Raw genomic sequence first — 69,931 nt, 5'->3', positions numbered from 1 at the left:
GCATAGAACTGGAAAATTGCAAACCAAAACCGGTCTTAACTAAGCCAATCTTATTAGTTTTGAACGTTAAAAAACCAAAAATATAATAAAAGGGGCATTCCGAGAATCGAACTCGGGACCTCTTGCACCCAAAGCAAGAATCATACCACTAGACCAAATGCCCTGTTTGGAACTTTGTTGATTTATATTGAATAAACACGGTACGAAATTGTTTGGAACTTCTAAAAGACTTGTATCACCGTACCAAATGACTGTTCATTTGTTGGGATTGCTATAGATTTTTTTAAGTGGTGGATTATATAGTAACAAAAACTAATGTAATGCATTTGTATGGACAGAAACGACTGTTGGGTTAAGCTTCCTGTGCAATCACTGTATAACAAACTACCAAAAGTCATGGTTTTTTTAAATTATATATCTCTACTATATAAAAAGCACTAGTTTCTACGGTTTTTTACCGTCGTCTTGTTCTCCCACATTTAAATGGTTAAAAAGCTAAATTTATGCACAAAGGTGGATTCGAACTATGGTTATTAGTTGCAAACCCGTATTCACACTGATCCAACCAACGCAACACATATGTTTTGCCGTTTATATTCTATATTCAAACATAAATGGTTTTATATTTATCCTCAAGTATAAATAAAACTGTAGCAACTTACAAGCACTTTGCTAGATATGTACTTCACTATTTACTCTACTAATATATTAGATTTGAACTTTTATTTTATCTTATGTGAAGAAATAAAAAAAGAATTTTATTATTTATTAGGTATAATTTTCTTATATCTCTTCATATAGTATGAACCAGAATATGAAATTGAATATATTGGTAGAATAATAATAAAGTATATCTATATTTAAAAATATTTTTGGCATGATTATATGAAAAGCTCGATTGCACAACATTTTTTGCAGTTTTTACCAACCACTTAGCTATAGGCTAGAAAATTTAGTACACCATTCAACGTATCTAACCATTTAGCTATAGACTAGAAAATTCAGTATACCATTCAACGTATCTTATGCTAATAGAGACTTCGTGCTTATATAAGCACATAAAATCTAGTGCGTTTGTGGGCAATCCAAGGGTGATTGGTGTTTTTTATCCCTTTCACCCCACTTTCGATGATAGTAATTTATTTATCCTCGTTCATCTTAACATTTCGGTCTTCCATGAACTGAATCTACGAGATTAACTGATATAATGTAAAATTTGTAGAGAATCCCTTTCACCCCACATGCACGTGTGAAGAAAAAAAAATAGCACATCTCTAAATTATATCTTAATATTGTTCGATTATATATGAGTCATTATTAATGTGTATTCAACTAATTTATTTGTATAATTCTTTATTTGAATTTTAAGCCAGATAAACAAATGTTTATAGGACAGTAGAGCAATAATATTTTATTGACTTGTGTTTGCACCCCGGAGATGCCGAGACCATATATATGTACTTTGTTCGTGCAGAATCAAGACGTTTCATACCTTCATGAGACTAAACCAACATTAATTAGCCAGACTATTTTATCCTTTCTAGCACAGCACTCTATCTTATTAAAAAGTGATTTCAAGTTTAAGGCATGCTGTTTTTTAGAAGGTCGAAAATTTTGTATAAAATAATATCAAAACATGTGTATAAATACGTTTACATTTTCATGAAAAATTAACATATCCACATCTGATCTCAATCATCGTCGAACATTAACTTTAATGAAGTTACAAAGAATAGAAAATAAAAAGCATGCCATGATAAAAGAAAGAGAAAAGGGGAAAAAGAAAAATAAGAAAGGATGAACCAGTTTGCTCCTCGCCGCTCTTGCCCATCTGTAATATCCTTATCCCGGTGGATGTGGATGGTGATATCATGCTTCAAGGTTTAATATAATTAATAGAGTATTCATACCAACAAAGTCCATCTTTCTTTTCGGAAGCTTGTCTTGAAAGAACATCTAGGTTAAGTGTGCTTAGCCCAGAGCAATCTTGGTGTTGCTACCAGAATTTGGTTGAGCAGCAGGCGTCTGTTGCCACCAGAAATTGGTTGAGCAGCAGGCGTTGATCTCACTTTCGCAGAGAAACTCGAATGCTTTTCTCGGCAAAGCACCAAAGAGGAATGAAGATAATAGATACTAGATTAAATGAAATGATAACTGTAGGTTCTGCCCTCTCTGCATTATTACAATAAGGCTTTATAATCCATCTACAACCGACTCACCCTAGAAAATAGGAACCGACTCCATAAATATCTAAACAACTTAACTTTCTAGTTTATCCCTGACCAAACATAAAACTGACTTACTCTAGAAAATAGGAACTAATTTAATCTAAATGAATAATAATCCTAATAAACTTCCGTGCTTGTGGCCATGCCAATTTGGTCATCCGTAGATGCTTGTACAGGTGCTCTTCTTCCACTTTTTCTGGCCGTATATCACTGTATATCCATACACCGACCAATAATTTGTTTTGTTTTTTTCTTCCTCTGCTTTCTTCTGGCAGGTGGCTCTGGATATCTCCTGCTCTAACAGCTCCACAAAAATTGCATTCAACACATGCCCCCCTGTTTTTCGAATGAACATAGTGTGTCGAAAAACACAACTTAGCAACGATTCCATATTAAATCGGCTCTGTGATATATATATATATATATATATATATATATATATATATATATATATATATATATATATATATATATATATAATACTTTCCTTTTTTTAAGACGATGACACCTATCGGCCATGTTTTCAGCCAATACCAATCTTGGGCCCATCTCCTGTACTGAAATCAGCCCAAACAACATGTACGTCCAGCCCTTTACCTTTCTCGTTCTCCAGCCGTTCAGCGTATTGTTCTCCAGCGCATCGAAGCTGCCTCTGACCAACATATTTGCATCCATCGGCCACTGCTAGGGTTCCAAGAAATTGGGTGTGCTGTGGCGACCGGGCTTTCCCTACGGGCTGGTCATCATTTTCGGGAGCGTCGTGGCTACCTCCGGTGCTGCGGCTAGCGCGACTAGGCCAGATCGACCCAGCGCGATGACGGCTGTGTGCGGCGTCCTCGGACATCGCTCCGCCAGCTCAAATCTCCAAGCGCTCGAGCTCGAAACTCCTCCAACCGGTCATCCGCTGCCAGCAATCGACCTCCATCCGCAGAGCACTCACCGAAAGGTATATCCTTCCCCAAATCGATTCTACATGTGCTATTATGTGCTCATACGGCCTGCTCACCTCAGCCAGTATAAGAATTATTAGATTATACCCGGCTCCAACTATAAGGAGACTCTAACTCCGCTACTAGTTTCAAATCTTAGCACGCCCCCTGCCACACGCTAGGATAATACTTTTTCAAATACTTACCGTTGAGTGCTTTGGGTAATTTCTTTCCTTGCAAATCCTCAACGAAATATGCATTTCCGTGCACAATACCTACAACTTTGAATGGTCCTTCCCAATTCGGCGACCATTTGCCGAATTTATTATTTTTGACTCCCACGGGTAAAATCGTTTTCCATACCAATTCTCCAATCTGAAACGATTTCTCCTTCACCTTTTTATTATAAGCTTTCGCTACTCTAAGCTTTTCCTTCTCTATTTCCCTTAAAGCTGTTAATCGACTTTCATTATTCCCATCAATTTTGTCTAGCATTAGCTCACCATATACCTCAGCCGATAACGAATTCTGACAAGCTACTCTGCAAGCCTGTAAATTCACCTCAATAGGAAGCACCGCCTCTTGTCCATAAACCAATTCAAATGGTGTTACTTTAGTTGCTCCATGTCGAGATACCCGATGAGCCCATAACGCCTCTGACAACACTTCATGCCACCTCTTCGGCTGTTCTGTAATCTTCTTCTTTATCAACCTGATCAACACCTTGTTGCTAGATTCGGCCTGCCCATTAGCTTGCGCATAATACGGCGACGAATTCAATAACTTGATCCGCAAAGATTTGGCAAAATCTTTAAATTGGTGAGACATAAAAGCAGCTCCTTGATCTGTTGTTAATGTTTGTGGAATGCCAAATCTGTATACAATATGCTCTAATACAAAACTAATTAATTCCTTATGCGTCATATTTTTTAAAGGCACAGCTTCAGTCCATTTAGTAAAATAATCAGTAGCCACCAACACGAACCGATGCCTTCTAGATGAGCATGGATGAATTTCACCAATAAAATCTAAACCCCACCCTCTAAATGGCCACGGTTTTATAATAGGATGCAATGCGCTAGCTGGCGCTGACTGAATATCCCCAAACTTTTGACATGCCTCACACCCTTTGAAATATCTAAAACAATCCTCCATCATGGTCGGCCAATAAAACCCTGCCCGTTTTAGCATCCACCTCATTTTATGGGCTGACTGATGAGTGCCACACATACCCTCATGGACCTCACCCATAGCTACTTTTGACTCCTCCTCATCTAAACATTTCAGCAGCAAACCATCTATCGTCCGTCGATACAACTCACCCTCCATTAAAGTATATTTCAAAACTTGCCTCCGAACATTTCTATCTTTGGTATTGCTGGGGTTTTGCAGACATTCGATTAATGGTTTTCTCCAATCAGCATTATCCATCCCATCTTGCTGCTCGGCCTCGAATTTTTTATGGCCTGAGTTACTCATTTCTATACTATTGATGCCTGCAAATATTGGCTCTTTCTGGATAAAGAACTGCCCTCTCTCTATGTTATATCCCGATGCTTGCTGTGCCAAAAAATTAGCTCTACCATTCTTATCTCTAGATATATGCACAATAGTGAAAGTATCCATTTTTTTAATAATATCTAGACATCTGTCTAAATAATTACGCAGCATACCATCTAAACACTGAAATTCCCCTCTCACCTGTTGTACCACAAGCAACGAATCCCCAAACACGTCTATATCTTTTACTCCCATACCATCTAAATGCATCAACCCAAACAACAAAGCCTCATACTCAATCTGATTGTTAGTGCAACAATATTCAATCTTAATTGATGTTTCATGCAATAAACCATTTGGTGACACTAAAACATAGCCGATTCCCTGCCCTTCTTTGCACACAGAACCATCAAAAAATAATTGCCAAGGACGAATATCAAGATATGAGATTTCCTGCTCTACATCAACCCTATGATCAGTTATAAAATCAGCTATAACTTGCCCTTTCATAGAAGATAAAGACTCATAAATTAGATCGTACTCTATCAAAGCATATGCCCACTTTCCCACTCGACCACTAAGAATCGGCTTTTGCAACATATATTTAACCACATCTGTTTGACATACTACAGTACAAGTACTTGAGAGCAAATAATGTCGAAACTTGGTGCATGCAAAATACAAGGATAAGCAGAGTTTTTCAATGTACACGTACCTGCTCTCGCTGTCCAGCAGACGACGACTTAAATAGGCCACCACACTCTCTTTCCCACCATGTTCTTGTATTAAAACAGCGCCGATTACCTTCTCTTGTGCTGCAATATATAATTTGAAAGGCACTCCCGCCTTGGATGCTTTAAGCACTGGCGGCTTTGCCAAATATCCCTTAATAACAGCGAATGCCTCCCTCTGTTCAGCTCCCCACTTAAAGTCAGATTCATGTTTAAGCCGAATAAGAGGTACGAATGACTCAATTTTTCCGGCCAAATTGGATATAAATCGCCTCAAGTAATTAATCTTTCCTAATAACCTTTGAACGTCTCTTTTGCATGTCGGTTCTCCCAATTTATCAATTGCTTCCACCTTTTTTGGATCAATCTCAATCCCGTGCTCATGCACCATAAAGCCTAAAAACTTACCAGCCGACACTCCGAATGCGCATTTGAGGGGATTCATCTTTAAACCATACTTTCGCATTCTCCCCAATGCCAACCGTAAATCGGCTAAATGGTCACTGAAAGCAGCCGATTTCACCACAACATCATCAATGTAGATTTCTAACACAATGCCCAAAAGATCATGAAAAATAAGGTTCATGGCCCGTTGATATGTTGCACCAGCATTCTTTAATCCAAATGTCATCACAACCCATTCAAACAACCCCACAAAACCAGGGCAACGAAAGGCTGTCTTAGATACATCCTCTTCGGCCATAAAAATCTGGTTATACCCTGCATTACCGTCCAAAAAACTAATGATTTTATTCCCTGAAGCCTGATTAACAAGTTCATCGGCTATAGGCATTGGGTATTCATCTTTCGGGGTGGCTCTGTTCAAATCTCTAAAATCCACACAAATCCTGATCTTCCCCGTGTTCTTCTTCTCAACTGGCACTATATTGGAGACCCACTCCGCATACCTGCATGGCCTTATGAAATTTGCTTTCAACAGCCTATCAACTTCTTCCTTAACTCGGTCATGGATGTCGTGGTTAAATCGTCTAGGTGGCTGCTTATGTGGCCTAAACCCATGCTTAATTGGTAGCCTATGCTCAACCAACTCCCTATTCAGCCCTGGCATCTCAGTATAATCCCATGCAAAACAGTCTCTAAATTCTCTAAGTAAATCACATACCTTTTGCCTTTTATCGGCCATTAATTTAGCACTTACAAATGTTGGTCTTGGCACCTTTCCGTCTCCAATGTCCACTTCCTCTAGTTCATCAACAGATGAGAACCCCTGTCCTAACTTTCCAAGATCATCAAAATCATCCACCACCTCTCCCATATCGTTTTTGTTTAAACGATATTCATCTGTCCTCTCCTGCAACCATTTTAAACTATCGTGTTCATTCATTTATAATGCTGAGTCATTGAGCCGTGCTATGTCAGCCGGCTTTACATGAATAGGCACAAAACTATCTCGCTCTACACTGATAAAATCATATCCTGACAAATCTCTTCCTGTCAAACACTGCATATTACCATGCTGCCATTCCATTGGCGTTTCCATCAGTGCGATACACATAGCGGTGTCTGCTTCAATCACCTCCACCTGATCACCTACCCATTGAACCAAAAACTGATGCAAAGTAGATGGCACACAACCATTAGCATGTATCCAATCTCGCCCTAGCAAAACATTATACCTTCCTTTCACATCCACCACAAAGAAGGCCGTCGGGATAGTTTTGCTGCCCACCGTGAGTTCAACAGACATAATTCCTTTTGCTTGTGATGGCTCCCCTGAAAACCCACTTAGATTCATATTCGTCTTAATTAGCTCACTCTCTTTGTATCCTAACTTAGAAAACACGGATAGCGGCATTACATTTACACCTGCTCCCCCATCAACCAGCATGCCCCCCATTGGCTTCCCATCAATGTGACCACGAACATATAATGGTTTTAGATGAGATCCCTGCTCATTTGTTTTTTCAAACACAGCACGCTCAGCCCCCAATGTTAGCTCAGTCTCATCTCCCCCTCCTGCTCTGAACTCAGTAGGTAAAACAAACACCATGTTTATATCCATGTCCCCTTGTGCTTCAGCGCTTTCTTCTTTATCAGAACCACTGCTGCTATTATCATCTTTTTCCTCCCTGGCCAATCGTTTCTCCCTCCACGTTTTCTTAGGGATAACCATTGGCCTATCCTCGTTAAACCACCTGTCACGCTCCTCCTCTTTCATCTTTTCTGTCATTTCCATAGTCCTCAACCGCTGGACACGACGCTTTTGCGTACGGCTTAACCCAGGTGGACACCATCTCGGTGCTGGTTTTGTACCGGGCGCAACTGAACCATGATTTTTTCTGCCCCTCGCGTCCAGCACACCACCAGCTGAAGCTTGACTAACAGGACCTGCATTCTGGGCGACACCAATCAACACATTTTTTTCTCCTTCATCAATCCACTCTCTAACCAGCCCTCTTGCTGTCCATTTATTACTGCAACCTGGTAGTTCGGCCCACGTGTGATGCTCTCCTCTACAGTGGCCATCCATCACAACACCGGGACCGACTACGTGCTGATTCGCAATCATTTCAGCCTTGTGTTTCCTATCCCAGCTAGCAGAATTACTCATTTGTAGTGTAGCCACTACATCAAGCTTCATACGCTTGCTTCTCATCCCTTGACCTCCACCACTTTGCAGCCTACTCTCCTGTAATCTGTTTGTCCCAGCAGCAGCTATGTGTCCCTGTCCTATATTTGGCTTGGCTACCACTTCTTCACTGTTCTTTGTGACAGCCACATGACCATTCTGCTTAGCCATATCTGCCTGGGGACTTTCTGCAGCATTTAATATGTCGCACTCCATTGTTCCCACTATGATTTTTGAGCATCTTTTGCTCAGTGGCTCATCTCGCACATCAACAATAACACCCCCTTCTTCTGTTTTTTTGCCCATATGTAGCCCCCTGGCATCTGCTGGGTTGTGAGAAGCCCATTTCTTTTGAATCTGCGAGCGCAACTCCTCGGGGCCTTTTGATATAGCAACAGCCTTGGGCCGACTCCCCACACTTCTCCCTAGCCTGCTCCACACTCCACCTCCATGCCTTCGCTCTGTCTCCAAATATGGCCGCTTCAGGAATTCACGTTGTGAGAACAAATATTGGCTTTCTGCATGCGCACAGTCTTCCCTGCTTCTCCAGTTCAACGGCCCTCCCCTCTGTCCAAAGAATTCGCCTTGTGCCCATTCTGGAGTCCTGGGTCTCTTGAAACCTCTAGGATGTTGGAACTCATTTCTTTTCCATTGTGAAGTATATTTATTGATCAAAAATTCAGAAGTTGGTTTAAAGACAGACTGAACCCTTTTTCTCTCGTTTATTTTCCACACACCGACTTCTGGACTCTTCGGTTTTATCATCTTGAGTTTAAGATCATCAGAGATAACCACATTCTTGTCTTTAGTAGTTTCGGCCTGATCTGTCCGAACTAACACTCTTTTGCCCTCGAAATCAATTACATTGATAGGGAACGGATCTTTATCAAGCTTCATTTTGCTAGCTTCTCCAAATGTCAATCGTCCATCAGCTAGGGCCGATTGTATCTGACGACGAAAATAATTACACTCGTTAGTAGAATGAGAAAATGAATTATGCCATTTACAATAATCTTTCTTAGCCAATTGCTCAGGTGGTGGAATCACATGCCCCTCCCTTAATCTAATGATGTTATTCTGTAATAAGATGTCAAACAATTTATCACACTTGGACACATCAAATGTATATTTCATTTCTTCCCTTTTCCCTGGACTTGGCTTTAAAAAAGCACACGTCATGGGCCTACCCTTTGGCGCATCTACCCATTCAGCCACACATACATCTGTCTCTTCATCACTGTCATTATTGGGCTCTAACATGTTAACCCCCTGTTTCTCTTTCTCCCTGCCATTCGTATCTCTAAATCGGCTATACTGTTTATTGTCCCTAGCACGACTTTCATGGGTGATAGCACGCTGCATGACTTGGTTTATGTCAGTAAAATCTTGCCCCTCTAATTTCTCCCTCAGATAGGATGATAATCCTGCGAAAGCTAAATCGGCCAGATCCTTTTCCCCTAAAGTTAAGCTATAACATTTGTTTCTTGTTTCTCTAAACCTTCTAATGTATTCAGAAACAGTTTCATTATATTTCTGCCTAACCATGGTAAGATGTGATAGCCTGAGTTCAGTATCACCACAATAAAAATAATCATGAAATTTCTGCTCTAAACATGCCCACGTAGTAACTGAATTTGGTGCTAAAGATGTAAACCAATTGAAAGCAGTACTAGATAATGATAAAGGAAATAATTTCACCTTGTGGGCATCTGTTATACCAATTTCACTTACCTGCGCTAAGTACTGTCCTACATGCTCATAGGTAGTTTTTGAATCGTCCCCAGAAAATTTCACAAAGTCCGGAATTCTAAAACCTCGAGGATATGGCACAGTATCAAAAAATTCAGGATAGGGCTTCCTATAGGACCTAGTATGCCCTTTAGGCTCAAAACCAAATTCCCTGAGAGTCTTTGCCACTTGCTCTCTAACACCCTCAGATCTCTCACCCTCACATGCTGCATGTGTGATTCCCGATGCTGATAGCAGTGCTCCCTGCCCCCCATTCTTGTAATCATTTGGAACAAATCCTTGTGGGCTCCTGTTCCCTATAGGCGGAATAGGTGGCCCATATGCCATACTCTGATAATATGGCTGCTGTAGATTAAAGTTCATTACTGAATCCCCGCCCCTCTCATTAACAGTTTGGTTTACATTATTATGCGCAGCTGCTCCGTTACTACTAGGCGCATATGAAAGATTTTCTACACGCTTCCCCTGCAATTCTCCTTGAACCTGTTGAACTATAGATCGAATCTGTCTAGGCATATTATTATTCATATCTTGTCTAAATTCAGATCTAAACGTGTCAAAAGAATTACGCACTCCCTCAGAAATCATGCGTGTTATCTCTGTGACGTCAGTCCCATATTTGCTAGCTACAGCAGTATCGATCATGTGAGCCAATTCTTCACAAGTGACAAACGGACTTACCTTCTTGCTGGAAGTGCCTGCTCCGCTAGCTTGTTTGAATACGCCATTCTTGGTCTTCCGAAAACAAGCCAACTTTTCATTCCGTTTCTCCTCCATCTCCCGTGCAATTTCTTCTTCAAGTTCCTTCCTGTCTGCCTCTGTAAGGTCCTCCATCGTGACCTTGATCACGTTTAGAGGATGAACATCAGATTTATCCGGCACTGCCTTCTTTACAGTATGTTCTTCCATGGCCCTGTTCTTGATTGGCGATGAGGGTGCCAATCACCACCAGTTTGTCGCTGTAAAAACGATGTTAAATCGTTCCCCAGCGGAGTCGCCAAATCTGTTGCTACCAGAATTTGGTTGAGCAGCAGGCGTCTGTTGCCACCAGAAATTGGTTGAGCAGCAGGCGTTGATCTCACTTTCGCAGAGAAACTCGAATGCTTTTCTCGGCAAAGCACCAAAGAGGAATGAAGATAATAGATACTAGATTAAATGAAATGATAACTGTAGGTTCTGCCCTCTCTGCATTATTACAATAAGGCTTTATAATCCATCTACAACCGACTCACCCTAGAAAATAGGAACCGACTCCATAAATATCTAAACAACTTAACTTTCTAGTTTATCCCTGACCAAACATAAAACTGACTTACTCTAGAAAATAGGAACTAATTTAATCTAAATGAATAATAATCCTAATAAACTTCCGTGCTTGTGGCCATGCCAATTTGGTCATCCGTAGATGCTTGTACAGGTGCTCTTCTTCCACTTTTTCTGGTCGTATATCACTGTATATCCATACACCGACCAATAATTTGTTTTGTTTTTTTCTTCCTCTGCTTTCTTCTGGCAGGTGGCTCTGGATATCTCCTGCTCTAACAGCTCCACAAAAATTGCATTCAACACTTGGGATGAGTGACCGACCGAGAAGTTTTCTCGGGTGCACACGAGTGAAGTCAAAGTACGCACAAAAGACTCGTGTTAGTCTGTGGGGATGATATATGATCGTAGAGGGTTGCTGGGAGTAAGTATCGCATAGCGGCTCGATGCAGTAGATGGTCGGGGTCGGGGAGGGGGCGTGGAGTGGCACGTGACCACGGTCTCGACGGCGCGCTGCTCCAACAAGTGGAACGTGTTCATTTCTTGATGAGGACACGTTTGGAGCAGCAGAGATCTTTAGCCAATCTTATTAGTTTGAACATTAAAAAAACAAAAAAAAGGGGCATTCCGAGAATCGAACTCGGGACCTCTTGCACCCAAAGCAAGAATCATACCACTAGACCAAATGCCCTGTTATGTTTTACTTTCTTTAGTATAAGTATATGACAAAAACACTGTTTCGCAATTGTCTGGAAATTCTAAGAATCGTACCACACTACCACTATACCAAATGCTCTGATGTTGTGACTTTTCGTTTATCGTTGATTTTATATAATCATCCATGTATTCCAATTCAATGGTTGTTTATTATAATTTCTGTTATACTTTAAAAATATTGATTAAAAAGGATCCTTCTGAGAATCACGTACGGCCATATTAATTGGTAATTTTTTTATTTATCTTATTCTTTATATCTGTACTACATATTAAGAGAGCAAGAGTAGTCTGCCTCCCTCGTTCTGCCGTTCTGCCATCCATGGATCTGGACCGTCCATATCGCATCGTGTGTCTGCATCTCCCACACTCCATCCTTCTCCACCGCGTGACCACCCAATCCCTAACCTCCCCCCGCACTCTCTGTCGCGTTGCCCGCCCCCTGCCTCCACCGCCGACGCGACCTCTCTCCGCCTCCCATCCTCCCTTTGCCTCCACCGCCCCTCCCCCAACGTCATCGCCACCGCCGCGCCACTCGCTCCCGCGGGATCCAGATCCGGTGGACATAGAGCAACCGCAGTGGGAGACATGCCCCTTGCACAGGGGTTGGGGCTGGGGCTGTGCCGCGCCGAGTAGTAGGAGCCGGGAGGCAGTGACGGACGGAACAGAAGGCGCGGGTCCTGTTGGGCGGCCGCGGCTGGGCGGGCCATCCATCATTGCCTCCTCCGCGTGGGTGTTGGCTGCCTCCGTCGTCGTCCATCGCGGGTCGCGCGGCCGAGGTGGAGGTGAGGACTGAGGAGAACTTCCCTTCCCGTCCCATGGAGACGGAGGACTTCTACTCGGCGCTCCCTTCGGTTTCTCTTCTCGTCGACTCTGCTCTGTTCATTCGATTTGAGTTCTGCTCCTTCTCTCGGTTTCGATCGACGGGTACAGTTTGTGCGAAGGAGGGCGCGCGCACGAACATGAGGAGTGGTCTGCGATTGAATTGGACGTTTACATTTGAAGATAAAATTGTTAAAATTAAGGCGTCTTCTTGGATTAGTTCGTGTTCTTGAAGGTCCTGCTTCGGATCGCGTGGATACTAACTGCTGGATATGTGTGACTCAACACTTTTTTGGGGGTCTATTTTGGTTTCAGTGAAGACCGTCAACTTGTACTCTTCCGGCGCTCGCTGGCGGTGGAGGGGACGAAAGTAGATAGCGTACGGAAGCATCGGCATTGTGTCGCGTAGGGGATGGACCGTCGGAGCTGGCTGTGGCGGCGCAAGTCGACGGACAAGAGCCCCGGGGAGACCAAGACCTCGGCGTCCGAGAGGATCACTGATGAACAGGTGCGCAGTTTTTTCTCCTCGCCCTTCATCTCTCTCACCCTGCAAATATTAGGAGCCATGCAGAAACGTTCTTCTTGCTCTGTGAATCCTACATTTCCATAATGTCGTACGTACTCACTTTTAGAAGCAAGCCGCAGTGAAGTTCATTTCCCCCGCATTTCCGACGCGTCTAGCCAGATTCAGATATACTGACGAATTCAGGGAGGCGAGAGGTGTAGATCAGACAACAATAGCAGTCTTGGCTCTTGGCATTGAAGAATAATAATCCCCAGTGTAGGAGTGAACCACAAGCAAGCAAGCATCGCGCTGCAGGGCGTTCATTTGACTTTCCCGGTCCTGCAACTGCAACACTTCAGTTCACAGGTCATGTAGCATGTGCAGTGCATGTGAGGGCTTATTTCATCCGGTGCCAGATCTGTTGGGTCTAGACTGTCCGGGACGATTCTCTCAAAATTTATTCTTCTATATTCCATTTTTACCTCACATAGCCAAAATTTCATCCCTACGTTTTTTGTCTTATGCACCAGTTCTCTCTAAATCCTTTATATTCTACTACAACAATAAAATATTATTTCTTATAGCTATCCATCATCTATCATCAATTTTTTCCAACTAACAATTACTAACTTGCACATAAAACCAGACCGGAACAGTAAGCGAACAAGGATGAATAAAGTTGTACACTATGACATGTAGTTTGCAATGGAAGGAAACCTAATTTATATGCTTGAGCTTGGGTCAGGAATTATAGTGGTCAGTTTAGATATCTATGGATTTTTGACATCTCTCTCCGTTTTTATTTAGATATCATATTTGCCTTAGTGCACAGACAAGGATGAGATTAACGCTGCGTTAATCCTTGTTTTTTCTGCTCCGTGCAATTGATGATGTATCATACTCAGTACTCATGCTCGCATGCTCACCTGCATGCAGATTTAATTTTTCGTGGAAGGAACAGAGGGAGTATTATTCAATAAACAACAAATTTATAGACATTTATATTTTCTTGGCTCCTGGACTATGGTGCTGCTGTTGATCTATGGAGTGCCGGTTGCATTCTTGCTGAGTTGCTATCAGGGAAGCCTATCATGCCAGGACGAACTGAGGTACTGTTCGGCTATTTTTGTTGTGATAAAACTTGCAGATGGTTACATTATAGGAATAATGCAGTATTCTCTGTCTGCAATAATCCAAACAATGCTATGATATTTCTGCAAATCTGTCATTTCTGTTATTATACTATTTGTTAGAACAAATTCGGTGCATAAAGGGTTTAGGAGATGAATGCTCTTGAGTTCTTTTCAATACATGTCAGTTGGCACAGTGTAGGGCATATTCCATTAAGAATCTGAAAATGTCAAGTAGTTTATGGCTTTATGCACTAAGAGACCATTAGTGTTTTAATATGTGTGGGTTTGCCATGGGATATATTCTCCATTCCTCTCCTGTCCACACCGCAGGTTGGCCATGGGGATGTTTCCCCCTCCCACCCCTATGCAATATCTTTCATTTTACCTAAACTTCTAATGTTCATATTATATCAATGTCATTATCATACATTGTTACCAACTTTTTGTTGCAATTTAAATAAATCACTAAACATCTTCACTCCTTTACGAATTGCTTACATATGTACAGCTCACACCAACTATTGATAAGAAAGGCAAAAATCCAATAGATACAATCGAATCGCGACCCAAATATATTTATTATTTGAAATGCTGAAACAACCAGCTCTGCCTGTCTGAAAGGTCAAACACTCAAACCTGCCACTCAAACCTATAAATTTACTCTGCAATATTTCCTTCAAGAGTTCTGGACCATTACTTGATGTTTCCATGGTTTCCAAGTCTGTTGTTTTTTGTTTGGATATTGGTTTCCAAAATGTGGCATTGGCAAGTCCAACCTTTTATGCAGCTTGTGCTACTGCCCAGATTGTATCATAGGTCCATAGTTTGGACATGCTTTGTGTAGATACTGGTTTTAACATATGAAGGATTTTCCTCATGCTAAGCAGTTTGATAGATGTGTTTCTGATTTCCTTTTTTTCACCGTACAATTAGGCTTGGACAGAATAATCATCCGAGTATTAGGTGTTGCAGTAACCGTACGAACCGTCAAAACGAGAAAAAACATGGGCATGCAGAAATTGTACATTTAACATAGTGTTTTTTACGGAACGACAAAACTTTTTTTTTGCCAAATCTAAATCAATCTATGAATATTTGTTTTATGTAAATTTCGTTATTCCAGGTGTACCTTCTACCTAGAAATGTATTGACCATAACAATGTATTGACCATGACAGTGTCAAAGCCCTACAAATTTTGGTACATAAGTGGGCAGTACATATTCCTTTAGTATCCGATGATTTATCCATTTGAATGGTTTGTGTGAGCCCCTGATCTTTATGTCTTGCTTGTACCCTTTTTTCCTTGAGTTAATATAGCAATTTTATAAGAGAAAATTAAGGTTATTGTGTGTCTGGTTAATCTAAACTTGTTAACCTAAGATGACTGCCCTATTTCACTTGTTTTTTCTAGCTGCAGTGGTAGGTCATTATAGTAGTTCCCTTCAAGCCTAGCACTCAGCCATGCTTTAAATGGTTTCCTTCTATTGTGAATCATGTTTTTCTTTTTTTTACTGGTGGGGTTAGTGGAAAATCTGGACGTACCCGCGAATGGCGGAGAAGCACACAAAACAACAATTATATGCAAAAACTAAACTATGTTTTATTTCTTTCTATGGTATATGAATTTAGTATCTTGATAATCATAATGATTAGAGTTCGTTTGTATTTTTATTAAAAAATAACTGACAGAGATTGAGATAGATTCTGATCAGCCGACTATAAACTAGGTATTTTGGCGGTGACCTGCAAATCATCTCGATGGAAGGTAGTATTATGCCATCATAATACTACCTTAAAGTGAGGAGACGTAACGACGAGCTCGCTTTCACACAGATGATCAATATGGTCAAGGTGCGGCACAACAATGTGGTTCCAACCATGGCCTTGGGAGTGCAGCAGCTGAAGAAGGAGCTGGGACGATCAAGGAAGGTTCCATTCGAGTTCGATGAGATCCACGAGTTCCTTGACCGGTTCTACATGTCAAGGATTGGCATCCACATGCTGATAGGTTCGCAACCTTCAAGCTGCTTTGTCAAGAGCTTAATTTATGAAGGGTAAAACTTACTGTCAACTTCGTTTTGGCCAGTTTAGTTATTGGACGTGCTATGCTAAATATTTCTCTTATATTTAATTGTTATTTGTTTTCCTAACAGCTACTGTACTAACATATACTACTTTTTCCCCTGAAAGCAGTAATCCAAAAGTTCAGTGTAAATCTGTCAAACTGAGGACAGATTTTTGGCCTCATTTATATGTTGTTCAATTATATATTGGGACTTTTGGTCATGGAAAGTATGATATGGTTTAAACTGAAACTGCATCTTCATAGTCCCATCTGTGGGGCCTAAGTCAAATGATTGGCAGGAAAGTTGAGTGTTTTTTGCTATTAGATAGTGTGGCCTGAGTTGTTTGGTCTTGATTATTTTCAGGGCAGCATGTGGCTTTGCATGACCCTAAACCGGAGCCTGGTGTCATAGGCATCATCAATACAAGATTATCCCCAATCCAGGTGGCTCAAGCTGCTTGTGAAGATGCATGTTCTGTCTGTTTAAGGGAATATGTATCAACTCCTGATATTAACATTTATGGCGATCCAAATTTTACATTTCCGTAAGTTCCATAAACTTGGATCTTTATCGATGGTATCATTTTGTGTTGCCATCATGATGTCGTGAAATGTTTTTCAAATTCAATTTGGATGTATCTTATAGATCACATAATTTGTCTGTGTACATTTTCATTGCCTTCATTATGTCAGTCCTTTTAATTGGCTTGCTCTTCGATATAAGAAAAACAAGAAAATAAAAAAACTGAAACATTAGCTAACCTTTTGGCTTTGTCAAATGCACATACGTCACATTACACCTACACCTGATGTTATTTGAATTGGTGAAGAACTCTCTCCGTGCGGTGCAAGAACGGTATATGAACTCTGATAAAGATGTTCCCCCAGTTAGAATTACAGTTGCTGATGGAGAAGTGGATGTCACTATCAAGGTAGTAGTCCTTGTCATAACCTATCAGCAACATTCTAGCTACATCTATTTATTGATGGAAGTTCATATCACTCTTGATGCATGTGGCAGACTAGAAGTAATTGTGCACAGATTGGTGCTGAAGTTTGATTATTGAGTGGGTGCTCTTCTTGTAACGCAGGTTAGCGATGAAGGTGGCGGGATACCAAGAAGCAGCCTCCCAAGAATTTTTCACGTATCTGTACAGCACTGCAAAGAATCCTCCTGAGCTAGATAGACCTAATACTGAAGGGGTAACTATGGAGTATCACATCTGTTGGAGAGAATGGCCTTCAAGAGCACAGTGAATCGGACCCACTTACGGTTAGTTCGTGAGGTAGAAGCAATTGGAGGAAATGTCTCTGCATCAGCTTCCTGTGAACAAATGAGCTATACCTATGATGCATTGAAGAGCTATACACCAGAAATGGTTGAAGTTCTCATTGACAATGTGAGGAATCCAGCATTCCTTGATTGGGAGGTCAAAGAGCAGGTACTTTATCACTGAAAATAAATTTAAGTTCTTTTTTCATGCTTTTATGAGCTAAACTGGCAATATGTTCTTGACAGACCCATGATAGATTAGCTTGTATTGTTGAGATGGAGAGAATGCAAGTTTGAATGGCTCTGTGCCACTTGATGTACATGAGAGATTGGGTAGGCGCTCTACTAATTATTTATCATATTTAAATCAGTCTTCTTAACCCTGAAAACTACAAAATATCTCATTAGCCATACCTGCCATTCATATAATCATATCCTTTTCAGTGACATGTCTTAACTTTCCACTTTGAGATAGAGAGCATGACTGTCTACTATATTTTGTTGCCTCAATCAAATAGATAAGAAGCTTTGTGCATATGGCCAACGACGCCTTCGGCAGGAGAGTCGCCAAACTTCTTGGCGATGTCTTTCATGTGTTGCTTTTAGTTCTTTTAAAGACTCCTCTGAGTGTTGGTATGTTTCTAATTTGTTAGGTTAGTTCTTAATCATTTCATATATGCCTTCCTTCTCGCATAATGACGCAAGATGTTATATTTGGCTTCTGCTGATCATGCCTATATATGCATCTGTGATGTGAATTGAGATTCATTGAGCAACACATGCCTTCTATGTTGGAGATGGGGGTTTAAATAGTGATAAAATTTATGGCAGGTGTTTTTTAAATACATACATATGTACATATAAATTTTGTTCCCTCAAAACGTACTAACCCTCTCCGTGTTTTTGCAGTATCTGACCGAGAACAATTATTTCGTGATGATTGGGGTAATTGGGCTGCCCGGTGTAGGCAAGTCAACCATCATGAACGAGCTTTATTAATATGATGCAAGCTACCTGGTACGATACAGCTTCGCTTTTGTTGTGCTCTTTTTAGTGTCGTGCAAACACTTGGATTCATTGCTTACTGAGATGTCATTCTAATGATTATTGTGTAGGTCCACTTTTCAGTCGATTACATGTACATTATTCTTAATATTTCTACCATGTAATATCTTTTGGTAGCTTGCATCGTATTAATAAAAAATCTTGGTGTTCTGCAATATTTTCATCATGTAATATATTCTAAAATTGCTCTGTCTAGCTGCTTTCCAGTGACAAAAACGATTCCAAGAAACCACTTCTTGTCTTCCTCCACTGGCTGTCTGTCATCTTGCTCTAAAACAATCGCAGTCCTGCAAGTTGTTGCTGCTGCTCCTACCCCTGCCTCTGCAATTGGGTTTGAGGGATATGAGAAGCGCCTCGAGATCAGCTTCTATGAGGCACCTGTCTTCGCTGACCCCAACGGAAGGGGATTGTGTGCACTCTTGCGTCCCTAGATTTACTCTATTTCTGACCATGCACGGTGCACCGTTGTCTCTGAGCTATCAAACGAGGACTTTGACTCTTATGTCTTATCTGAGTCAAGCCTGTTTGTCTACCCATACAAGATTCTGATCAAGACCTGTGGGACTACAAAGCTTCTGCTCGGTATTCTGAGGATCCTTGAGCTTGCTAAAGAGCTCTCATTGCCACTTGTTGCAGCTAAATACTCCCGTGGGACATTCATATTCCCTGATGCACAACCTTCCCCACACAAGAACTTTGATGATGAGGTTACCTTCCTAAATCACTTCTTCGATGGCCTCAGGTTTGGTGGTAATGCTTATGTGATTGGTGATTCTGCAAAGCATAAGCAGAAGTGGCACGTCTACTATGCCACCACTGAGCACCCCTAAGGAGCTTGTTGTTACTCTTGAGATGTGCATGACTAGGCTGGACAAGAAGAGAGCTTATGTCTTCTTCAAGACCTCTATTGATGGTTACACATCTTGTGCTAAGGATATGACCAAGCCTTCAGGTATCTTGATAATTTGTTTTCCATCCTGTATAACTTATTTGAAGGAAAATAAGTAGTGTAGCCTCATTCTGTTCTTATTAGTGATAGAGAACAATCTTAGAGACTCAGACTATTTTGTTTTAGCACATGATGTCTTATTCTCTATCAGTTTGAGTTAGGTTACTATATTAGTGGTGTGGTGGTTATTTGTGATCCACCAAATGTTTTTTAAGGTTCCCTTGTTTGAATGAAAAAGAAAAAATAATCTTCTATATGACAGTGATAAACAAAATCGAGAAACTATTAATACATAATCCACTTTTTGCAATTTGCATCAATATAAAATCCTGAAACATGTACATGGAGTATTGGTTGCCAGTTAAGAGTACATTCTGATAAGCCTTTTGCATTTTGCTGCTATTTACATAGGTTTCATGATTCAGGATTTTACATTGACACATGTTTCAGGATTAAGGCTATCCTTGCATTCAGGCTATCCTGAAACCTATCACCATTGACACAGGTTTCAGGATTCAAGCTATCCTTGCATTGTTATCCATGGAATTCGATTTGGCTGATACTGACATTGGGTTTCAATATTTTGTTAAATCTTTATGACTTAACATTTTGATGACTGACATTGGCATGACATGATTTAAATAAATGACATAAATTGGTTAGCGTTTGTATGTTATGTAACATTGGAAAAACTGAAAGCTTTTATGCTATTTATGCAGTGATTGTCATAGCCTTCTATTTATTATTTCTTCTGAATTCGAGTTTCAAGACAAAGAACATATTTAAGAATTTGACCAGAAGTCAAGCATCAACCATGTCGAGATTAGCGTGCATGATATGGTTAGTTCTTGTTTGCTAAGCATAACTCTGACCAGTGGCATCGTCAAGGAGTGCGTCGTGACCAGTGGTGCTGGCAGCAAGGCCATGGCACTCAGGGTCCATGGGTCGTGGGTGTGGCTTGTTCAGCGCCTACTATTCGCGGGAGTCGGCGAGGTGCCTGCTGAACTTGGTGGAAGTGGAGTACAATTATGATGCTGACATCGACCTCGTGTTCATCGACCTGCCCGTGCTAGAGCAGGAGCGGTACCGGTGGACACTGGAGATTGTGGTGTAGGCCATGACGCGTGGGCGTCGACGTCAGCGCTTGTCTTCGCGTCTGAGCCACTCTGAGTTGGAGACCATTGCCATTTGTGATGTGCATGAGAGATGTATTGTGGCGTCTTGTTGTATAATTGGTATGGAGAGAGTATGTTTTGCTATGTCCGTATTTGCATACTCTACATGCTCTGAATGTTGTATAACACTGGACAATAAATGATGATGTCCCTTCAATAGGAATCTCATCTCTAAACAATTAATAGGAATCTGATCTTCTTTACTTTGATCCTGTATTATTAACTTAGGATTTTATTATTTCGATTAATAGTGTCATTGAACTAAATTTTGATGGTTCGAAATGGCAGACTTTGACATTTGTTATGATTGTTAAGTTGATTCTTGATAGTAACACTAAATAATGATTTATGCATGTACAGGTGCCGTCCGTTGCAACGCACGGGCATATACCTAGTATAATAACATGCTTGCTTCACATCCCACATCTACAAAATAACGAATGAAATGGAGGCGATTTATATGAATATATGTTTTGACCTCAAGTCTCATGCTATACATGTCTCATTGTGGAAAAGATATCCTACTGGTGATGTGATTTGGAACTACCAAACCAATACAGACAATTTAGCTGTAGACTAGAAAAGGCGCGCAAGATAACCCATTTTCAGGTGCTATACGCATTTTTTTATAAGAGGTGTTACGCGTGTTGTGTGGTGGTCAAATGGACACTGTCCAAGTCACTCATATCTCTCTTCTCTGCTATATAAAAACATTAGTTTACATAGTTTCCACCGTGGTTGCTCTCTCACATCCACCGTCGTTACGGTTCCTCGTATTTAAATGGTAAAAAGCCCCGCACTTAAATAGTAAAAGCTAAAATTATATATAAATAGAAATACAAATCATTGTTATTGCTTATAAACCTACGTTCACACCCACATAGCCGACAAAATTCACATAGGTTTATGTTTTATATTCTATGTATAAATGAAACTATAGCAATATATGAGAACTTTGCTAGTGTTCGTCTACGTCATTCTCTCCTTCATTACGAATGTATTGTCGTAAGGTTGTCCGCATTAGATCGTGTAAAATAAGGAATTTACATTACATATTACACTATTTACAGAGTGGAGTTTGAAATAAGAGATGTGATAGGGTAGCTGCTCAAGACACCACTGGACATCTTCAAAGAATTGGTGTGCTTAGATGCTAATAGACATATATAATATAATCTGTTTGTCCCATAAAAATATCATTGTTACTTTGTGGAAAGTTAAATGTTTTTAACATGGACCCACAAATATATAAGAAAAATATAGTATTTACGATATATAATGAGTATCATTAGATCATGTCTAGTTACTCATATGGTCACTTAAAACATTGTTTTATACTATAGACTATATTGTTTGTATAGTGAAGTTTGAAATAAGACACGAGTTTCGAGCCAGACCGAGACAATATTAAACCGGTTGTGCCTTAGGCCAGCCCACCAGGCATGATCCATTTTGCCATCTATAGTCCAGTATATCATCACTCATCCCTGTCTCACGAGCATGGAAAAAGCGAGACAAAAAACTTGCATTATTGTGACCTAACTTAACATATATCTACAAAACACAAGTTAGTCAAAATAATCTTGCATTATCATTAAAGCCACTATCTAACAAAAAGATCAAAGAATAAATGTCTTCAAAGAATGATTTAAAAACTTTAAACACAATAAAACAAATGTTAAAGTGCAATATGTAATGGTCAAGCTAGCCATGAAGCTCGTCGTTGTCATTACATTAATTCAACAAAGTTAACACAATGATAAACAATAACTCTTTTTTGAGGTGTCGAAGTTTGTTAGGGTCACATGACCCTAATAATATAGGCTTCGATGCACCTATGGTAAGATGCTTATCTTAACCCTGAACGATGCAACATTAGTTTGACCGATCATCCATCCAATAGATCCAAAATGGCATTTAACCACGGAAGGTATCTTTCAAAGTATCAACTTCAAACTATGGTCAACTTCAGCAATTCTTTCTGTTTTCTAACCTGTTGGTTGGTTCTTGATGGCCATCCAAAGTAATGTTTGCACAGATAGTCAAAGCGAAAGTGGTGCAAATAAGTATTATGCGAAAAAAGAATGCCAAATGCATGGTACAAAGTGAAAGTAGTACAAACTAACATGTTCTATTTTTAAAATATGAGTTTTTTCTCGCAAATCCTATTTCTTATAGAAATTTTAGCGTGCCCAAGCACAGTAGACGTAGGGGTGGTAATATGCTCTAAATTTTACACTATAAAATTTAAAGATCGAAACATATTAAGATCGAACTCTATTCCTATTTATTTTAACTAAAATTATTTAAGGGTCCTAACTTATTGTGAAGAAACATTTGGATCTTGATCTATTACCACCCCTAAGTGGGCACCAATATTAGCCTTGGACCAAACAAATGAGAGATGAAAGAGAAAAGCAATTAGAAGGGTGCAAATAAACCTCGAGCAAATTCAAAGGGGGGCAAAGTGGCCCATGCCCCCTCAATTTTTAAAACATCTTATACTTAATGTTCATTTATTGTTAAGTTAGAAAAATTAAAGTTTTAGGTGGGCTAAAACAACTAAATTGAAGTTTTTGGTGGGATAAAACAACTATGTCCTGGGCCTCATCGTCAGATCGGTCTAGTCCTTCTGACTCCTCTCCTCCTCCTCAGCCCAGCCTAGACCTTGCAACTAACCGCCCACCCCGTTTTTCCCAATCTCGCTCGAGCTAGTAAGCCTCGAATGTCGATGCCCGTTCCCGACACTGCATGCCGCCTCTCCCTTCCTGATGTGTGACACCCACGACTTCACCCCTTTCCTGACGCCCTCGTCCCGCTTGTCATCGTCGCAACGGCGGCCCACCCAGTAGGCCCGATTTTGCTTATAGCAACGATGGGACCCGACCCCTTCGATTGACAAGCTTAGTGAACCAATAAGACTTGGCTCTAAGTTGGAGACGCCGCCTAACCTCGCTCCTTCCTAGTGCCTCCATCCTTCGAGGAAATCATCATTCAACAAGGTACGCACAACTTCAATTCGATCAACAAGAACTTATATGTACATTTGCTTCTTTTGTTCATATAGTTTTTTCTTCTTTGAACTTGTATTATATATTAATATAAAACTTGAATTCTATACAACACTATTTTTTTGTCTTGCTTTATTTTCTCACATGGTCTTTTTGACCCTCTTGAATTCTCATCCTATATTCGCCATTGAATAAATCAAGAGAAAGACCCCTCCGTATACTCTCTCTCCATTTATAAGGGAGGTGGAAGGGGATGTTTTTATTATTTATCTGGATCAACTTCGCATTATAAATCAGATTGTATTGCTACAAATAAATGAGATTCTAGGGCTAAAAATAGCCCTTAACCATTACTCCATCCGTCCCAAAATAATATTCTTTTTAGAGTGTTAATGGATCTATATAATATTTGATGTATGTGTATTATATATGTGTGTAGATTTATTGTTATCCATTTCAATATAATGGAACGGAGGGAGTATTTTACAAGCCTCTTTGCAATATAATTAAATTCTAAACCTACTAATAGAAGTTCTTAACATACAATACATTGCCAATATAGAACCCAAAGCATCTAGCATATATTGAGTTATATGATGATATGTCAAAAAATGTTAGAAAGAAAAAATGAAAAAGGGAAAAAGAAGAGTATGGAATTTTATTTGGTGTTTCTTTAGTCCAGGTACTAAAATTTAGTTAGAAGACTAAAATTTAGTATCTACTATGTTTGGTTCTAGAGATTAAAAGTATTCAAAACGTATTAAATGAATTATAAAAAGACTAAAATACTATTTAATATTGTCTCGTCATTAGTGTAATTAAAATAAAGAAAAGTTAATAGGTGAAATTAATACGATTTAGTCGCTTTTAGCCAACTTTTGAAAGACTAGAGACTATTAGTCATTATTTTAGTTTATCATTTGATAATTTAAAAACTAAATGAGACTAAAGGAAGGTAATCTCTCTCAAACCAAACTGGACGCAATTCAGCACAAACCCAACTTCCACCAGACCCCTAACCTTTTCGCAGCTCCAGGCTCCAGCGCACAGCCGCCGCCGTTTCTTCATCTTCTTCGCAGAGCCGGCGCTCCATCTTCGGCTCCCTCCCTTACTTGCGCTCGGCACGCAGGCGGCGGCGGCGGCGCTGTGGCTCGGGATCTCAGTGACGGCATCAGCGGCTTCCCCTCCCGCCTCTCGCCAGTCGCCTCCGGTCCTCCGCACACCGGCCGGTGATCTCTCTCCTCCCGCCTCCGGTGGATCGTCAACGACGCCCGGCCCCGGCGGCTGCGCCGCGCGCGTCCTGAGGGCAGCTGCAGGCGCTGCTCCACCAAGGCGGTCGCGCCGCTTTGGGAGCGGTTTATGCCCCCAAAGTGAAGCGTGCTCTTAGTGCCGCTCTTTGGAACCCTGGTAATGGTAATCTATTCCTATGCATTTGTTACCATATATAATGCCATCTTTTGTCTGTTTCTATTTTCATCGTTTGAGAGCATGCGTTGATCTATTTTCATCGTTCTGAAAGCATGTGATGATGTATGCGCAGGCTACTGCTGTTAAATGGCTCAACCTTCAGTCATTCTAGCAACTGCAAGTTATGATCACACAATCAGATTTTGGGAAGCCAAGAGCGGTCGCTGTTACCGCACTATTCAGTATCCAGACTCTGTAAGTAATGGCTATTGGAAGGAATGCTTCACCGTTGGCATCAGAGCTATCTTGTTATAAAACAACCTTACATACCTTTTCGCTGCTGTAACATGTTGACTGCAGCAAGTTAATCGCCTTGAGATAACCCCTGACAAGCGGTTCTTAGCTGCTGCTGGCAATCCTCATATCCGCCTTTTTGACGTCAACTCAAATAGCCCTCAGCCGGTACATACAATTACATGTTTTCAACATCAATCCATATGGATCTCCATGTTCCTTTTCCTTATTTAATGAGAATACACCTAGCAGGTAATTAGCTATGATTCACATACTAGCAATGTGATGGCTGTGGGATTTCATTGTGATGGTAACTGGATGTACTCAGGCTCTGAAGATGGTACTGTTAGAATTTGGGATTTACGGTGAGCTTAAGAGCTTTTCCAACCTAATGTCTTGTATCATACTATCGTTTCTCATGCTACAAGCCTATTTTACTTGGCATGCAGTTCTAGTGAAAACTTGAAAAAAATGTTCTTAACTAGGGGACAATCCAGTACAGATCTATCTCCAGGTGCTATCATGCATGCTTGCAATATGGTGCTTTGGGTTTGCTTTAAACGGGTTAAATATTAGGGAAACATAAAAGACACACATATAGACATTTCGAAAATAATCATGTGTCCACGTCATGAATCGATAGCTCATCCATGAAGGATGACCACACCGATTTTATTAAAATCGGACTATCTGAATCTTTTAAATCTCATACAACTTCTTTCATGAGTTTGTCTGGTAGTGCTCCTAGATGGTATGATGTAAATTAGATATTACCTTTTAAATTCTGTACAACAAATTTTCTTAGCTGTAAATCATATTTTTTTGTTATTTGTGCATGTATTATTTCAGGACTGGCACTTGCCAACGAGAATATGAAAGTCGTGCTGCAGTTAACACTGTAGTTCTGCACCCAAATCAGGTTAGAATCATTTCTTTCAATATTTAGTTGTATGGCTTTGACTTGAGTAGCACCCTTTTATCCTGATTTCAAATCTCCACATGAGCGAATTTCAGATTGGATTATTTGAGTGGCTAAGTTCCCATTGTTAAAAATGGCTGCATATATCCTGTCGGATGTAGAGGAAGGGTAAAAAAAATACCCTTCTCTAAAAAAAATTATGTGTATGGCCTTAAGTGGTAACTGATTGCAAATGTCTCCATCCAAGTACAACACTGTTAGGCTACAATTGGTTATAAACTTATTGGCTAGCTACTTCTGTTCATTACCTCCATGCTGTTTTATGTGATTGCTTGGCATCGATTGGATCCCAACTCTGTAACACAAAAATGCTGACAAAGAAAATTTGACTGCATGTAGATGTGAATTTAGAGGTTTAAATTTTCTTTGAAGAATTATAGATTTCAATTATTGTGACACCCTAGTTGAAATCAACTTGGGAGAGTGGACTGAACTTTCATATGGTTAGCCTTGGTCTCAAACTGCAAATATGGCTTGGCCTATGTCTCGCTCTCTCTGTTTCTCAAATTTCACGTGGAACTTTATTTTCTTGTACTGACTAAATAGTAGTATCAGTATTCTTAACTTGGATGGTTGAGTCAGGCAGTTACCGTTTTGCCTATTTTCATCTGTTCCTTCTGTTTGTTTCTTCCCACCAAATTTTGCATCATTGTATGTTTATTTATTTTTTCAGAAAGAGCTAATATCTGGTGATCAGAATGGAAACATACGTGTATGGGATTTGGCTGCTAACTCATGCAGCTGTGAGTTGGTGAGTCACTTTCTCATATTCCAGTATCATGGTACTGCTGTGGAAAGGGAAATGCAAGAAAACAATTGATGTGTTGGTTCCAATTATTTAGGTGCCAGAAGTTGATACTGCTGTAAGATCTCTGACAGTCATGTGGGATGGGAGTATGGTGGTTGCTGCAAATAACCGTGGGACATGTTACGTTTGGCGCCTGCTTAAGGGTACTCAGGTCAGTTTGTTCTTCAGACCTACCTGTTCTTAAATGTAGAATTGCGATTTCTGAATTTTTTTTCAAGTTGTCAAATTCTGTTTTGTAGACAATTACCTGCTTCGAACCTCTGCACAAACTGCAAGCCCATGATGGCTACATTCTGAAGTGCCTGCTTTCACCCGAATTTTGCGATCCAAACAGGTAGTGTGATGGTCTAAAAGGCTATTTTCCCACGGTTATTCCAGCGTACTATTGTGTTCTCTTGGATTCTATGAGACATTCTTGGGTTTTGTTTGCAGGTATCTTGCCACAGCATCATCTGACCGCACTGTAAAGATTTGGAATGTCGATGGCTTCAAGTTGGAAAGAACTTTAGTCGGTAATGTTCGGAGTCTTCTTTAATCCAACTCTCCATCTCAGATCCATCTTATATCTTCGAAAGAGACCCTGAAACATCATTGGCAATCAACTTCTCAGGCCATCAGCGTTGGGTTTGGGACTGTGTCTTCTCCGTCGATGGTGCTTATCTGATAACAGGTATGGTTCCCCTGGCCTGCCTTCCCTGATGATTCATCAGTTACACAGTTAACCGGCCTATTCTCTCCTGCAGCATCTTCTGACACTACAGCGAGGCTATGGACGATGTCGACTGGAGAGGCCATCAGGGTGTACCAGGGTCATCACAAGGCCACCGTGTGCTGTGCTCTCCATGATGGAGCAGAATCAGCGCCCTCATAAGCATGTTGTGACTGCTTTTCTGTACATACGTTAGATTGCAGAACTCTTTCACTCTTGTAAACTTGAGACCTAGCAAGTTGTTAACGCAAGCCTCTGGGGTTGCGTACAAATAATTTGCGTGCTGTTGGTGGATGTTTAAACCTGCTATGTTTTATGGTGTGAATGCTATAAAAAGACAACATGTTCGTTCAATAGTTAAAGGGTGGTTTGAGCAACGAGCTAGTTTATATTTTCTCATTCCTCACTTTTTTAAGGATTCATCACCTTATTCCTCATAGTTAGCATAGTTAATTAGTTAGCACTATATGAGGAATGGCCTAACTAAATTTGAGAAATATGCCTATAATGCGCCATCTTATTTTGGATTGAGTGATTCATCAAATCAAACATTCCCTAAATATATTGGATTGGATTTATGATCATACATGAGATGAGTTTGGAATGATAATATACGTGATAGACTAGCTAGAAGGAAATCAAATCAATTGAAGAAATTATTGTTCAACCTCGTTTGAGATATTTCGGACATGTCTAGCGGAGACCAGAACGTAAGAGATATACCAAAAAAAAAATCAGCCTTTCTAAAATGCCGCAATGGTTATGCGTTGAATTTTGTGCCACTTCTTTTTCCACTGAGATTAAGCAGGAGAATTCCAGCGACAAATGCAATTCCATTCCATGGTGCACGATCCAAAATGCCCTCAAACTACGATGCTAGCTGCGCACAAGGGCACAGGGAGAGCCAGAGATTATCTGCGCAACGTGCCGGCCGCCGGCCGGGTCACGGGGACGGGGTGCTTCCGTGGTTGTGCAACGGGTTCGCCCCACAAGGTGCCGTCCGCAACTCCGGCCTGACGACGACGCTCACGCTCCCCGCCGCCACCGCCGGTAGGGCGCGCTCCTGCCTGTGCCTGGTGGTACTGCCGCGGTGGTGCAGCGGGTTCGCGCCTTCAGGCACCGTCCGCAGCTCAGGCGTGACGACGACGCCACCTGCCGTCGGCGGACGCGGTGACCACGACGGCGTCGCCTTCTTCTTCACATGCACACAGAGATCACAAAATCTTCACTCGTAGTACGTACAAGAAAGGCATACATATATTTTATTTTCTACATTAAAAAACCAACAGAACGTGAAAGGGTGAAAGTGTAACGGTGATACCTCTACGGCATCGGAGTGTGGGTGTGGCTCGGAGAACAGTGGACGATGGTCGCCGCCGGTGTCAGGACGGCCCTGCGCCGCCGGCAGGAGCAGCGCAAGGCAGCAGCAGCAGCACGCCGCCGCAAGGCACAGCGAGAACCGGGACATGGCTTGGCTTGGACGGAGTCACGGAGGACGACGAACCAAAGCCACCGATCTTGAGACCTGTGCTCCTGGTAGCAGAGACCTATATATACAGACGCGATGCCGCGGACAGATTGGTTTTTGCTACCGAATTGGGCTTGACAAAGATTTGGAAAGCAAGCGAAAGTTACCAAAAAAAAAAATTTGACAAGCAAACATCAGAACGTTGGTAAGGTTTTTTGGCAATAAACAACAAACCAGATTACAGAGATGCGAATGCATACATGCATGCAAAGAGCCCAAGTCGATCTCCCGTTGCCGCCCGTCGTTCGCCTTCTCGATCTCCGGCTCCCTCTACTACCTTTTTGATTTCGGTATTCGAAATTTCGCCACCCTAAAAAAATGCCAGAAGATGTCCGGTTGAAATTTCACTGGTTTTGGCTGCTCCTAGCTCAATGTCAGGCTGAGCAACAGAGATAGTTATAATCTAGGAGGCCTTAATATACTAGCGTATAATTCGTATCCTTATATGCTCCCACATATGGAAGTAAGGTATAATCTAGGAGGCCTTAATATACTAGCGTATAATTCGTACTAACGCTACGATTCCGGAAAGGACAGGGTCGACGGCGGCAACAACACAAGTTAGGGGGAGGGGATATTGGGTCGCGAGGGAGGGGGAGGGAGGTCGCGGGGAGGGATGAGAGATGATGCAAATAATATTGTCCATTGAATATTTGAGTAAGGGAGATATAGTTATCCTGCAATCTGAACCATTGGTTTTAATGATGTGTTAAGTCTGGGTGTAATTTATTCGGTGGATTTAGTAGATGTTATGGGTGTGTGGTGATTTGGTTGGTTCAATTTTGCAAAGTTTAAATTGTTGTATTATATAGTGGTATAGATTGTATTTAAGTGAGTAAGGGAGAGATAGTTATCCAACGATCTGAACCGTTGGTTTTGATGGTGTGTTAAGTTCGGGTGTAATTTATTTGGTGGATTTAGTAGATGTTACGGGTGTGGGGTGATTTGGTTTGGTAAGTCTTGCAGAGTTTAAGGTATAGAAGACTGACCCTGAAGAGAAGAGGGGTCGACAGCGACATAAGTGAGGAGGGGTTGCGGGGTCAGGGGGAGGTTGGGGCCCGGGGTGGTGGGCTCACAAGGGGAGGGATAATTCAAATAATATTATTCATTGGACTTGAGTGAGTAAGAGAGAGTGAGTTATCCAACGATCTAATCCTTGGTTTTAATGGCATGCTAAGTGGGTGCAATTTGTTTGGTGGATTTAGTGAAGGTTATGTGTGCGAGGTGATTTGTTGAGTGGGTTTTGCAAAGTTTAAACTGGTGTACTATATAGTGGTATAAATTCTCTGGAGTGCAAATGGCAACACTGACCAATCCACACAGTCAGGGATAACAGGTTTAGCTATCTTCATTAGCTCTCCTATCACATCCACTATCTCAAACCTCACACTGCAAACAGTGCTATCTACAGTACAAATATCCTATTTTACACGATATGTCGTGGACAACCTTAGTGTTGGAGATATCCACATCGTCTTTGCCGAAGACTCTAGTTCTAACAAATGCCTAACATATATACTTATCTTAGCAATAAGGAGCAATAATATGTGATGAAACCTAATCGATTGAGAGGGATTTTGAGAAAAAATAGTTAATGATTAGATAAGAGGTGGATGGGTATCTTTGCAAAATTTGAAGCCACCCTTAAATGGAGATCAAACGAACTACAAACCACGATTGCATGATTGCACATACATACTTGTACAATACCCATACGTTTATGTCGGCGTTTCGAGACCGGGGGGTCCCTCGGGCCGACGAGTGAGTGTCGCCGCGTGCCCCAGCCCAGATGGGTCGAGCGCGAGGGCGAGCGCGAAGGGGGGAAGGAGCGAGGCGGCCGGAGACCGGCGTGAGAGAGGTGGGAATCCCGCGGCCTTCGTGTTCGTCTCGCGCCCAGGTCGGGTGCGCTTGCAGTAGGGGGAGCGGTTGAGTCCTTGCTGACGTCCTCCTGCTTCCGTAAGAGAGCTGAGAGCCACCGTCGTCACAGAGCATGCAGGGCGCAATCATTGCCTATCTGGCGGAGCTAGCTAGATGGGACACCGGTCTTGTTCTCTGCGGCCCGAGTCAGCTCGGGGTAGGGTGATGATGGCGCTTCCTGTTGACGTGGCTGGCCTGCGCCCTAGGTTGGGCGATGTGGAGGCTCCTCCGAAGCCGAGGTCGAGTCTGTCTTCCATAGCCGAGGCCGAGTCCGAGCCCCTGGGTCGGGCGAGGCGGAGGTCGTCGGCAGAGGCCAGGGCGGAGTCCGAGTCCTGGGGTCGGGCGAAGTGGAGTTCGTCGTCTTCTGGGGCTGAGCCCGAGTCCGAGCCCTGGGGTCGGGCGGAGCGGAGTTCGTCGTCTTCTGGGGCTGAGCCCGAGTCCGAGCCCTAGGGTCGGGCGGAGCGGAGTTCGTCGTCTTCTGGGGCTGAGCCCGAGTCCGAGCCCCTGGTCGGGCGGAGCGGAGTTCGCCGTCTTCCGGGACTTAGCCCGAGTCCGAGCCCTGGGTCGGGCGGAGCGGAGTTCGCCGTCTTCCGGGACCTAGCCCGAGTCCGAGCCCTGGGTTGGGCGGAGCGGAGTTCGCCGTCTTCCGGGACCTAGCCCGAGTCCGAGCCCTGGGTCGGGCGAAGCGGAGCTTCCTATGGTGCCTTTGGCAGGGCCTGACTGCCTGTCAGTCTCACTCTGTCAAGTGGCACTGCAGTCGGAGTGGCGCAGGCGGCGCTGTCCTTCTGTCAGGCCGGTCAGTGGAGCGGTGAAGTGACAGCGGTCACTTCGGCTCTACCGGGGGGCGTGCGTCAGGATAAAGGTGTCAGGCCACCTTTGCGTTAAATGCTCTTGCGATTTGGTCGGTCGGTGCGGCGATTTAGTCAGGGTTGCTTCTTAGCGAAGGCAGGGCCTCGGGCGAGCCGGAGATATGTCCGCCGTTGGAGGGGGACCTCGGGCGAGACGAAAATCCTCCGGGGTCGGCTGCCCTTGTCCGAGGCTAGGCTCGGGCGAGGCATGATCGAGTCACTCGAATGGACTGATCCCTGACTTAATCGCACCCATCAGGCCTTTGCAGCTTTATGCTGATGGGGGTTACCAGCTGAGAATTAGGAGTCTTGAGGGTACCCCTAATTATGGTCCCCGACAGTAGCCCCCGAGCCTCGAAGGGACTGTTAGCACTCGCTTGGAGGCTTTCGTCGCACTTTTTTGCAAGGGGACCAGCCTTTCTCGGTTGCATTTTGTTCCGGTGGGTGTAGCCCCCGAGGCCTCGGAGGAGTGGTTTCACTCCTTCGAGGTCTTAATGCCTTGCGTAATGCTTCGGCTGGTCTGGTTGTTCCCTCATGCGAACTGGCCGTAGCCCGGGTGTACGGTCGGGGCCCAAGTTCTCGGGCTGGTATGTTGACGCTGTCAACGGTTCGGCCGGAGCCGGGTTTGCGAGAGCAGCCCCCGAGCCTCTGCACAGGGCGAGAGGGCGATCAGGGACAGACTCGGCTTTTTTACATACGCCCCTGTGTCGCCTTTCCGCAAGGAGGAGGGGGGGAAAGCGCCATGTTGCCCTCGATGGGCGCCGAACATGGTGTCTCCGGTGAGCTGCAAGCGGGTAATCCGAGTGGACGTCCGTGCCCCGTTCGTTAGGGGTCGGCTAGGGGCCCAGAGGCATGCCCAAAAGTACCTGCGGGTGATCTGCCGGACCCGGTCCCCTGGCGACGGGGTCCGAGGGCTCGATGCCTCCCTCTGATGGGATTCCGTTACAAGATCGCTCCCACCGGTCTCAGAAATGTCCTAGGGTACCTCGGGAGCGCAGCCCGAGCCTTGGTTATGTATCGAACGTACCCATGGTCATCCCTCGCTCGGCGTCTGAGGCGGCTGTGAACCCTTCGGGGGCCAGCCTTCGAACCCCTGATCAGTAATGGGCACGGAGCCCGAGTAGCCTGAGGCGGCCGTGGAACCCTTCGGGGGGCCGGCCTTCGAACCTCTGACCAGTAGTGGGTGTAGGGCCCACGCGATCTGAGGCGGCTGTTGAACCCTTCGGGGGGCCAGCCTTTGAACCTCTGATCAGTAAGGAGGCTCGGAGCCTGGTTCCTTCACGGGGAAGGATCCTTTTCGGGGTATCCCCCTTTCCTGGTCCCTGTTGCAAGAGATAGAGATAGAGGAGAAAAGGAAAAGGATATGAAATCGAACGACGCGGCGTACCTTTTTTGGCGCGGTTATTACGGCGAAGGCGAAGCGTCGCCCGCTGCTCCTGCCAGAAGCGCCGCCTGTCCTGCCGCGGAGTTAATGCGACGGGGCGAGCGGTTCTCGGGGCGGCCGTTGCGCGTGCGCGAGCCGTTCGAGGAACGGCTGTTTCGCTTCGCATTTTTGAATCCCGCGTCCGGTCCGGGCGGAACGTTGGAAACGGTCTCGCCTTGGTCTTTATATACCTGGGAGAGGGTCTGGTGACGGTTCTTTTTCGCGGCCCCCCTTCCCCGCGGGAGGTTCGGGGGGGCAGCGTGCCGGGCCGGAGCCCGGCGGCACGGGTGACTCGTTCGCGGTCTCGTTGTAGCGTCGAGCGATGTGGTTCAGCTCGAGCCCGTAGAACTTGTCTTCCAGGCACCGAACCTCATCGCAGTAGGCCTCCATCTTTGGGTCGCGACAGTGGGAGTTCTTCATGACTTGGTCGATGACGAGCTGCGAGTCACCGCGGGCGTCGAGGCGCCGGACTCCTAGCTCGATGGCGATCTGCAACCCGTTGACCAGAGCCTCATACTCAGCCACATTGTTGGACGCCGGGAAATGGAGGCGTAGCACATAGCGTAGGTGCTTCTCGAGGGGCGAGATGAAGAGTAGGCCCGCGCCGGCTCCCGTCTTCATCAGCGACCCATCGAAAAACATGGTCCAGAGCTCCGGTTGGATCGGAGCCGTCGGTAGCTGGGTGTCGACCCATTCGGCCACGAAGTCCGCCAAGACCTGGGACTTGATGGCCTTCCGAGGGGCGAACGAGATTGTCTCGCCCATGATTTCCACCGCCCACTTCGCGATCCTGCCCAAGGCCTCTCGGCACTGGATGATCTCCCCCAGGGGGAAGGATGACACCACAGTTACCGGATGAGACTCGAAGTAGTGTCGCAACTTTCGCCGTGTCAGAATCACCGCCTACAACAGCTTCTGAACTTGTGGGTAGCGGATCTTGGTTTCGGACAGTACCTCGCTGACGAAGTAAACCGGCCTCTGAACGGGCAATGCATGCCCCTCCTCTTGCCTCTCGACCACAATCGCGGCGCTAACCACCTGAGTGGTCGCGGCGACGTAGACCAAGAGGGCTTCTCCGGCAGCTGGAGGCACCAAGATAGGCGCCTTTGTGAGGAGCGCCTTCAGGTTCCCGAGAGCTTCCTCAGCCTCAGGGGTCCAAGTGAAGCACTCGGCCTTCCTTAAGAGGCGGTACAGAGGCAAACCTCTTTCGCCGAGGCGTGAGATGAAGCGGCTCAGAGCCGCGAGACATCCCATGACCCTCTGTACGCCTTTTAAGTCCTTGATGGGCCCCATGCTGGTGATGGCGGCGATCTTCTCCAGGTTGGCTTCGATGCCCCGTTCGGAGACGATGAACCCCAAGAGCATGCCTCGGGGCACCCCGAAAACACACTTCTCGGGATTGAGCTTGACGCCTTTCGCCTTGAGACATCGGAATGTCACTTCAAGGTCGGAAAGGAGGTCGGAAGCTTTCCTCGTCTTGACTACGATGTCATCGACGTAGGCCTCGATCGTGCGACCGATGTGTTCGCCGAACACATGGTTCATGCACCGCTGGTACGTTGCGCCCGCATTCCTCAAACCGAACGGCATGGTGACATAACAGTACATGCCGAAGGGCGTGATGAAAGAAGTCGCGAGCTGGTCGGACTCTTTCATCCTGATTTGGTGATACCCTGAGTAGGCATCGAGGAAAGATAGGGTTTCGCACCCAGCAGTGGAATCCACGATTTGATCGATGCGAGGCAGAGGGTAGGGAACCTTCGGACATGCTTTGTTGAGACCAGTGTAGTCTACACACATCCGCCATTTCCCCCCTTTCTTTCTCACAAGCACGGGGTTGGCAAGCCATTCAGGATGGAATACCTCTTTGATGAACCCTGCTGCCATTAGCTTGTGGATCTCCTCGCCTATCACTCTGCGCTTCTCCTCGTCGAATCGGCGCAGAGGCTGTCTGACGGGTCGGGCTCCGGCCCGAATATCCAGCGAGTGCTCGGCGACATCCCTCGGTATGCCGGGCATGTTCGAGGGACTCCACGCGAAGACGTCGGCGTTCGCGCGGAGAAAGTCGACGAGCACTGCTTCCTATTTGGGGTCGAGCCCGGAGCCGATCCGGATCTGCTTGGAGGCGTCGCCGCTGGGGCCGAGGGGAACGGCCTTGACCGTCTCCACTGGCTCGAAGTTGCCGGCATGACGCTTCACGTCTGGCACCTCTTTGGAGAGGCTTTCCAGGTCGGCGATGAGGGCCTCGGACTCGGCGAGGGCCTCGGCGTACTCCACGCACTCCACGTCGCATTCGAACGCGTGCTTGTACGTGGGGCCGACGGTGATGACCCCGTTGGGGCCCGACATCTTGAGCTTTAGATAAGTGTAGTTGGGGACGGCCATGAACTTCGCGTAGCATGGCCTTCCCAGTACCGCGTGGTAGGTTCCTCGGAACCCGACCACCTCGAACGTCAGGGTCTCCCTTCGGAAGTTGGAGGGCGTCCCGAAGCAGACGGGAAGGTCGAGTCGTCCGAGGGGCTGGACGCGCTTCCCGGGAATGATCCCGTGGAAGGGCGCAGCGCCTGCTCGGACGGAGGACAGATCGACGCGCAGGAGCCCGAGGGTCTCAGCGTAGATGATATTGAGGCTGCTGCCCCCGTCCATAAGGACCTTGGTGAGCCTGACGTCGCCGACGACGGGGTCGACGACGAGCGGGTATTTCCCCGGGCTCGGCACGTGGTCGGGGTGGTCAGCTTGGTCGAAGGTGATGGGCTTGTCGGACCAGTCTAGGTAGACTGGCGCCGCCACCTTCACCGAGCAGACCTCCCGCGCGCTCTTGCTTGCGATGCCGAGCCGAGGCATTCGCCGTATGCCCACCGTAGATCATGAAGCAATCACGGACCTCGGGGAACTCTCCTGCTTGGTGATCTTCCTTCTTGTCGTCGTCGCGGGCCCTGCCACCCTCCGCGGGTGGCCCAGCCCTGTGGAAGTGGCGCCGAAGCATGACGCACTCCTCAAGGGTGTGCTTGACGGGCCCCTGGTGATAGGGGCATGGCTCCTTGAGCATCTTGTCGAAGAGGTTGGCACCTCCGGGGGGCTTCCGAGGGTTCTTGTACTCGGCGGCGGCGACAAGGTCCGCGTCGGCGGCGTCGCGTTTCGCTTGCGACTTCTTCTTGCCTTTCTTCTTGGCGCCGCGCTGAGTAGACGCCTCGGGAGCATCTTCCGATGGGCGGCCCTGGGGCTGTTTGTCCTTCCGGAAGATAGCCTCGACCGCCTCCTAGCCAGAGGCGAACTTGGTGGCGATGTCCATCAGCTCGCTCGCCCTGGTGGGGGTCTTGCGACCCAACTTGCTCACAAGGTCGCGGCAGGTGGTGCCGGCGAGGAACGCGCCGATGACATCCGAGTCGGTGATGTTGGGCAGCTCGGTGCGCTGCTTCGAGAATCGCCGGATGTAGTCCCGGAGAGACTCTCCCGGCTGCTGCCGGCAGCTTCGGAGGTCCCAGGAATTCCCGGGGCGCACGTACGTGCCCTGGAAATTGCCGGCGAAGGCTTGGACGAGGTCGTCCCAGTTGGAGATCTGCCCCGGAGGCAGGTGTTCCAACCAGGCGCGAGCGGTGTCGGAGAGGAACAGGGGGAGGTTGCGGATGATGAGGTTGTCGTCGTCCGTTCCACCCAGTTGGCAGGCCAGACGGTAGTCCGCGAGCCATAGTTCCGGTCTCGTCTCCCCCGAGTACTTTGTGATAGTAGTCGGGGGTCGGAACCGGGTCGGGAACGGTGCCCGTCGGATGGCCCGGCTGAAGGCCTGCGGACCGGGTGGCTCAGGCGAGGGACTCCGATCCTCCCCGCTGTCGTAGCGTCCCCCACGCCTGGGGTGGTAGCCTCGGCGCACCCTCTCGTCGAGGTGGGCCCGACGGTCGCGATGATGGTGCTCGTTGCCGAGGCAGCCCGGGGCCGCAGGCGCGGTGTTGCGCGTGCGCCCGGTGTAGACCGAGGCTTCCCGCATGAATCAGGAAGTCGCGGCATGAGGTTCCGAGGGGTATCCCTGCCTTCGGGAGGCAGAGCTCTCGGCCCGTCGGACCGCGGCGCCTTCCAGGAGATTCTTGAGCTCCCCCTGGATTCGCCGACCCTCGGTGGTGGATGGCTCCAGCATCGCGCGGAGGAGCATCGCTGCTGCAGCCAGGTTCTGGCCGACGCCACTAGATGCGGGTGGCGGCCTGACCCTGGCGTCGTCGGCGACGCGGTGCTGGAAACCCTAGGGCAGGTGACGTATTTCTCCGGCCGGGGGTTGGCCCGCCCATGCCTGCCCGACGTCCCGGCGGATTGGCTCAAGCGCTCCTGCTCCCTCGTCGAACCTGGCCTGTGCCCCGCGGACTTGCTCGAGCTGTGGGTCGTGACCCCCCGCCGGAACGGGGACCACAGCTAGCTCCCGCGGGATGTCAGCGCGAGGCACCGGTCTAGGGAGATCACCGTCCTCCGGCATGCCGAGATGATTGCCTTCGGAGGGACCCCCTAGATCGACGTGGAAACATTTGCGGCTTGGGCCGCAGTCCTCGTCGTCGAGGCTGTGGCTACCGTCGGAACAGTCGGAGAGGTAGTAGTCACATGCGGTCATGAAGTCCCGCATGGCACTGGGGTTGCCAAGTCTAGAGAAATCCCAACAGATGCTGGGCTCGTCGTCTTCCTCGGACCCGTAGGGCCCGTAGGTCGAGACGTCCGTCGGTCGGTCCCAAGGCGACCGCGTGCGAAACCCCAGAGGGTTTGAACTCGCCTCTACGAGAGCGCCCGCCAAAGCAAGGTCGCTAGGCAGGTTGAGGCTGAATCCAAATAACGTAGGATGGGAATCGGTCGGTACCTTTTGGTCGACGAGCGGCGATGAAGTCACGTCGGGGACTGACTGCACCGTCGTCTCAGGTACGAGGGTGACGCCCAGCAAGCTTTCCGCGAGCGCGCTGGCGTCATCCGCTTGCTCGGGATTGGCGTGTCGCGGGGAGACGGCGCTCGCCTTCGTTTCAAACGCGAGGTCGATGCCCGACGCGCCCCCCGTTGGGGCGCTAGGGCCGTCGACTCGCTCGACAGCCGACGAGGCGCGACATCCCGCTTGGCCTTGGTTGCCCCGCCTCCTCCTCCGTCGGCGGGGGAGAGGACGGGGCGAGCTCGAATGTTGTTCTTCCTCTACGCGGGGAAGACGTCGTCGATTCCGCCGCCGGCGGGCGGGCCGTCGGCCGCCATTGTCGTTGTCGCGCGGCGGTGGAAGGAGTATCATGTCGTAGTTGCCGTCGAAGGACATGAACTCAAGACTCCCGAAACGGAGCACCGTCCCGGGTCGGAGAGGTTGCTGGAGACTGCCCATCTGGAGCTTGACGGGAAGCTGTTCGTCAACACGCAGCAGGCCCCTACCTGGCGCGCCAACTGTCGGCGTTTCGAGACCGGGGGGTCCCTCGGGCCGACGAGTGAGTGTCGTCGCGTGCCCCAGCCCAGATGGGTCGAGCGCGAGGGCGAGCGCGAAGGGGGGAAGGAGCGAGGCGGCCGGAGACCGGCGTGAGAGAGGTGGGAATCCCGCGACCTTCGTGTTCGTCCCGCGCCCAGGTCGGGTGCGCTTGCAGTAGGGGGTTACAAGCGTCCACGCGGGAGAGGGAAGCGAGCGGCCCCAAGAGAGCGCCTGTCTCGTCCTCGTCCCCGCGCGGCCAACCCTCTCTAAGAGGGCCCTGGTCCTTCCTTTTATAGGCGTAAGGAGAGGATCCAGGTGTACAACGGGGGGTGTAGCAGAGTGCTACGTGTCTAGCGGGGGAGAGCTAGCGCCCTAAGTACATGCCGATGTGGCAGCCGGAGAGATTTTGGCACCCAGCTGGTGTGATGTCGTGGCCGTCGGAGGAGCGATGGAGCCTGGCGGAGGGACAGCTGTCGGAGCGGTTGAGTCCTTACTGACGTCCTCCTGCTTCCGTAAGAGAGCTGAGAGCCGCCGTCGTCACAGAGCATGCGGGGCGCCATCATTGCCTATCTGGCGGAGCTAGCCAGATGGGACACCGATCTTGTTCTCTGCGGCCCGAGTCAGCTCGGGGTAGGGCGATGATGGCGCTTCCTGTTGACGTGGCTGGCCTGCGCCCTAGGTTGGGCGATGTGGAGGCTCCTCCGAAGCCGAGGTCGAGTCTGTCTTCCATAGCCGAGGTCGAGTCCGAGCCCCTGGGTCGGGCGAGGCGGAGGTCGTCGGCAGAGGCCAGGGCGGAGTCCGAGCCCTGGGGTCGGGCGAAGCGGAGTTCGTCGTCTTCTGGGGCTGAGCCCGAGTCCGAGCCCTGGGGTCGGGCGGAGCGGAGTTCGTCATCTTCTGGGGCTGAGCCCGAGTCCGAGCCCTAGGGTCGGGCGGAGCGGAGTTCGTCGTCTTCTGGGGCTGAGCCCGAGTCCGAGCCCCTGGTCGGGCGGAGCGGAGTTCGCCGTCTTCCGGGACTTAGCCCGAGTCCGAGCCCTGGGTCGGGCAGAGCGGAGTTCGCCATCTTCCGGGACCTAGCCCGAGTCCGAGCCCTGGGTCGGGCGGAGCGGAGTTCGCCGTCTTCCGGGACCTAGCCCGAGTCCGAGCCCTGGGTCGGGCGAAGCGGAGCTTCCTATGGTGCCTTTGGCAGGGCCTGACTGCCTGTCAGTCTCACTCTGTCAAGTGGCACTGCAGTCGGAGTGGCGCAGGCGGCGCTGTCCTTCTGTCAGGCCGGTCAGTGGAGCGGTGAAGTGACGGCGGTCACTTCGGCTCTGCCGGGGGGCGTGCGTCAGGATAAAGGTGTCAGGCCACCTTTGCGTTAAATGCTCTTGCGATTTGGTCGGTCGGTGCGGCGATTTAGTCAGGGTTGCTTCTTAGCGAAGGCAGGGCCTCGGGCGAGCCGGAGATATGTCCGCCGTTGGAGGGGGACCTCGGGCGAGACGGAAATCCTCCGGGGTCGGCTGCCCTTGTCCGAGGCTAGGCTCGGGCGAGGCATGATCGAGTCACTCGAATGGACTGATCCCTGACTTAATCGCACCCATCAGGCATTTGCAGCTTTATGCTGATGGGGGTTACCAGCTGAGAATTAGGAGTCTTGAGGGTACCCTAATTATGATCCCCGACAGTTTCGATAACACGTAAATATAATATAGAATATTAGCACATAATGACCTTAATATCTCACAAATTATTTATCAATGACCAATACAAAAATAATTTGAGGATCCAAAGCTCCTCCTCTTCCTCAGTTGTCCAGCCACGCATCGACGACAACGTCTCCTTCTCCTCTCACTCAGTTATCCTTGTCCTCTTACACAGGTGCATGACCATACATCGCTGGCGGTGACACATGACACATTATAACTAATGTTTTTAAGTAGTAGAGGCACGATGAAACTAGAAAAATGATTTTAAGAGATATGATCAAATCATTTTTGAAAGCATGCACACTTAATAACAATTCGTAAATGGTAAGAAGGCCTAGAAGAAAATGATGGCCTCTAAAAACCATTTACGAAGGCGCAATTCCAAGAAGACCTCCTTCACAAATTATCGACTAGTTGAGACGTTCGATTTAGGACATCTCTCCATAAATTGATTTTTGAAGGCAAACGTTTTAAGCAGTGACGGACGCAGAACAAAATTCTAGGTGGGGCCAACAACGCAAGAGATAAATCACCAGACTAGACCATAAATATAGATTAATGATAATAACATGAATATTAAATGATAATATCTAGTGTTTCCAAAATGATATGAATACCAAAAAACCTTTTTGGCTCCTGAAAGGAGAGCTAGAGGGAGAAAATAGGTGGACTGACTGAGGACGAGGCACTAGGGCGAAGCAGCCGCATCAATGCGTCGTTCTGGCGAGTCATCGAATTTGTCGTGAGATGGCGTTGGTGAGACGACGACAAGTAGGAGGAGCGAGTGCAGGAGGCGAGGTGGCGATAGATGATGGTGACGACAAGCGACACCCATTGTCGTGTTGCAATGGCGTGGTGGGAATCTAGTGAGTTAGCGAGGGACAAGTGATGCCACGGTCCCACCAACAGCTTGCCCATGTGCTGGTGCAGACTAGGAGGCAAAATATCAACGTTGTGTGTAGGATCCCGAAGAGTCGACGAGCTGATGAGTGATGAGAAGGCAAAGTGCGCAGCAGCGGGCGGGTTAGGTCACCGACTTACTGGTCAGTAGATGACCGAAGAAGCGAGTGAGCCACGAGTGGGCTTGCGCTAGAGAAGAGAATCAAATGGCTCAGGTGAAGAGTGGACTGAGTAGTGAAGGCATCGAGAGAAAAATAGATCAAAACCTAGTTTTCATTAGATTTGTCCACGCTAACTATACAAAAATTTGTTTATTTTGGTGTGTACCTAAACCTAGGTATAAGGGGTTAAGAAAAATTGAGGTGGGGCCATGGCCCACCTTGCCCACCCCTGGTTTTAAGATGACCATCTCGATTAATTGATATTTTATCCGTTCTTTTCTATTTATCGCGTTTTAGTTCACAAATAATCTAGCAGACGACAAATATTCGAAAACGGAGTTGTAATATTTTAGAGGCAACCGTTCTAAGCATCCATCTAAGAAATCAATTTACAAATAATTGCATGAGAAAATAATTTATAACGTTTTTATATAAACTCGGCTGAAGATAAACTATATATCAAAATTGTTGCTGATTATTTTTACAAGGGAGTATCTATATGGTGACCTTTTTAAAAAAGAAAATATGTTTTCTTTTCGGGACAAGGTACCTATCGTGCGGCGCCGGGTTAAGCTCTGTCTTTACCGGCAGTAACAGTAGCCCACGAAGCCATTTTTGCCCTTTTGTCGGCTAGAAGAACAGACGATCTCAATCTCCGAACAATTATTAATCGTGTTCCCATCCCTGGTTCAATCAATCGCATCCCCCCGAATTCTTAAGCTACTTTCTCACCGATCGAGCATGAAGTCATAAGATTCTTACAGATTCTTGTCTGCCTCAGCTTGCTGCTGCTGGGGGTGTTCGGATTCGTCAGATAAAGAGACCCACGGCACTGGTCACCGGCGGCGATGGATTCCGGCGCGGACACCGCCGGTGAGCCCCTCTCGCGTACCGAATACCTCGTGGCCGTTGATTTTGGTTGCCGCGTAGCCGCCGCAAGCTCAGGTGGTTGGCTGTCTGCCTGGCTCGCGCAGGCGAGGCGTTCGACGAAATGCTCCAAGAGAAGAGACCAAGACTTGACGCCGAGCGCGACGAGTCGCCGTGGGGGGCCTCCACCCGGACGCCCTGGGCGTCGTGCTCCGCTTCCTCCCGTGCCTCGCCGACCGCGCCAGGGTGCGGTCCGCGTGCCGCAGCTGGCGCGCCGCCTCCCGCGGCCGCGGCGTGGCCCCGCCGCTGCCCCTGCTGGTGATGCCCAGGTTCAGGTTCGCCAGCATGACCCCCGGGGGCGTGCTGACGGCGACGGCGCGGCGCGCTTGGATGCCGCAGGAGGTGGATGCCGACTGCGTGGGATCTTCCGACGCGTGGCTCGTGGGCGCCAGGCAGGCCGGCGGCGAGTGCTTCTTGGTGAACGCCTTCTCCCACGAGGTGCACCACCTGCCACGCCTGGGCGATTCCGATCTCAGCCATTCCGCCTGCTCGCTTCGCAAAGTGGTGCTGTCTGGTTCACCTCAGTCGGGACCCGAGTGCATCGTGGCCGCTTTCGCGTTCTGCAGGTCCAAGCCTGAACTGGCGCTCTGGAGACCCGGGATGAAGTCATGGTGTGTTTGGCAGCACTCTTTGATTGCCGGGCACATCGACATGGCCTTTTATCAGGGGAGGCTGTACATGCTCTGGAGGTTCACGCCGTCCCTCTTCGTCTTTGAAATCGCGGAGGATGGGCATGGGGTCAAGTTCTCTCGCATGAAGGATTGCCTGCTCGAGAAGCTCCTCGCTACCCCTCTTGGGTCCAGTCATGTATTGAGCTGCAACATGGTGGAGTGGCACGGAAGGCTGCTGTTAATCATCCGATACTATGGCGGTTACCAAGTCAGACACAGAGTTCTGAAGGTCCAAGTGTTCGCGATCGACCTGAACACGAAGCCAAATAGCCTCACTGAGATCCACAGCTTCGGTGGCGACTGCGTCTTTGTTGGTTCAGGCGGCTGCAAGTCCTTTCCTGCTGGTCAGTACCGTGGAGTTGAAGGTGACCTTATCTACTTTGTTCCTGACCATTACAACCCTCACGACGCGTTCGTGTACAACATGATGGATGGCAAGACAAGGTTCATCGCCGAGCCATTGCCTTGCAGCATTTCTGCACCAGAGCAGAGCTCCGGTTTCCCGGTGTGGTTGTTTCCGCCCGAGTGATCTCCGTCAGTCACAAATCTGATCTGACCAGCTGGTGGATGCTGCAGTTTGCTGTCAAAGATAATGTGTGTTGTCATGCATTCTGTATCGCAACCCAATTTGTATGAGAAAGTTGCATCTCGTTCCCAGTTTCCTGCCTGTATGGTGAGGGATTGCGCACTTGCAGAAGAACTGAGATCAGAGTAAGAACTTGGTCTCTGCAATACTTACGTATGTGCCTCAAATGCTTGAAATGCAAGTATTTTGTTGGCGCTTCTGATGGTATTTATCCCCTCTTCTTTTTTTTATACTGGTCATAAGCTGCTGGTTTTCCATTGACTTGATAGTGAATACAGATCAATCATGATGAAGTATTCTGCTATTGTTACTGGCGTGGTGTATCTTCGAGAGTGATATTAGTTCGCACTGTAAGTGGTTACCAGTTAAAATATGTTTAAATAGCCGTGAACTGTGAATCTGGAATACTTGCTTCTTGCTTGGTGAAAGGTGACTAGGTGCACAGCCACGGTTCCTTGATCCACTAAGCTGTGTTCAGCAGTTCACTGAAATGGTCACCCAAAACTCTATCCATATGATTGCTCAAAACACTGTTTTCGATTGTAGACTCTACTGATAGTAGAGTGGAAGTTTAAATATGAACATAGGGATGGATAAGTTGCTGGTCTAGTTATTTATGTCCACGCCCCCTCTGAAGTTTGCAATAGACTGTCTTGACGGTTCTCTTGAATCAGTGTTTTTTTTGCGTTTATATAACCATGGAGTACAAAAAAAAATATGAAAATTCTGGAAAAAAGCGACGTCTATGGAACAATTGAGCGTTTGAGAGTTACGACACCAATTCAAATGTGTATCAGATATGGGAAGAACCGGATGAGTTCGAATAGATGTGTATCAAATATGGGAAGAACCGGATGTATTTAAATAAAATTGTAATGTTAGCCACGAGTAGAGTACTTCTAAGGACATAACGTAAAATGAAATAACAATAACAATACATATCAGACATTTCCAATTATTCAAAAAATCTAAGCACGTTATGTGCTCAGTGTCTTTCTTACTGGTTATATGGCATTTGGCTCATGCTCAACCATCCTAATTCTTAGTGGTTATGTGAGAAGTGGCTCATGCTGACACAACGTTAGGAGGGACACTAAATTTTACATTATAAAATTTAAGGATCAGATTAGGGTCAAACTCTCTTTCTATTAATTTTTAAATTAAAATTTATTTAGAATCCTAAAAGGTTGTGAAGATATATTTGGATCGTGAACCATTACCACCCGTTCACGCATAACCATTGCCAAATAGGATTTGTGCAGGCTCGTGATCAGACTTAACGGTCTAGACAACATCTGATACAAGATGCCTTTTTAAAACATGACATATAAATATTTATAAATAATAATCACTACAAGGCAATGCAATTAAACAACAAAGCCAAAATACACTATTTTTTTTAGGAATTTGTGTTTAAATCAAATAACCATATGTTTGAGCATTTGAGTAATCCTTGATTGAAGCTAATTAGCTAAACAATCTATACTACCTATTAAGGCTGCAAGGGTAGCCTGCCTCCCTTGCGTTCTGCCGTTAGATAATCTCAGTCGTCCGTTTTATGATTCTGTGATCTAAACCGTCCGATCCCGCGGCATCGTCCGCTCTCCGATCCCAACCCAGCGGCCCCGCAAACATCGTGCTCCCTTCCCCACGAAATCCCCTTCACCCAAACTGCCCCTCTCTGCGCCCCCGACATCCACGCTGTCTCAGCCGAGCACCCGTCGCTCCAGTTCCCTGAGGTGCGGGCTGCCGCGGCGGCGCTCCGAGCAGTGGGCGGCCTCCGCCCGCCGCCCTTCTCGCTGTGGCGCGCCGATCAGGACCTCATGGACTGGCTCGGCGCCTTCTTCGGCTTCCAGCGCGACAACGTCAGGAACCACCGGGAGCACCTCGTGCTCCTCCTCGCCAACGCGCAGATGCGCCTCTCCTCCGCTGACTTCTCCGACACGCTCGAGCCCCGCATCGCGCGCCAAATCCGGAAGAAGCTGCTCCTGTGGCTTCCTCGGCCGTCGCCCCTCCGTCTACGTCCCCGAGGGCGACCTGCGCGCCGATCTGCTCTACACGGGCCTGCACCTGCTCGTCTGAGGCGAGGCTGCCAACCTGCGTTTCATGCCTGAGTGCCTCTGCTACATCTACCACCACATGGCGACCGAGCTGCACCGCATCCTCGAGGGCTTCATCGACACCGCCACGGGCCGCCCCGCCGTGCACGGCGAGAACGCCTTCCTCGTGCGCGTCGTCACGCCCATCTACGACGTCATCCGCGCCGAGGCCGAGTCCAGCCGTGACGGCAAGGCGCCGCACGCCACTTGGAGGAACTGCGACGACATCAACGAGTACTTCTGGCGCCGTGACATGTTCGACCGTCTCGACTGGCCCATGGACCAGTCGCGCCTGTTCTTCCGCACCCCGCCGGATCGCAGCCGCGTACGCAAGACGGGCTTCGTCGAGGTCCGCTCGTTCTGGAATATTTATAGGAGCTTCGATAGGCTGTGGGTCATGCTGCTTCTCTACCTGCAAGCTGCAACAATCGTGGCGTGGGAGGACGCCAAGTGGCCGTGGGATGATCTGCTCTCATCCTGTGGCTCGGAGTCAAGGACACACAGGTGCGCGTGCTCACCGTTTTCATCACCTGGGCTGCGCTCCGGTTCCTCCAGTCTCTGCTGGACATCGGCATTTAGGGATGGCTGAATGCTTGCTGTGCGCATGGTGCTCAAGGCCGTTGTTGCAGCCGCTTGTGTTGTTGCGTTCGCTGTCCTATACAAGAGGGTCTACAACCAGAGGACAGACAATGGGCAGTGGTCGTCAGCAGCTGATTCACGGATGAGGAGATTCCTCTATGTAGCTGCAGCGTTTGTTATCCCTGAGGTCCTTGCCATCGTGCTCTTCATTGTGCCTTGGGTGCGAAACGCATTGGAGAAGACAAATTGGAAGATCTGTTATGCCCTCACCTGGTGGTTCCAGAGCCGCAGCTTTGTTGGCCGAGGACTACGTGAGGGCACATTTGACAATGTCAAGTACTCCATCTTTTGGGTGCTTTTGCTTGCCGTGAAGTTTGCCTTCAGCTATTTTCTCCAAATCAGGCCACTTGTAAAACCCACAAAAGAGATATACAAGCTGAATGGAATCCAGTACACTTGGCATGAGTTCTTTGGCCAAAGCAATCGTTTTGCAGTGTTTGTGCTCTGGTTACCAGTGGTGTTGATCTACCTCATGGATATCCAGATTTGGTATGCTATATTTTCTTCTCTGTCGGGTGCATTTGTGAGGCTTTTTGCACATTTGGGAGAGATCAGGGACATGAAACAGCTGCGACTTAGGTTCCAGTTCTTTGCAAGTGCCATGTCATTCAACATCATGCCAGAGGAGCAGCAGGTGAATGAGAGCTTCTTGCCCAACCGTTTTCGCAATTTCTGGTAGCGATTACAGCTAAGATATGGTTTCAGCACATCCTTTCGGAAGATTGAGTCAAATCAAGTGGAGGCACGACGGTTTGCACTTGTTTGGAATAAGATAATAAGCAAGTTCCGGGAGGAAGACATCGTTAGTGATCGTGAGGTTGGTTGTTCTATCTATTTTTTCACCATTTGATACCTACTGTTTTGCCTATGAACCATACTTGACACTTCAAAGCTGACAAATTCTACTTTACCTGGTTTGCATTTTTAACGTGGGGAAGATAGTAATGCACACAACAAAGGGAAGACACTTGTTTTCAGCAAGGTACCCTTACCTGATTATCGAGCAGATCTGGACGACAGGCATGGATCAACACAAAAGGAGGTATTGTGTCTGATTGATAGTTTGTAATAACATCATTATATGGGTCCTCTTCTTGATCAATGCTTATATTTTTACTAGGGCAGATTAAGATGTCTAATCAGACAAAGGCGCGAGTTGAAGACCTTTTGTCCAGGTCAAAGTGGAACAACAATTATGCAAGCACATCTTCTGTCTCAACGAGACAAATTTTCCCTGGCGCATCCTCGTCTGTAGTTGAACCAGCAGCACCAATTGATAAAGAAAAGCTCAGTTCCCAGCTTAGGGAGTTGCAGAATTCAAGGAAGGTAATGTCAGTGACCATGCCCCCTCCATTTCCCTTCTTAAAAAGTATCGGTAAGAATTCTTCAGGGATCCCACCATCCATTTTTTTATTTCAGACGACAACAAGTGCTAGATCAATGCAATCTTTTAGGGAGCAATTACCTGCATTCAGCATGAGAGAGGGGTTTCTGAAAGCAGTCGCAGCCAATCAGGTAAGTTGTCTCCAATGTTGTGTTCTTGCTGCTGTATCCATAATCTGAACGTTCTATATGCACAACTCGTGGTTCATTTCCTTAGTCGCCAATATCTCTACTACCTATTAAGGCTGTAAGGGGTAGCCTGCCGTTCTACCGTTAGACAATCTCAGCCACCCGTTCTACTGTTCTATAATCTAAGCCGTCTCTTAATTAATAATGATGTACATGGATAGCAGTACCACCAAACATTTGAGATAGTTTGAGAAAGCAAAATGGCACTATCTTACTTTACTGGCATATGGTATTCTGGTGAGTTGAAATATTTATTATTTAGATGGTTCTGGTTGGTTAGTTTGTGAAAGCAAAATGACACTATTTTACTTTATTGGTATATGGTATTCTAGCGAGTTGAAATATTTATTATCTAGCTGGTTCTCGTTGGTCTCTTAAAATAATGTAATGCACTTTTACTTGTGACTCGTAAGATATCTGAGCAATTGGCAGATGATTTACTATATGTTCATTTTTTTCTCAGTTGCTTAGGATTCATTGTAGCAGGTATTTTCTGGCTCAAATTTTACAGATTGAAGGTATGAGCTCATAACTGAAGCTTTCACTTAGATGGCATGAACACCTATTTTGTACAATTAAATATAGCTACATCTTATGTGGTCTTTTTACTCTGGAGCACATCAACTTCTCAGCCGATGAAGGAAAAATTACCAGGTTAATCTCGATGTTAATTAAATAAATAAAAATCCTATATAGTTAAGGTGCAACATGATTTTGTTGTGAAAGGAATTAGTATGCTCTTTCCTTGAACCAGAATTAGTCTGGTGTAAACAGTTACTAAAGTTTAATAGGTTCCACATGATGGCTTCGATACTACTTTATTTATTGTATGTGCTACAGTGATAATGTTACACAGTTGATGCATTATTTCCCTTGTTCAGGTAAGTAACACAAGGGATATTCCATGCTCTACCTATGACCGCTCTTGGGGCTGTTTTGTGTAGTTAATTTCTAACACAAGTTTTAACAGCCAATTCTTTTGGGATCATGTGCAATTTGCTGTTAAAATGAGGTATGACAAACTTGGGCTTAAAAATGATTAGTCAGCACTGATTGCTCTGAAGTAAGACAATGGACCTTTATATGTAAATAACTTCTTCAGTACTCAAAAACTCTAACCAATTATTATTAATGATGTACAATGTGCTCATCCTAATAATGAAGTGCATCTGAGTATTTGAAACGAATCTAGATTCTAGCAATAGCTAAGGTTATACAGATATTATGCTGAACCTTGATGCTACTATTATGTGTAATAAAATTTTGGGGTCAGAATTGACCAAACTTATGGATTTATTCAACGTTTCAATTCAGCGACAAATGCTACTATTTTCTATAATCAGATACTTGGTACTGATTTCTTGATCAAACTCATTAAACTTAGCATTCCTTATAGTTATCCCCACACACTGAGGTTGCTGAGGTTGCGCCTGTGCCAGGGCAGAAGACACGCCTACATCGTGGCCAAATATGCGCTGCCATGGACTGACCTCAGCGCAGATCGTGATTGATTTGTGGGTGACCCCTTTTTGATGTCTGGCTGTTGGGCTGCGCAGGTGGGCTGTCACTTGGGATCGAAAAGGATAGGGCATCTACTGCCGCCATGGGGTTTGTCGACGACTCCAAAGGTGAAGAGCTATTGTCTTTTACTCATGAGCAAAGGGGCTTTTGCACATTTTTTACTAGCGTGGATCACCTGCTAGGAACTAGGAGGAAGGAATTTTTACAATCGGTTTTATTGAGCAAGTAGTAGAAATTGCAGCTGCAATAATTCATTATTGAGGAGAAATTAGTAAGTTATCAATCAATGGAAAGTTCAGACCTGTGCTCTCTCCCTATCCAGGGCATGCTGTCGCTACCAGAGGTGGAGCGAGTGCCCATCCTCGACGCAGGCCTCCCCACCGCGACTGGAAGTAAGAGTACATTGTACCATTAGCAATATATCCAGTCGTGAGGTCAGTTCTCCTGTCTACGACATGCAGACATATAACAAACTTGCTACTCAAATCTCCCTCCCTCCATCTTACATAGCTCCTGAGGTAAAAGTTAAAATCCATCCATACTTGCTTCTTTTTTCTATTGTTTACTGTTAGTCGTGACTTGTTCTCCACCATCTATTAATGAAAAAAATGATAGGACACTGGTAAAATTAGTGGAACAATTTGGACCGAGGAAGTGGTCTTACATAGCACAACTGCTGCCAACAAGAGTGGGGAAGCGATGCAGAGAAAGATGGCACAACCATTTGAGGCCAAACATCAAGGTAAACTTCTTTCTTTATTAGTTCAATTTTTTTTCATTCTGAGGACATCCTTCGCTTTAACGTAGATGACGCATAACCAATAACCAATACTGTTCCATTGCTTCTCAATCTGTAGTGAAGATAAAGTATGTGTTCTTTTCAATTATACACTACTCCCTCTATTTTTATAAGGTTCATCACAATTTGGAGAAGTCCTTAGAAGTGTACTTTGACCATCTGACAATAATCAGTAATTGTTACAAAAACAATCTGTATTTAGAAGATGTTGATGATGTGAATCTAGCGATACAGATTTTACTCACAAAGCATGCCCATATTTTGCAGATAATTGTTGGTCAAACTTTATGATGTTTGACTTTATTGAATCCTAATGTGACATTCTATATGCAGTGATGTACATTTCTTGCCTTCAATTTGTTTATCCAGTTCTCTGATTTTTTTTATCTTAACACTTTCAGTAATATTTGGAATGGTCATAAGTCAAACTAGACTTCCCTAGCGACAGTGATTCAACGAATAAGAACTAGGCCAGCAGTTATGTAGTGCAGAGATCTACTCCCAGTCCCGGTGAGTTTGATTAGAAATCATGAATGCTGAGTACCTGGCTCAGTTTTTATTAGCAGTGTAGTGAGACCGAGAGCATGAGGCTTCAGTACCTGTTTACTAACATCAGATGCATTCGTTGATGTCTTGATTAGTTGTAGCAGGTTAATCTCTATATCTATGTCACAACATCATCAACTTCACTCTTCACTTGATGCGCTCATGTTACCTGTACCGATCTTCTATAGGGAACCAGCTTCCAGTGCCTCTTGTACCGATCATCGACAAGGGAGTGCTAGAGGAGGAGGTTATGGTGAGTTTTGTCACGACTAATGGTGAGCCCACGACTATGGCCACGTCAAAGCTGGTCTGGTGGAACCTCGGGGAGCAGATGATGATGACGCCGACATCATGCACCTCTGCTGCGACGCTGCCGACCAGGAGACGGGCCCCTCCGTCGCGCGCGCTCTACAAGTCTGGATCCATCATCGTGCTCGGCAAGACTGACTTCCTTAGGCCAGACATGGTACGATTCTTGCCCCGTCTTCTTATCTATACTGCTTATCATTTCTAATCCATCCATCGGCTTAATGTTTCTTGATTTCTCTATATTTTTTTCTCCTTGTCTAGCTTTTGCTTTTGCAGTTAAGATGTCTTAAAAGAGAATCCTAGGTTTATCAGACCATGTTGTTTGACTTACTACCTATTGCTAATATTTTGCCATAGATGCATGCATTAGTGTCACTATCCAAATCCTGCTGCTTTCTTATTTAGATGTGTATCTAAATCTCGATCTCGAGGTATTTCGTTTGGAACACGTATTTGTGGCCAAGGGGAGGTTCTCAGAAGTGAATCATATATATTTATTCTTATGTAATGTGTTAGTTACATAGGTTTTCTGGCTTCAAAATATTTTGACTCCTGCCAATAACTTATATGTGTTCCTATTCTTGTGTTGTTTTAGTTCAGGACGATTTTCAATTCTTTGCCAATGTGACAACACAAATGGATACTAACAAAATTTGTTGTTTGAGAGAGAACTATGAAAGTAGATACTAATAGAGAATTCTTTTTTCTTGCCAAAGGCACCTGTGCTGGTTGTCGCTAAAGCCAGGAACACTACTTGAGAACTAATCTAGATATTCAGTTAGTTCGAAGGATTGTTAGTTAGTTCAAAGGATTGGCAAGTTTCTAGGTTCGACTGGCAGTTAGAATTGAGAGAATCCTTGTTTGTTTTATTTTTTTTGCCTATCACATTCCACAAAGCTCGTATTAGTGTTAGCATTACACATCTGAATCCTTGTTTGTTTTATTATTTTTTGCCTATCACATTCCACAAAGCTCGTATTAGTGTTAGCATTGCACCTCTAGATGTGGTAGATCATGAGTATCCTTAGCCACATTTGGTGTGGTTTGTAACACAACATCGAAGATGTGCAGAGAGCAAAGGATATATCATCCATATCACAAAAAATATGTTTGAATTTTGGTTTGTAAAATATTAGGTCATCAGCTTTCTTCAGATCATTTGTCACTCGCCCTTTAAACATTCTTAGACACCAGGAGCTCGATTAGATCATGAGCATGGTAGGCATTTCTATGACATATTAACTTAGAAATTTCACTAACAATTTACCATTCAGTGAATCTATTTGAGGCTCGCTTCAGTCTAAAGCACTCTTAGCTAGATCTTTTCCTTTCCACCGTAGACTGTTTAGAATGAGCTGCTGCTCCACCAATTCTTTTGCAGCCTCCATGCTTGACTCATGATGAAAACCAATACGTAATATGCGACAAACCTAATAGAGTAAACATGTAATGTGTAGAATAATATCTAAATTGGCAGTTGTAAGAGTCGGTGCAATTAGCAAGTTTGCCAGTTTGGAATTGTGCACACAAACTGAGGTAGATGTTCTATTTGCAGTACCTTACTAGATTGTTTATGGTGCACTTTAGGTATGAGTAAAACAAGAAACCTTAACAGAAAAGGTGCCTACATGGACTTCTTTTGGAATCAAAAGGATTGGGATATATCCATATGAAATACACAAACCATAATCAATTTCGAAGGAACATAGCTTCCTACATAGAAAGATGGATTTTTCAGTGTAAAAAGAAATGCAACTGTTTGTTGTGCCTTTGATTGTGAAACTTATCACATGGATAAACATATACCTTCATTTTCTCTCATTTTAGCTATTTATGCTTCTCCTGGTGTGATTTTAGATACATGTGTATTAACATATATACAAACCAGGTTGTTCACTAGAGAAAATTTCAATCGCTTTCATCTGGTGTTCTTATTATAGGATCTCGTACCCAGATGGACAGCCATAAAGAGAAGGCACATGACATTAAGTCCATGCTCCAATGAGCCTCAACATGCGGTGGGTATGACAGTGCCAGGCATTATATTAAGAAGACATTCTCACGCCTCAGCCGCTGGCGCTGCCTCCTCCATCGACGCCTCGACGGCTCTGGTTGTGCAGCGGATCAAGATGGCGCTCAGGATGGTCGAGCGCTGCTGCATCGCCGTGTCGTCCCTATCGGTGCCTCAACTATTGGCGTTGCCTTCTCCGATGGCTCTGGTCGTGCATGCGGCCACCGGTGTTTCACAAGGTTGATACCATACCTATGCTTGATGTGTATGCAAGCTTGGTCTCGTGCAGATATGTTAGGTGATCAATCTTGTTTTATAAATGCACTAACAATTTGTTTGGAGGATGAGGAGGAACAAATGGTAATAGTGAATTTTTTAGCATTCATTTCCTTTCCTTTGACTGAATACTTATATTTCACTATTTTTTAGGATGAACCAGATTATTGATAAGTTGATAGATTTTGAAGTTGATGGCTTGATGTCGAACCAAGGTAATAATGATTTTTAGTATCATTTTCTTTACTTTGATTAACTACTAAATACTTATATTTTTTTAATTTCTTTGCTTTGTTGTCTGGTGGCCAAGTGGTGTGTGGTGTTGTCTATCAAGTGACCAAGATCAAGTATTTAAGTGTGAAGCTGCTGTGCAAGTGAAGCGTTGCTGGCGCTTGTGCAAGTGAAGTGTTGCTAGCGCCTTGTTGTCTGGTGCCACCTTAACCTGTTGGCTCTATATTAGTCATGGGTGTTGCCTGTTCCTGTCCGCAAGTTGTAACACCCTGAATTTGGGGTATAATTTTTTATTTTCTAATATCCACCAAATTCAGGTGTTACCTTCTTTTTCCTCTTTTTGTTCGCTTCTTTATTTACTTCTTCCCAAGTAATAGGGAATGTTACTTCAAACATAGTTGCTAATAAAACCCTATAAAAATTGTTGTTGATGTATCATGCTGGAAAATATGTTTTGATTGATGAAATAATTGGTTGCACATTCGCTTAGATGTTTTTGCACTCGACGCTAAATTCAAATGATAGAAATAAAGAAAAGAGAAAGAAATAGAAATGGGAAAAGGCCCACCCAGCGCGCGTCCCTTTCCCCAGCCACTCACGCGGCCCAGCCTCAGCATCCCCAGCCCGCCTGCGCGCGCGGCCTGCACCGTATCCCGCCCTCAGTCCCGCGCTGCGCACGCCCCGCTAACCATGCCCCGCGAGCGCTCTCTTCTTCTGTTCGCCCAGCGCCCACGATCGTCAAAACTGAAACCGCCCTGCTCGCCCCTCGCTCACGCAGCAACCGTGCCTGCGTCCGTGTGGCTGTCCAGCGCGCTTGCCCGTGGCACCTCGCTGTACCGGAGGAGCCCGCGCTGAACGCCGCCACGCCGGCTCTTCACCGCACCGAGCTCGCCCTGCCGCGCCGGAGCACCACCATCCAAGCCTCGTTTCAAGGTGAGAACTCCACCGCTCCATTCCTATATAGTCCTTCGTCGTTCCGAGCTCTCCGACGTCAATGATTCTGCGCAATCCCTGGATCTGCTCCCTTCTGGCGCTAGTGTCGAGCCCCAGCCTCTCGTCGCGCAAGCAGTCCGCGCGGGCGAGCTCATCGCAGGCTCGCTCTTGCAGGCGTTGCCTCTGGTCGTGGCTCCCGGTGAGCCGCCCCTTCCTTGTGCTCGGCCGGCGCTGCCTCCCGCACCGGCGAGCAGGCCCGCGCCGCCTTGCTCGATGCCGCATGCAGCGCCTGCCCGGTTGCCCCATAACCCGCACGCGTTCTGGAAGAATAAAACTGCCAGCATGCTTCACCCATCCGATTCGTGTACAGGAAAAGAAAGAAAGCGTTAAGCCCCACCCGCATGCATTTTCTTGGCCACATGCATTTGCATTTTTGTTGGCCACATGCGACAAAGCAGGGAAATCGTTCCTCCATACACAAGTTTTAATTAATTAGTTAATTGTTAGTTCATCTGATATTTATTAAAATAATAATATAATTATTACTAATCTATAATTTTAATTTACGCTTTTATAAATACAAGTTAATGTGATTAGTGTCTCTTCAAATGTTTTAATTAATAAGTATTTAGTATAAACACGATTTCTGTTAGCGACTCTCGTAAGTCTTGCGCGTCATCTTCGCGCGCGTAGTCGCGTTGACTCGCGCGTATGACACGTTGTCGTGTACGTTGTTCCGCGTGCCGTCCGCGCGCTGTTTCATACGGTATTGCATGTCGTCGTTAGCGCAAGTCGCGATCTGCGTGCTTTAATAAAATTGTTTATTAGCCATGAATTGTTAGCTATTCCATATATAATGCGCCATAAACCTGTTTCTATTCATTTCAGTCGCTTTAACTTCGTAACCTCGTCGCCAACATATTAGTAACATTATTTCGTCGTGATACGCGCTTTAATTAATTAGTTGATTATTTATTTATCCGAGTTATTAAAGTAGTAGTTTACTTAAACTAATTTATAGTTTTAGCCACACTTTATTTATATCTGTTAATAGGATTATATCTACACAAATGTTTTTGAATTAATGCTTGTTTAGCACAAACGAGATATTTGTTAGTGACTCTCACGTGTCGCGCGTGCTGTTTACTCGTTGTTCGCATGTATTGCGCTCGGCATCGTCGCGTTGTCCGCGCGTCGTTTGCATGCTGTTCGCTCGTTATTCACGGGCGTCGTTGGCGCGTTGTCGCGTGTATTTTTTTCGCGTGTCGCAGTGCTATTTAGCGCGCATCGTCGCGTGCCGTTCGCATGCGTTGTCGTGCGCTGTTCGCGTTGCTCGGGTGTCTTGTCGCGCGTATCGATCACGTGTGTCGCGCGACGCCTGCGCGTGATAATAAATTGTTTTCGCTTATAAGCAATCATGTTAGTAACGTTAATCCGTCAGGTCATATATGTTACATAATTAACTTAAGGTTCGCTCGACTAATATTTCAATTAGATTAAATATGTAGTGTTCAACTGCGCTCTTTAATAAATATTAACATGACCAGTATTAACTTAACTGCTTTTAATTATTTAATATTTGTTTGGTATAAACACGTCACCTATTTAGTTTTCCTCGTCTGTCACGCATGTTGTGTTGTTTCGTGTGTCATCAGCGTGCTGTGTCGCACGTGTCCGCGCGTCGTTTGCGCGCTGTCGTGTTATTTCGCGCGTCGTAAATTCGCCTCACTTAGAATCTCTCCCTTTAATTAAACTACTGGTTTAACCGATAGCTGCTAGGGTATCAGGTTAATCAAAAAAACTAGATGCTAGATATTATTTATAGTTGATAATGTCGAATTAAATGTTATATTTAATATTGGTTTAGCGTAAGTGCGATAACTTCTCGACCGTAGCCTCGACCGTCGCGTTTCTTTTTCCTCGCGTGACTGTAGTAACGCGCTCTATTTCGTATTGCATGTTTTGATTATGTTTCCTTTGTATGGTGTAATGTTCTTATGCATATGTATATGTTTGTTTGTTGGTGCTTGTTCGTCTTCGCTTCGCGTCGCGAATAGACTGCGATCCATTGTCGAGCTTCGAGGAATCGACGGTCAAGCTTTGGCGACCAAGTGATCGAACTCTTCGAGCGGGTATGAATGAGTATGGTTGTGGGTGGGTATGAAACATACTCGATTCTAATATGATCTGTTGCTATTCCTACTGTCAACCTACATGGATTTGTGACTTCTCCCTTGATTTTGAACAGGCCAAGAACATCAAATTCACATTGGAGCAACATATGTTCTTTGCAATATTAGTTTGGTAATTTGAGGTGGCAGACGATATTACTCCAATCAAGATTGAGAACTTCGATTGATCTCTGAGAGAGTGGTGTCCGGTTCGAGGTTTTGTACACTTAACCCGATTATATGTTCAGTACATTAGCCATTGTAGTGTCTTTTTGGAATATAACACCATTTTATTTTAGAGGATTGATCGAAAACTCATTTTGCCATGTAACTATATTGTTATGTCATATGAAAAACAATACAACGACCTAGATTTTACATAGCATAATGATGTTTGTCATTTCGTATCTATATTTTATATTAATTTAACTTCTGTGGCAACACACGAGCACATACCTATTATAATAATATTTGTCGTCCGTATATATGTAGCATACTATTTTTTTCACTTCCGTGGCAACGCACGGACACTGACCTAGTGAGTATATAAGCACTGAGTTGGCTTCTGCTACCATAAAATATCAGTCCTTTGTTTACCAGCCTAGCTAGTGTGAATTATGGCTTTATTATGCATGTACATTTGCGACTCTGCATAGTAGGATCATACTACTGCTCCAGCCTCCAAGCATCCTTGCTTCTAACAGTCAGTTTGTTTTTTTAACCGCTTGCAACTTCTGCAGTATGATATCAGGTACGTGTGCGTCCTTGCTTTTGTGCTCCTGGGCAAGGACGGTACAGCTCTAGCGAGCTATAGCCGGTCTCCATCCGATAGAAAAAAGTTTAGAAAAGATTGAACTAAACGGCTATAGTATATAAGACATTTCTATATTATATTGTGTATATTTTAGATTAGGAGAGACTTTAGTGGACCTCTATATAATCCGAAGCGGTAAGCAGGACTCGAGCTACGTCCGTCTCATTCCTATTTTCATATTCAAACTTCATTATACAAACAGTATAATAACAATATAAAACATTACAAAACAGTGCTATAGCTAACCATGTGAGTGAGCTGCTCACGATCTTACTGGTGCAAAAGTAGTTGATATATATAATTTTCTAGTTGGGTTTTGGCGACCATAGTTTGATGATATCCGCTTTAAAATAGCTTCGGAATATGTCTCTCATTACATAGATCTTGTAGAGTTTTTTTTGTGCATTGTTTATCGAGATGATGATGCTCACAAAAAAAATCGAACTAAAGAACGTGTGTATCCTGATGAACCGAGAGTCTTGAAACAGCGAATTTTGCTGGCCGCTCCTCGTAGATCGGACGGGCGCCGTGAGTCCAAACGGTTATCCTCGCAGCCCTCTCCTCTCCTCTGGCGTCTGCCTCACACCACCTCGAACGCGATGGCGGCGCCGCTCGCCCCTCTCACTGCGGCCGCGGTGCTCCGCCTCGGGAGCCGAGGCCTGCGCCACCGCATCCTCCTCGCTTCGCTCCGCCCCTGCTCCTCCGCAACCCCGCCCCATCGTTCCGCCCTCCCGGCCGCTGCACGCCGGGCCCCGCCGCCTCCTCGCCGTTTCGCCCACACTCTTGCCGCGTCTGCGGCCACGGCCATCTCCGAGGGTCAGGCGGAGTAAGGCTCTGCTCTATTTCCGTTCTCCGGCAAGGCTTCTAACCTGCTCGTTACCGCGGAAAAAAATCCAGTCTTTTGCTTGTAGTGCGTTGCAATGTGAGTCCGGGTCGTAGTATTTGGTGCTCGTGCGAGTGCCGAGGATTCTAGTGCGAGTGCTGAGCCTCAAGTTTTGCATGAATATGGCTCGAAATCATGCAAGTTGGGGTGTTGGACCAAAGGAAGAAGGGTAATTGTAGAAAAGAAACGAGTGACTGTTTCTTGGAGTGGTAGAGAGCATCCTGTGATTCACAGTGGTTAGCTGGTACTACTTGCTTCTTATGTCAACATATAGAGGGGGAGTTCTCTTGTAAAAATTGCTTGAAATGTTGTATTAGTGGGTAGTGTGAATTACTAGGTGGAATTGTCACTAGCTTTTGAGAAGAATTTACTGGTGCTGTGTGGATCTGGTGCCTCTGTATTGGGTGCTTATCTTGTTATAGGCTTGTTATGAGGTATGGAACTTGCTTGTAGAATTATCAACTTAGTAATGTTGGTTTTGAATTTATTTTGATTGTTGAGGACATAAGAAGTAAGGACTGCGGGATGTGTTCTAGAGGTTTGGCGCTACCTTTTTTTTTCCAAGGTTAAATTTCATTGTACATTAAGAGGCTATATGAAAGATGTTAAACTATAAAACCTTATGTTAAATAACCATTCTGTTAGATTATTCACTGACTGTTGCTAAGGATATAATATATGTAGTATGATTCTTCAGCTTGGTATTGCTTCAAGCAGTTTTGAATTGCCTTTGGTGTTTAAGAATGTTGCAAGCTAGACTAATTGGTAGTTGGCAGTAACTACGCACCAATTCCAATCTATACCACTTTCTCCAATCATTGGTAGTTCTGTTTTTTATAGCAGCAGTTCTGAAAGAACTGAAAACCTTCGTTGTTCCAATGTACCATACTCAATTGATTATTCTCATTGTGATTTATGTCTGCCTGTGGTGGTTGCTACTGTCGTGGAATATAACAATCCTAATATTTTTGCTTTGTGTAGTTTAGTGCCTGGTTCAACAACTTCAACCAAGGGACGCATCTACCACGAGACGTATGGTTGCCAAATGAATATAAATGACATGGAGATTGTGCTTTCTATCATGAAAAATGAAGGCTATGATGAAATTGTCCCTGATCCTGAGAGTGCAGAGATAATATTTATCAACACCTGTGCCATCCGGGACAATGCAGAGCAGAAAGTCTGGCAGCGTCTCAACTACTTTTGGTTTTTGAAAAGGGAATGGAAAGCTAATGTTGCTGAAGGTAGAGCAAAATCTATGCGTCCTCCAAAGATTGCTGTCCTGGGGTGCATGGCAGAACGACTGAAGGAGAAAATACTCGATTCTGATAAGATGGTTGATGTTGTTTGTGGACCTGATGCATATAGGGATTTGCCTAGGTTGCTTCAGGAAGTCGATTACGGCCACAAGGGCATGAACACACTTCTATCACTCGAGGAAACTTATGCTGATATCACCCCAGTAAGGATCTCTGACAATTCAATTACGGCATTTGTGTCAATCATGAGAGGTTGCAATAATATGTGCTCATTCTGCATAGTTCCCTTCACTAGAGGTAGGGAAAGGTCTCGCCCAGTGTCTTCTATTGTCCGTGAGGTTGGTGAGCTATGGAAAGTTGGTGTGAAGGAGGTAATGCTTCTTGGTCAGAATGTAAACAGCTATAATGACACTTCTGAAGTAGAAGAGTTGGAGCCTGGCAAAAATTGGCAACTCAGTGAAGGATTTTCCAGCATGTGCAAGGTGAAGAATATGGGGCTGCGTTTTGCTGATCTCCTGGATCGATTATCTTTGGAATACCCTGAGATGCGGTTCAGGTTTACCTCACCACACCCAAAGGATTTCCCAGATGAGCTACTGTATTTGATGCGGGATAGGTATAACATCTGCAATCTTATTCACTTACCAGCACAAACAGGCAGTACAGCGGCGCTGGAACGAATGCGGAGGGGTTACACTCGAGAAGCATACTTAGAACTTGTCCACAAAATTCGTGATGTCATTCCTGATGTTGGGCTAAGCAGTGATTTCATAACTGGTAAGCTTCCCCCTACTCCCAGGATGGATTTTTTTTTTTCATTTTTCTATGGCTGTTTAAAAAAGAGAGACTTGACCATATGTCAATATAGAGTGGCTTATGTGGTAAGTAGTAGGAGCTATATCAGACCAATTCAAATTTAAAACCAATTTGCATTCACTATCAACCAGCAATTGGTATGCTACATTGAGGCTATATCTTGGTGGAATGAAGCAGTGATTTCAAGTCGTCTAGTCGCCTGGTCGAACCCTGGGACCGACCAGGCGACTAGTCGCGATTAGGCGACGACTAGGGCGACTAGTCGACCCCTAGTCGGTCCTTTGTCGTCCTAGACTAGTAGTTATACTTATATAGGTATATATATAAATATATCTATATACATTATATAAATTAGAACAAACAACTAGGATAAACAAAGTAACATATTGCTTCATTGTGATTTGTGACTTAACTGAACCTGACATGTGACATCCCATAATGGAGTATAGAGAGGGGGGGGGGGAGTGGGGGGAGCAGGAGGGACCTTCAGATGACGTGCTCATCTCGGCACTGGTTCGCAGCCACCGCCGGTTGGAGACTGCAGCAGTGCAGCAGGCGAGCAGGACTGCAGGAGAAGGGGCAGGGTGCTGTAGCTGCCGGTGTAGCCGCCGGTAATCAGGAGTCTAGGACTGCAGGAGACGTGCAGGTTGGAGACTGTTGGCGGCTAGGTTAGAATATGAGAGGAGGGTACTCTAAATTAGACTGTAGATGGGCTAAAAAAGGCCCAATAACTAAACCCTACCCGGGACGACCAGGACACATAACTCGGACGACTAGTCGCCCTAGTCGACGATTAGTCGGACGACCAGGACGACTTGGTCTTCTAGTCGAGTCGTCCAGCAAATCGTGTCCTAATTACCGACCAGCCCGACTAATCGCGATAGTCGGACGACTTGAAATCATTGGAATGAAGTCCCTGTTTGACCTATTTGTATTGACTTCATAACGATACTCTGTTTGAATTCAGGACGTATATCTCTGATGTACTGCAGGCTTTTGTGGAGAGACAGAAGACGAGCACGCCGAGACCCTTAGCCTTGTGAGGGCTGTTGGATACGACATGGCCTACATGTTTGCATACAGCATGAGAGAGAAGACCCACGCTCACCGGAACTACGAGGACGATGTACCCGAAGGTGTGAAACAGAGGCGGCTCATGGAACTGATCAACACTTTCCGCGAGACCACGAAGAAGAACTACGACTCTCAAGTCGGCACAGTGCAGCTCGTTCTCGTGGAGGGGCCCAACAAGCGTGCTCCCAAAACGGAAGTGATAGGGAAGACTGATCGGGGCCACAAGGTGTCGTTTGCCCGCGTCCCTGTCCCGCACACGTTCGAAGGCGAAGAAGCACGTGAGCCGGCAGTCGGTGACTTCGTCGAGGTGAGAATTCTCAGGTCGTCGACAGCAACGTTGTTCGGGGAGCCGATTGCACGCACAAGCCTGAGCGCGTTCCACAGAAATGTTTCACCCGGAGCGCAGGCTGCTGCTGCGTGAGTAGCGGTTGAATTTTTGGTTGTGGATTGAAATATGTAGTGATATTTTAAATGACTAGAGTTTTTGATATAGAGGAGAAACTGAGAACGTGCATGTCAGCCTCATGAGCCTTGGTCATTTACTTTTTTGATAAGGTTGTATTGCCATGTAAAGGTCAAACAATGTTGACAAAGTTTTTTGCTTGTTACTATGAAGTATGAACGTCAGCTTGAGATGGCTTTTTACAGCAGGGATAATGACCCAGACTGACTATGTCTGCAAATCTCTGGCCAGATGATTCAAAATTTCTGTACCATGTTCTTGGGGATGCCTATAGCAGATGGGAGAAGAGAGTAAGACTAAGCTGAGAATATATCACAGTTCTGTTGTGCGTACATACAGCTATCCAATTCTGTGCACGTGTTGGTGCCCTACGCCGGTAAAAGGCTATGAAGTTAATCTAAGATTAAGTTTTCTACATCAAAGCTATTTTTCCAATGATATCAACATGGCTGATGCGCACAGTTCTTTACGGCCACATGGGATCCTGTGGTTTCTGAAATTGAAACTCACCGCGGATGAATTTGTTTTTTGCAGCCAAATTTCTGTGCGGTGTTGGTCCTCCCGGAACAAATTCTGTGCAGTGTCGCGAAAAGCAGCATACGCGCAAATTCAAAACCACAGATTCACAGCACTACGCTGCAAATCAAAACAAAACTGAACGACTCGAGGGAGCCCTCGACTGTCGACCATCTCCAGCCGTCTATCCGCGGTCGGACGGTCCAAACACGCATCAAATCAAACGGACGAAAATATCCCCAATCCCCTAAACCCCGTTCGTTGCCCACCAACGCCACCCTCTGTCATCCACCACCATCCATGGCCATGGCGTCCTCCCCGGCCTGCCACTTCCGCCACCCGCCCCGCCTCCGCCTCCTCCTCCCGCTGTCCACCTCGGCCCCCCACCCGTGGCTCTACTCCTGGTCGCACCCGCGCCAGCGCGGCCGACTCCGCGCGCCGCCCGCCGCGCTCGACCTCCGTCCGGAGCCGTCCCCGTCGTCCGACTCCGACGATGAGGACGCCGTCGGTGCCAGCCGCTCCTCCGGCCGCTCCACCATGTCCCTCATCCTCAGCCGCCTCCGCCGCGCCGGCTACTCCGGCGAGGACCCGCGTGCCGCCGCCCCACCGCACCCGCCGCGGGGGTCGGTCGAGGACGTCTTCCGCGCCGACGATGGCGTGCTCCCCAACGCGCGCGGCGGGTTCGACGCCGACGACGAGGAGCGGGCGCTCGGGGACGCCCGCTTCCCGTGGGAGCGCCCCATGCCGCCGCCCGAGGCCGCGCCGCGGTCCGCGCGGTCGCCCACGTGGATGGCGGAGCTGACGCTCCCCGCCGCGGAGCTCAGGCGGCTGCGGCACGCCGCCATCAGGATCAAGTCCAGGACCAAGGTGGGCGGGGCCGGGGTCACGCGCGAGATCGTGGAGAAGATTAAGGAGAAATGGAAGACGGAGGAGGTGGTCAGGGTCAAGGTCTCTGGCACGCCGGCGCTCAATATGCGCCTCTTCCACGAGATACTCGAGGTTCGTTCTGATTCATCCTTTTGTCAACCTAGCTTGCATTGGTTGATGTGTAGAAAGCAACTTTGAGCTACAACAGGCGTCTGCCCCGATAAATGCTTGAAAGTATATGGCAACTTGCATAGCCGTAGCTCGCATTGATACCTAAGCAGTCTATAATTACTGGTGTTCTGATTTTAGCATCTCTTTGGTAATACACAAGATGATTGTACACCTTTGCACACTAAGAAGGGGAAGAACATGTTAATGTGTCTTGAAACAAATCCAACAGTTACTAGCAAAATCGTCTTAAGTGCAGATAATATCATGGAATATTTGGATACAACTACTACAGTATATTCGGTGTACAATTAGATCTTTGAAAAACACTGCTTTTCAAACCTTATGAAATGTTCAAAAAAATTATTCTATTGTGAATTGAGTTGTTCGCAAAATAGTAGTAGTAAAAGTCTAAGTTGAATTAGTGGCTTTGATTGATTCTTAACTCATTTCTGTTCAGATATTTGAAGTGCTTGTCATCTGACATACTTTCTTCCTTTTGTTGTGTGTTATAATGGTGGTGAGTAGAGAAAAACAGGAGGATTAGTAATATGGAGATCAGGGACTTCTGTTTCTCTGTACCGGGGAGTAGATTATGATGAACCAGAACCCACTAAGAAATCAAAGAAGAATTCACAGTCTCTTGCTATGGATTTCCCAATTAAGGGGTCTTCTAATCCTTCCTTACTACCAACTGAGACAGCGAACAGTGTACGAGACAGCAATGTAGCTTTAGTTTCTAATGCTGCGAAAGAGGAACTAGTTGTACAAGCACCAGAAATCAAGTATGAAGATGAAATTGACAAACTGTTGGATGAACTTGGCCCAAGATACACTGACTGGCCTGGATCTGACCCGTTACCAGTAGATGCAGATTTACTTCCTGCAAACATGCCAGGTTACAAGCCCCCTTTCAGAGTTCTGCCATATGGTGTTCGGCCATCTCTTAGCCGAAGGGACACTACCAATTTACGCCGTCTTGCTCGGGGACTGCCTCCTCACTTTGCTCTCGGTAACATCTGTTATGCACTTATGCTTTAGTTAAACTATGAACTTGTCAATCCATTGTACTATCTTATATTAATGTCATCTTTACTGATGGATGTTAGGACGAAGCAGACAACTCCAAGGCTTAGCTAATGCTATGGTAAAGTTGTGGGAGAAAAGTTCTATTGCTAAAATTGCTTTGAAGAGAGGAGTACAGCTTACCACCAGTGAGAGGATGGCTGAAGATATTAAAGTAAGTACAGAAAATGTCTCTTGTTAGATTTGTACAATTTGGATAGCATATGTAAATATTTACATCCTAGTTAGAAATATTATTTGATCATTAGCAACAGCACATTACAGATTCGATCATTCGAAGTCCTAGGTTTTCTTTTGCAACTGTCACATTCATCCATTTTGATCAGCTTGAAGTTTGTATTTTATTTCTTAGTCTTACTAAATACACATTAATGGCTATGTACTCATTTGGGCTCTTGATCAATAGAAAATCCTGGCTGATTTTGCATGACAAAAAATCATAGTTTCTACGAAAGATTAAATCGATGAGAGTTATGGACTTGTGGTCCTGTGGAACATAGATTATGAACCAAAATATTAATGTTTGCATTTGGCTCCCTGTTATAGAGAATAATCTGTTAATGCTGTTTTTCTCTTCACTTATGCATTTGCTCAAGTTTTTAGGTAGGTCTTGTAGTGAACTAATGATCATAGCTAATGTTTTTTTTTCAATCCACCAGAAATTAACAGGTGGTGTGATGCTTTCAAGGAACAATGAATTTATAGTCTTCTACAGAGGGAAGGATTTCTTGTCCTCAGAACTTGCAGAGGTGCTACTAGAGAGGGAAAGATTAGCAAAGTCACTTCAAGATGAAGAAGAAGCACGGCGAAAGGCAGCGTCTTATTTTTCAAGTGCTGAGACATATGCACAGCCCACTGTAGCTGGTACTCTAGGAGAGACTCTGGAGGCTAACTCTAAATATGGAACTAAACATGATGAGAATCATGCAGACAAAATGGCAAGAACTATTGAAGCTGCAAGACATGCTGACCTCGTAAGAAAGCTAGAGTGGAAGCTTTCACTTGTAAGTGGCCAAGACCAAGTTTGAATAATCTAAGTTCACTTTGTTAGATTCTATTTTATCTTCTGGAAACATTTTTTCTTTTTTGTGTGCCTCATGATGTCCAAAATGTGTCAGTAACTTATACCCCCTAAAATATAGCAAAGTGCAGATGCATAATTTTAGTATGACAAGTAGTTTAGGGCATGTTTTTTCTCTCCTTGTTGGTGGCTTTTCTTTGGAGAGGGAGGGGTGTTAAATCTAGGCTATGCCAATTGCCAACTGGCTTGGGAGTAAAAGACTTTGACGTTGTTGTCGTAAGTAATATAGGGTCATGTTGCATCTAAACTTTTATGGCTAAATTCTTGTATGCATCGTATCATTGGAAGATGCAAGTCATATGATTTGAATTGAACTAATTTCACTTTATTTATGTACAGGCACAGAAAAAGATGGAGAAAGCCGAAAGGGTACTAGGAAAGGTTGAGACAGCCCTGAGGCCAACCGAAGATTCCAGACCTCCTGAAACAATAACAGATGAAGAGAGATTCATGTTCCGGAAGCTTGGTCTAAGGATGAAGGCATTTCTGCTCCTTGGTAATTCCTTTGTCTTTTTTTTGTGTTGGATTTTTGCACAGTTACTGGGAAAGTCACTAGAGGGCACATATGTCCTATTATATTGTCTGCTGCTACCTCAGATTATCTGTCTCTTCAACCCGTCATTTTTTTATTCTTAGTTGCTGATGAACGAAGGATAGGCCTGGTGCAGTGGTGTGAGCTGTCTCACTGAGTCACCATGTCGCATATTCGAAATAGCAGCTTCGCATTTGCGAGAAAAAATTGCCCTGATTTATCCCTTGCCGAGACCCCATTTCATGTGGGGGCCTCTGGCATTGCCACATTGGGTCAGCCCTTTTTTTTAGTTGCTGACGAACAAAGGTACTGAGTAGTATAGATGTTGCACGCATCGAGGTATGGACATTTTATGAAGATGTAGGTCAAATATAAAACAGTTGTAGCACCTAATAAAATGTAGACCTAAAATAGCAGTAACAAACGAATGGAGGGAGTGATCTATATTACCATTCTCAGGATAGTTGGAACATTGGATCCTTCTGATTTTGTAGTGATTGGTTGAGAAACTATTTGTATTGCTTGCAATTCTTTTTTTTTGGGAAGCATTACTGCACCTCTTCGTTTTAATAACCTGACCACTTATATTACTGACATGAGATCTCGTGTCCTTAAAAGAGTCTTTTTTGTATCAGTTTCTGTTTTCTTGCTTCATTTTTACTTCCTCCATCCACTTGCAGGAAGAAGAGGAGTTTTTGACGGCACAATTGAGAACATGCACTTGCACTGGAAGTACAGGGAGCTGGTGAAGATACTAGTGAAAGCGAAGTCTTTTGCAGACGTGAAGAGGATAGCACTGTCGCTGGAAGCCGAGAGCGGGGGAATCCTAGTTTCAGTCGACAAAGTCTCCAAAGGCTATGCCATTGTTGTGTTCCGAGGGAAGAACTACAGACGCCCTTCCTCGCTCAGACCTAGAAATCTCCTGTCAAAGCGGAAGGCTTTGGCCAGATCCATCGAGCTCCAGAGACATCAGGTACCGTTTCGGTTTTGTGGCGGTTTACTCAAAGTTGAGCTTACATATGTTGGGTTGTTCCAAAACCAACGGGCGAAAGGGCCTCTAGCCTAGTGGTTAAGGACTTCCAAGTAGCACCTCCAAGTCCTGGGTTCGATTCCCCTCGGGAGCGAATTTTCAGGCTTGGTTAAAAAAATCCCCTCGCTGTGCCCCATCCGCTCTCAGGTTACGATGTCCTGTGCGCCACCCTCCGGTTGGGCCGTTGCAGAGTGGACAGTTGACGCCGGCCCGTTAGTGATGGGGGGCCAGGGTTCGGGGATTTTCTCGGCCGGGACCATTGTTTCGGTCTCTTCTTAATATAATACCGGGAGGGCGGTCTTTCCCTCCCCGGCCGAGTTTTTTTTTTTTTGTTCCAAAACCAACGGAACACGTATTATGCATTTATGCTTGCAGCATTCTATACCATGTCTGTTTCAAGCATGGTCATTTATCTGGCATACAATTTTTATAAGGGTTAATTAGAAATATACCAACTTTCGTTCATCTTCACTTGAAATGTTTTTTTTCGCAATTTAATTTCGTGACAGGCCCTGAGTCGTCATTTCGCAAAGCTAAACAGGAAGGTGGAGCGGCTTAAGGCAGAACTGGTGCGTACGTATACAGTAGCCAACTGGTTTTTTTTTTCTTTCTCGAATGAAATGGTGTCGTGTACATATGAAGTAATCATTAAATGATGCCATTTGTTGTATCTTATTGATTTATTTTACAGGTCCAGATGGAAGACGTGAAGGAGCAAGGAGACGAGGAGCTGTACGCCAAACTGGATGCCGCCTATTCGAGCGACGACGAAGACATGGAGGTGAGCGCGATGAACAATCAGGGACAAGCATGGCATGCATGCCCTTTGAGATTCTGGTAAACGTTCACGATCTGGGGCCGTGTAGGATGAGGACGACGAGGCCTACCTCAAGCGCTTTGACAATGAGGTCGCCGGTGCTACCGCCGACGACGATGGCAGCGACGACTACACCTCCGCCGCCGACGAGGCCGATTACCCCGACTCAGACGACGAAGCTGGTGATTGCTCCGAAGACGAAGGCGAGGACGACGAAGATGAGGCGGCTGCCGGAGTCTCTGACGCTGGCTTCCACGGCGAAGTAGTAGGTTTCAGTTCCGACACCGACAGACGAAACCACGACGTAAATGAGTACTAGAACAGTGCTGGTTGTTTGATGCATCGGCGTCAGCGCTTCACGTGGGGTTCGTCAGGCTTCGCTGGCTGGAATGCGCGTGGTGTAGGTGGAAGGCCCTACGCTGCTTGGCGGTGCCGGTGCTGCTGGGGGCGCATGAACGATGAATCCTGCGGCTGACGCCCTCGTTTCCGGCCTCGGGCCCAATGCATCGAGCCAGGAAGGTGTCCGCTCCTCACCGCGAGAGCAGGCAGTTCGACTTTGCGCGTACCGTACGCAACCTTCCGTGTTCCTTTGCATGGTGACTGGTGAGGTAATGCCAAAACATCACAGAGCGGTGAGCACTGCACTTTGTACGAAACGCGCAGGACAATCCACTGTCCATACCCATAAGACATAAAATACGTACTCCTTCTGTCCACATAAATTAGTTATTTTAGGTTTGTTCTAAGCCAATCACTATTAATTTTAACTAATAATCACTATTAAGATTTTATGATATAAAAGTAAAGTTGTTAGATTTATTATGACTTAAACTACCATACTATATAATTCTTTTCGTTTAAAATAATTTAATCTTATATATACTGTTTGTCAAAGTTTAAATAGTTTAGCTTTAAGACAAACCTACGAAGACTAAATCATGTGTGAACGTAGAGAGTACGTACTTTACCTTGGCCCGGCCCGGATGCAATGCAGCTAAAATAACGTAGAGAGTACGTACAAGATGACCCCCCCCCCCCCCCCCCCCCCCTGAATCCAAGCGAAGTTGGCATGGCATGCACGTGTCCAAGCTATCATTGACTACCGAGCCCGGCGGGTGGAAACGCACATGCCCCACATGCATGGCCTCTTGTTGGATCGAGGCGACAGCGGTAGTGAGTTGACCGCACATGTATATACTTGTATTAAGTTTTGATGCGTGCGTGGCATTTATATGTAACTATTTCTAAAAATGTCAGTCAATTTTATGGAGGAATGAAACACCCTCTCTCAACCGAAGAGTTTCATTTCACTATTTCATATGTCAATATACTTCTTAAATGTTACATATAAATAACCAATAAAATTTACTCAATTACATGAAGATGAAACAAAACACTTTTAGTGGAGGTTTCACACAGTTTCCAAGACATTGGAAACGAGTTAACATGGTTTCATCCTCATGAA

General features: G+C 45.7%; 5 protein-coding genes, 3 non-coding genes and 1 pseudogene across 11 annotated transcripts; 7 read left to right on the top strand and 2 right to left on the bottom strand.

The window, feature by feature from the left end:
- Window positions 1-91: 91 nt before the first annotated feature.
- TRNAP-UGG (transfer RNA proline (anticodon UGG)) lies at window positions 92-163 on the bottom strand. Its single transcript has one exon. It is a non-coding gene; the product is annotated as a tRNA-Pro (tRNA).
- Window positions 164-11,609: 11,446 nt separating this feature from the next.
- TRNAP-UGG (transfer RNA proline (anticodon UGG)) lies at window positions 11,610-11,681 on the bottom strand. Its single transcript has one exon. It is a non-coding gene; the product is annotated as a tRNA-Pro (tRNA).
- A 6,173-nt stretch (window positions 11,682-17,854) lies between these two features.
- LOC103648141 (uncharacterized) lies at window positions 17,855-20,306 on the top strand. Its single transcript, XR_002749988.2, has 4 exons — window positions 17,855-18,136; window positions 18,413-18,520; window positions 18,776-19,520; window positions 20,237-20,306. It is a non-coding gene; the product is annotated as an uncharacterized protein (transcript).
- Window positions 20,307-24,665: 4,359 nt separating this feature from the next.
- Window positions 24,666-28,277, top strand: LOC100191700 (uncharacterized). Of its 2 annotated transcripts, none has more exons than XM_020547353.3 (11): window positions 24,666-25,116; window positions 25,244-25,365; window positions 25,471-25,572; window positions 25,657-25,769; window positions 26,254-26,323; window positions 27,057-27,134; window positions 27,226-27,342; window positions 27,431-27,525; window positions 27,624-27,703; window positions 27,802-27,861; window positions 27,935-28,277. In XM_020547353.3, exons 2-11 carry the CDS (start codon window positions 25,258-25,260, stop codon window positions 28,060-28,062), a joined length of 951 nt encoding a protein of 316 aa, XP_020402942.1. In that variant the 5' UTR covers window positions 24,666-25,116; window positions 25,244-25,257; the 3' UTR covers window positions 28,063-28,277.
- A 14,036-nt stretch (window positions 28,278-42,313) lies between these two features.
- LOC103649425 (uncharacterized) lies at window positions 42,314-44,466 on the top strand. The gene is given in 3 exon segments (XM_020548703.3): window positions 42,314-42,456; window positions 42,551-42,812; window positions 42,815-44,466. Coding segments are annotated over 2 exon segments (1,134 nt in total). The 5' UTR covers window positions 42,314-42,456; window positions 42,551-42,760; the 3' UTR covers window positions 43,897-44,466.
- On the top strand, window positions 43,972-48,012 carry LOC103649424 (callose synthase 12-like; annotated as a pseudogene).
- A 2,094-nt stretch (window positions 48,013-50,106) lies between these two features.
- On the top strand, window positions 50,107-54,279 carry LOC103648138 (uncharacterized). 3 transcript variants are annotated; one of them, XR_004856535.1, is made up of 6 exons: window positions 50,107-50,526; window positions 50,985-51,093; window positions 51,318-51,595; window positions 53,379-53,688; window positions 53,879-53,940; window positions 54,036-54,279. XR_004856535.1 is itself a non-coding variant. In XM_023301799.2 (3 exons), exons 1-3 carry the CDS (start codon window positions 51,284-51,286, stop codon window positions 53,881-53,883), a joined length of 627 nt encoding a protein of 208 aa, XP_023157567.1. In that variant the 5' UTR covers window positions 51,188-51,283; the 3' UTR covers window positions 53,884-54,279. The 3 variants fall into 3 exon arrangements, 1 of the variants encoding a protein (XP_023157567.1); XR_002267759.3 differs by lacking the exons at window positions 50,107-50,526; window positions 50,985-51,093 and having other exon boundaries at window positions 51,188-51,595; XM_023301799.2 differs by lacking the exons at window positions 50,107-50,526; window positions 50,985-51,093 and having other exon boundaries at window positions 51,188-51,595; window positions 53,879-54,279.
- Window positions 54,280-58,389: 4,110 nt separating this feature from the next.
- On the top strand, window positions 58,390-62,556 carry LOC103648137 (CDK5RAP1-like protein). The gene is made up of 3 exons (XM_008672627.3): window positions 58,390-58,700; window positions 59,739-60,793; window positions 61,825-62,556. Exons 1-3 carry the CDS (start codon window positions 58,474-58,476, stop codon window positions 62,325-62,327), a joined length of 1,785 nt encoding a protein of 594 aa, XP_008670849.1. The 5' UTR covers window positions 58,390-58,473; the 3' UTR covers window positions 62,328-62,556.
- A 616-nt stretch (window positions 62,557-63,172) lies between these two features.
- LOC100126360 (CRM family member 3) lies at window positions 63,173-68,804 on the top strand. Its single transcript, NM_001112591.1, is given in 9 exon segments — window positions 63,173-63,884; window positions 64,449-64,932; window positions 65,030-65,160; window positions 65,666-66,010; window positions 66,427-66,583; window positions 67,300-67,592; window positions 68,159-68,218; window positions 68,341-68,430; window positions 68,516-68,804. Coding segments are annotated over 9 exon segments (2,529 nt in total). The 5' UTR covers window positions 63,173-63,185; the 3' UTR covers window positions 68,786-68,804.
- Window positions 68,805-69,931: the final 1,127 nt, after the last annotated feature.

The sequence above is a fragment of the Zea mays genome, chromosome 2 (genome assembly GCF_902167145.1).
Source record: "Zea mays cultivar B73 chromosome 2, Zm-B73-REFERENCE-NAM-5.0, whole genome shotgun sequence".
Classification (NCBI taxonomy): Eukaryota; Viridiplantae; Streptophyta; class Magnoliopsida; order Poales; family Poaceae; genus Zea; species Zea mays.
Note: the sequence above shows the minus strand (reverse complement) of the source record. Positions and strands in the feature narration are given on the sequence as shown.

Coding starts and splice junctions, on each gene's coding strand:
- LOC100191700 (XM_020547353.3), top strand. CDS start 25,258: ATGGCTCAACCTTCAGTCATTCTAGCAACTGCAAGTTATGATCACACA. Junction 27,343..27,430: donor GCCTGCTTAAGGGTACTCAG/GTCAGTTTGTTC, acceptor TCTGTTTTGTAG/ACAATTACCTGCTTCGAACC. Junction 27,526..27,623: donor GAATTTTGCGATCCAAACAG/GTAGTGTGATGG, acceptor TTTTGTTTGCAG/GTATCTTGCCACAGCATCAT.
- LOC103648138 (XM_023301799.2), top strand. CDS start 51,284: ATGCGCTCATGTTACCTGTACCGATCTTCTATAGGGAACCAGCTTCCA. Junction 51,596..53,378: donor ACTTCCTTAGGCCAGACATG/GTACGATTCTTG, acceptor TTCTTATTATAG/GATCTCGTACCCAGATGGAC.
- LOC103648137 (XM_008672627.3), top strand. CDS start 58,474: ATGGCGGCGCCGCTCGCCCCTCTCACTGCGGCCGCGGTGCTCCGCCTC. Junction 58,701..59,738: donor ATCTCCGAGGGTCAGGCGGA/GTAAGGCTCTGC, acceptor TGCTTTGTGTAG/TTTAGTGCCTGGTTCAACAA. Junction 60,794..61,824: donor AAGCAGTGATTTCATAACTG/GTAAGCTTCCCC, acceptor GATGTACTGCAG/GCTTTTGTGGAGAGACAGAA.